The sequence below is a fragment of the Lathyrus oleraceus genome, chromosome 3, assembly GCF_024323335.1.
Source record: "Lathyrus oleraceus cultivar Zhongwan6 chromosome 3, CAAS_Psat_ZW6_1.0, whole genome shotgun sequence".
NCBI classification, from domain to species: domain Eukaryota; kingdom Viridiplantae; phylum Streptophyta; class Magnoliopsida; order Fabales; family Fabaceae; genus Lathyrus; species Lathyrus oleraceus.
In genome coordinates, this window is record NC_066581.1 from 35,439,258 (window position 1) to 35,511,346 (window position 72,089).

Consider the following 72,089-nt stretch of genomic DNA (forward strand, 5'->3'; position numbering starts at 1 on the left):
CTCTTCACTTAGGAGGTCTTTGACTCTATACAAGGACAAATGTAAACAATCACAAACATTGCCTCTTAAGGAGGACTTCAGACAGGTGCCTGGCCAAGTAACAGGCCAGGTCTTCCAGACTACATGAAGATAGAAAGGTATACCTCAATGCAAATTGATTATCAAGCAAAGCAAAGCAAAAGTTCACAAGGAACTGAGCAACTAAAAGCACCTGAAACCAGTCAGACAACATTAGTACACAACTTCAAAATTAAAGCAAAAGGAAACAGATATCAACCAGTCAACACAAACAAGCTAAGTGTGCAATGCACAAGGCTCAAGGCATGTGAGCCAAGCAACCTACAAAACAAATGGGTTAGTCATGATAAACAAGCAAACACAACCAATTTGTATTGGTCTCAATGGATAATTGTTGGTCAACCTGAAAACATGAACTCAAATGTGAGTAACAGGACCACTAGGACAAGCCTAGGGTCAAAAGAGAATGAGAAAGGCAAAACAGCAAGTGGCAAGTATCCAAAATTAAGTTCAAACAATCAAGAGACAAACCCAATTGGTTTCACATTCATATCAATCATCATCATCATTTCATGAACAAATTAGGTCAAGACATGGCATTTAGAAGCTCATGGAAGTCAACAGCAAGACTTGAATCAAAAGCAATCTCAAACATTTCCAAAAATCATCAAATAAATCATGATCAAACACAACCCATATCATGGTAAGCATGTCAAATTTCAACTCATTTGGACAAGTAGAAGGTGGTCAATGAAAATCAGAAAGGCAATGCAATTCCAAACATGCTCAAAGAAGTCAACCAAACATGCATCAACTTGAAAAAATCATAAATCAGTGATAGCATATGAGAAATGAATGGGATCAAAACCATGGCAAAGCTTAAGATGTCTAATAATCACATATAAAATTTCCTGTCCATCTAATAAAGTATGAGAATTTCACAAATGAAATGGGAACATGTGTCACAAAAAGTCAACATAAGACCAAACAGGGGAGAAAAATCTCAATTAATTAGGAAATGCCACAAATAAATCCAAGAAAAATCACATGTAATCTAGACATACTCAAGTACATTCATGCAAAAATTCAATCCAATTTGAGGTCAAGAGGCATGGTATTGAAAATCATCAAGTTTCACATCAATGGTGTGACACAAATTGTCACACCCTACTTCAAAAAATCATAATTCAATGACCCGAGATGATAAATTCATAATCTCTATACCAAAATCACCATGGATGAGTCTAGTTTGAGCACAAAAAATTTCAAGGCCATAGGATAATGCATCATCATTTCACAAATGTTTTGGCAAAAGGTACAAAATATGAGCACATGATCAAAACCCTAATACCAGTTAAAATCCACTCATCAAAAAAAATCAGGAAAAATCATGATTAAATACTAGAGATCCAGATGAACACAATGCAAAAATTCCCATGAAAATTGGATTTAAAATGAAGGACTTATGAATTTTGTAAGTTGATGTATCCAAATTGACATAAACATTGAAAACCAACATGATTTAATCAAATAATTGGTCACGATGGCAAACTGGTAAATACTTGGCCAACTAAACAAAACGCGGCGTTTGATACATGGAAATGAAATAATTTGATTGGTTGATGCAATGCAACAGTGTACAGCCCATGCAACGCACGTGAACAGCATTTTCTGGAAAATGGAAATTAGGGTTTGGCTGTAACAGTAAGAGCTTCATCACTTCAAATTCGTGAAAAAAAAATTTGTGCCCAGAAATAGCAATTGAACATACCAATCAACTCAGCAAACATCACACATTACAAATCCATCATTCATTTGTATTGAATCAAGCTAAATAACATGAATCGAGCAAAAACAACATTCAACATCAAACTTAAAAACTAGATTTCTCTTAAACTACTCAACCATTCAACATGATTCCAAGTTCATTATGACCAGGGCAAGGAGACCTACCTAATGCATAGCACGATTTAGAGAAAAAAGGAGGTCGAATTCTTACTTGTTCTTAAAGAAAATGTTGAAGCAGTGAGGATTTGGTAGTATTGGCTCAAAACAGTTGCATACCAAGCTTCCCAATGATGGATGAGTGAAGAAATTTAGCTCGAGAGTGCTTGGTTTTACTTCAATCCCAGCCTGCCATTGATGAGTGCTTGGAGAAAACAGTCGTGGAATGGCTTTACAGTTGGAGATTAAAGGTTGGAATGGACTCAAAGATGATGGTAGATGATGAAGCAACAACAGCCAGCTCGTGTGCTTTGCAAGTTTTTAGAGCAAAGTTCAAAAATGCAAAAATGTCCAATTTGAGAGAGTGAGATTTTTCTGTCTTGTATGTTGGCTGCTAGGGCTTCAAATGAGCAGAAAATCACCTTATATACTTTTGTTTAAGGTTGCTTAGATGAGTGCTAATCACAATTTGGTTTTAATGAGAAATTTGCTAATTGACCAATTTGCTCAAATGGTGAGGTGTAAGGGGCTGCAGCTCGAAAATGGGCTTGTAAGACAACCAAAATATCATTTCTGAACTTATTTGAATGGCCAAAGTGGTTAAAAATGTTTAATTCAACAGTTCACTTTTCACCCTTACTTGAAATAATTCAAAGCCATTCCAAAAAATGCCATTTTGATCTATGATGTTTTGGTGAATGATGGTTACATATTTGGAAAGAGGAGGTCAAATGTGACTTGTTGCAAAAAACCCCACCCAATTTGGCCAAATGGTTTGAGAGATATGGCCTTTTGAAGTTCAAAAATTTTGAAAATGAATTGATCATAACTTGCCAACCATACATGGGAATTGAGTGTTCTTGGACTTTTTGGAAATGGGAGAACAATATCTTCAACTTTCATGTTGGGCAAAAATTCATTTGAAGCTTGTATCATGATGTAAGTTTGGGATCAAGAAGTTTCCATTTTTGGCAAATTCCAATTACAGGTCAAGTTTCTATTTTTGGAAATTTCTTGTCTGGCTTCAAATTCTTCCATGATGGTGTTTGACATGTTATATGAGGCCTATTTGGACATGAATGAGCCCTCTCAAACCAAATTCCACCTTGAAATCCATAAAATCAAGCCCAGTTGACCAAGGTTGACTTTTTAGGGTTTCTGGTAAACTGTGCATTGACTGATGACTTCTGAACATCCAATCCTTGACCAAAACACTTCAAGAGGACCCCTAGGTCATGTGAACATGTTGGACCAACCCTAGGGCCTTGGCTCAATGAAAATTGCACTTGCTTGCTCGACTGACTGATCTCCTGATCAGTTTGACCTAATTCTTCTGACTGGCTTGCACTTGAGGCAAAGGGACAATGCAATGCTATGCAATGGACCATGTTATGTTATGACCTAATATGAGAATGTATGTACAATGATAGGTGCAAATTTGAGGTGCTACACCCATGTACTCAAGATGATTGGGTATGTGAAAAACCTTGAGAGATTGGGTTTTCCCCTCAAAAAGGAACTTGCATTTGATTTGATCTTGCAATCGTTGCCAGATAGTTTCAGTCAATTTGTCCTAAATTTAAATATGATTGATATGGACAAATCTCTTCCTGAACTGCTCGCCATGTTAAGAACTGCCGAGCAGAATCTGAAGTCAAAAGGGAAGTCCATTCTGATGATCGGAAATGGAAAGAGACAGAACAAAAGGCCCACTAAGCAGAGTGATAAGGGGAAAGGCAAGGAAGTTGCCAATCCCAGACCCACTGCTGCTTTGAAGTCTAGTGGAGGCATAGCAAAAGAAGGCACCTGCTTCCATTGCGGTAAGACCGGACACTGGAAGAGGAACTGCCCAAAGTACCTGGAAGATAAGAAGAATGGAGTAGAGACTTCAACTTCAGGTATTTTTGTTATTAATTTATCTACTTCTGCATCATGGGTATTAGATACTGGATGCAGTTCTCACATTTGTACAAATGTACAGGAACTAAAAAGGAGTAGAGATTTGGCAAAAGGTAAAGTGGACCTACAAATTGGCTATGGAGCAAAGGTTGCTGCTTTAGCCGTAGGAACTTTTGTATTGACTTTACCTAGTGGTTTAATAATTCAGTTAGAGAACTGTTATTATGTACCTGCAATTAGCAGGAATATTATTTCCATTGCTTGTTTGGACAAGTTTGGCTTTTCATTTATAATAAAGAACAATTGTTGCTCAATTTATTTGAATGATATATTCTATGCTACTGCACAAATGAACAATGGACTGTATGTCCTTGATCTTGAAATGCCTATTAATAACATTAATACAAAAGGGTGAAACCTAACGAGTTAAAACCAACTAGGTAATAATATTAAAACTCTTCGATCAGATCGAAGTGGTGAGTATTTAATCCTAGAGTTTGATGACCATCTGAAAGAGTGTGGGATCCTATCCCAACTTACTCCTCCTGGAACATCCCAATGGAAGGGTGTATCTGAGAGAAGAAATCGAACCCTGTTGGACATGGTCCGATTCATGATAAGTCACACCAATCTTCCAAACTCCTTTTGAGGACATACACCATTGACATCAGCTTACACACTTAACCGTGTTCCATCCAAAAGGTAGAAGAGACACCATATGAGATATGGAGTGGTAAGAGACCACATATGTCTTACATGAAGATTTGGGGTTGCGAAGTTTATGTGAAACGACAAATTTCAACTAAGCTTGAGCCCAAATCTGAAAAATGCTTATTTGTGGGGTATCCTAAAGAAACAAGAGGATATTATTTCTACAATCCTTCTGAGGGCAAAGTGTTTGTCGCTCGAACTTGAGTTTTCCTAGAAAGGGATTTTATTTCCAAAGGAATAAGTGGGAGGAAAGTAGAACTTGAAGAAATTCAAGAATCACAAAGCATCGATACACCTATGGAGGAATTAGAGCAGGAAACACAAGTAGTTGTGTAAGAGCAACCTGCTCAAGTAGAACAAGACCAGCGTAGGTCAGGCAGGATACGTCACCTACCTGAGATATATGGATATCTGATTAAGGTGATGCGTTACTCATGGATCAAGATGAGCCTGTGACCTACTCATGGAATCTTCGCCTTGATGAAACAGTAAGACTGTATGGATTCATCAAGAACGAAGATGAGCCTTGTGTCTACAAGAAGGTTAGTGGGAGCATGATCGTATTCCTGGTATTATATGTAGATGACATATTTCTCATTGGAATCGATATCCCTACCCTGCAACAAGTAAAGTCTTGGTTGGGGAAATGCTTTTCTATGAAGGACCTGGGTGAAGCAGCCTATCAGAATCTATAGAGATAGATCATGAAATGCTTGGCCTAAGTCAGAGTACATAGACAAAGTGATGAGACGCTTTAATATGAATGATTCCAATCTGGTTATGTGTTTTGCTTAAATGGTGGCACTGTGAGCTTGAAAAGTTCAACGCAAGATGCAGTTGCTGATTCTACAACTGAGGTCGAGTATATTGCTGCCTTAAGTGCAGCAAAGGAAGCTGTTTGGATCAATAAACTTGGCATAGTCCCTAGCATTGTGGATCCCATTGGTCTCTATTATGATAACGATGGTGTTATCGCACAAGCTAAGGAGCCTAGATCTCACCAACGATCCAAACACATACTTAGGCGTTGTGTGAAAATATGTAAAGTACCTACACTTGACAATATAGCTGACCCATTGACAAAGCCTCTTGCACAGCAGAAGCATGATGGCCATACTAGATCAATGGGCATACGGGGTATGCCTGATTGGCTCTAGTGCTAGTGGGAGATTGTTGGTGTAAGCCCTAGAGGCCAATACTTTTGGTACTTGTATCGAATTATTTAAAGGCATTTTGTTTATTATGGTTGATTAATAAAGTCCCTGGAATAGATAGTCCGTTTAATGTATTAAGTGTGACTTAATCATGAGAACACATTAAACATAAGGACACTATTCTTAAAGTATCCGTAGTCGAGCTTTAGTGTGAAGTGGGATAACATTAAAGCATTAAGACTATTATATTTGTAGACTGATGATCACATCTCATGGATCATGGATAAAGAGTTATCAAGTCTTAAACATAGGTATGAATATTAGGAGTAATATTTATACCGGATTGACCCGCTATGAGAATACTATATAGAAAGTTATGCAAAGTGTCATAAGTTATTCTCATGGTGATAATAGTGTATACCACTCTTCGGCCTGAAACCACTATGGATCCTAGATGTAGAGTTGAGTGCCTTATTACTGATCCAACGTTATCCGTAACTGGATGACCATAAAGACAGTTGATGAGTACTCCACGAAGCATGCTGAGGGACATGAGTGTCCTAGATGGAATTTGCCAATCCTACGTAACAGGATAAATGTCTATGGGCCCAATATTGAACTGGACAAGGGTGACACGGTCTATACCTTGTGTTCAATATAGACATAAGGGCAAAGGGGTAATTATACACATAATTATTATCACAGGAGGTTTTGTCAGATCACATGACATTTTCGTGACTTAGGTAGCAGTGATGTGTTGCTAGATACCGCTCACTGTTTATTATGTTAAATGTGTGATTTAATATAATTGCCAACATCGCAAAAACCTATAGGGTCACACACAAAGGACGGATTGATGAGAGATAGAATAATTAAGGAACATCGTAAGGTACGGTGCACTTAAGTGGAAACGAAATATGGTAAGGTACCAAATACTTAAGTGATTTTGGCATATTATGAGATATGGGCAAAATACACTTAAGTGGGCTTTTTGGCTTGAAGCCCACACAAGTGGTTCTATAAATAGAACCCCTTGGGTAGAAGCATTGACACTCCACTCAGACAGAAATTCAAGTAGAGACTTGGAATTTTGTTTCCCTCTTTCTCTCACTCAAAGCCTTCATTCATAACAGCTAGCACTGCGATTGAAGGAATCCGTTCGTGTGGACTGAGTAGAGACGTTGTCATCGTTCAACGTTCGTGATCACCCCGTGGATTTGTATCCAAGGTTTTGGTCGTTTCAAGAGATCTGCACCAAATGTTTAAATCGCCACAAGAGGTAACGATTCTATCACTGATCATGCCCATTCGTAAGGATCACTAAATGGAGAAATTTTTAAATTCCGCTGCGCCTTGGATGGCAATTCTCCAACACTTAGGACCTTAAAACACTTAATAAAAACAAAACCCCTACAAAACACATTGGTGGACTATTGGATCTCTGTTTGTGACTTGATTTGGACCTATGGACTTAGAGTAGACAACATCCCTGTGCTATGGAAGGAAACTTGGCCAATGCCATTTATTTGAGACCAATCTTGGCTAATGCCATTCATCTGATATAAGCTAGAGAGAATCCCTTGGGTTTATCTGATACACTCTTTCTCTGTGTCTGAGTTGTTATTTTGATCTTATTATTACTATCTAATGCTTTCTCTTTGAGTATGTTTCAAGGGATTTTTCATTTGATACACATAAAGGACATTGAAGATTGCTTGTTTTGGAGTGCTTGCTTGGATGCTTGATTATCTTTATTTGATACCATTGGGTTTCTTATTAATTGCTTGGATGATTATGGCTTTGTTGTTTGCTTGACAATCCAAAGGAAATGGGTTTCTATCTGACATTATTGTCTTGTGGATGCTTCTCATGGGTTAGATATTTTCAACTATAAACTTTTAAATCTTGTCTAGGATAGTCCCTTCATCTCCACCTTCTTCTTTAATTTCAAAATCTCCCTCTCATTTTCAAAACTTCTTTGTCTGTTGTTTTTCAACTTAGACTTGTTTTAATGAATAGAAGCCTTGGCCTTATGCCATTGATTTTCAAACTATTTTCTTAATTAAACTTGTGAATAGACTTAGTCATATTGACTTTACTTTCAAAAAGACAAAAAAAAACTAACAACCTCATCTAATCATTTTGGCCACTTGGTGCTTTTTCCTTTTAAACTTTTCAAAATAAAGCATTTAAATTTGAGTTATCTTTGGTTGAGATATAATTCTCCCATTCCATGATATGTTGAGTGTAAGACTTTCCATTTACTAGGGGTTAGTGGCATACTTGTTGATTTAATCCAAGTTTTTGCCATCCCTCTTAAATGTTGTAAAGCTCTCGTTATCGGTGGATGTTTGGTTGAGTATTCTCCCATTGATAACAAAAGATCTTTAAACTTTTGTTAAAATCAATCCATCCATCTTTGGAATTTTTATCACGAACTACAAGGTTTTGATCCCTCATTTATGTTGGTACGTAGGCATAAGACCAAAAGTCTTACCAAACACAAAAATGTAAATAATGAATTCTTTTCTCATCCCCTCATTCTGATTTAAAACAAACATCTTTTTTCAACCAAAACACTTACACACAAAAAGGGCTCCCTAGGAGTACCTTTGACACTTTGGGTGCTAATACCTTCCCTCCGTGGAATCAACCCCCTTACCTATAATCTCTGATATTTTATTAGTTTTGATTTGAAAACTTCTTATCTTTGGGTTTGTTCGTACTTTTTTCCTTTAGAAACAATAAAAGCGCGGTGGCGACTCTGGTTTTATTGATGTTGAGTTAACCAATAGCTCAATGATCATGAATTTACCACTACAATATGGACAACTGTTGTGTGGATTATATGGAATTGTGTTGTGGAATGGGTGATGTACATGTGGTAATCTGATGCTTACTTATTATCATGTTTTCCTTTTGATCGCGACGAGCATGTCTGTCGGATGATGACTGCAAGTTCACAGCCTATCGTGTAGTTTTAAAAGATTATCAAACCCACAGAGGTTAATGGTCAAGCTAATGTTATCTATTGTTGTAGTGCAAAGCTAAGGCTAAAGATTATAAGGTTATGAACAGAAATGAAAATACTAATTTTTAACAATTTAAAAATTATAATAACAAATGAGTCTGGAATAGGGATTCCGTGTTCCTAAGGGCTTAGGTAGAATTTGACCACTAAATATGATTCTATTGCGTTATGTAGAAAATATTGACTTAAAGGTCCTGTCTCACACTCTCGTGCTATTGACAAAGATCACACCTCCTAACCACAAGATTTTTCTCTCGCTCGCCCGTTCTAATTAGAAGGCGTGTTTTGAAAGTTAATGAGATTCTAAACAATTCCTAAAGCACTCCCGCTATTTTTAGGATCGATGCCTAGTTTCCACTATCCGGTTCCTTCCTCACACTCTTGCGCTATCAGATTGAACATTGGTTTGCCTCACACTCTCGTGCCAAAACAGTAAAATATACATTTGAAAACTAAAGTCATAACATAGTTAAGTCATACATTCACGCCTAATATTTCTACCGATTCCCATCGGTAACGATGGTCCCTTGAAATAATTTAGCAAGGCATGATATTACTTGAATGCAACATAATCAAAGCATTCGAAACTAAGAGTAGCATGACATGCAAATAGTAAAAACAGTAAAATATACAAATATCAAAAGCGGTAAAAATAACCTGAAATTGTGCAAAGTAAAACTTGAATTAACTTGAACTTGAAAATAATGGCAAACTTGTTCTTGATCCAAGAGTACAATGATAAATAAAATAAAACAAGTGTGACAATCCCTCGATGTGAGTTATTGTTACTTTTACAGGTAAATGTATGCTTAATACTAAAAGGCGATTCAGCAGAGCTTTCACACAACTTGGATGCTTCCAAATACCTCTCACAATCCTATTTATAGAGGTTTTGAGTCCTCATAACTTCCTTTGATCATGCAAGGAGAGTGAAGGGAAAATAGGTGAGAAAAAACGGTCAAGAACTGCCCACTAGCACAGTTCTGTTACTGCATGATAATGGCGAACGTCATTCCTTCAATATTTAAATGACGTGGAGGGCACTGGGGATGGAGAACGCCATCTGTAACACCCCGATAATAATAAAATAATCATTTGAATTGAGTTAATAATTTAATTATTAATTTAATTAAATAATTGGAAATTTTATTATTATTATTTTTTGAATTATTATTATTTTGGAATAATAATTATTGTTTGGAAAATATATATATGTTGGAATTAAGGAAAAAGTCCCATTGGGGAGTAAAAACATTTCACGTGAAAACAGAGAAAATCGTGAAAAGGGAAAAGGGCAGAGAAGAGGAGAAAGGAGCTGAAGAGCAAAGGTTGAAGAACGGAAAGGCTTGAAGCTCAAAGATTCGCCGGATTGTTAAGGTAAGGGGGGTTTATCGTCGATTAATGGGTATTTTGGGATAATATGTCATGGGTAGTGATAAGCCGTTAATTTGACCCTAATTGGGATTTGTAAATGTTGAAATGTTGTTGGATGAACTGTGCTGAAAGTTGAAATTAAATCGGTATTTGTGTGAGTAATGTTTTCCCGATCGTATAGCTTTTTACGGAATCGGAATCGGAGGTCCGGAAGTCCTCCAACGGCGGAATTCTGCATTCTGCCGTGTGTTAGCGCAGGAATGGTTGTTGGTCTGCGTTAACCGGTTAACCCAGGGTGTTAACCGGTTAACACTGTATTGAAATATGAAAATATTGAGTTTTGCCTGCGTTAACCGGTTAACCCAGGGCGTTAACCGGTTAACGCTGTTGCGTTTTGCCAGAAAGTGAGTTTTTGCCTGCGTTAACCGGTTAACCCAGGGCGTTAACCGGTTAACACTGTTGCAGAGTGAAAAATTATTGTTTTTATGTGGTGTACCTAATTGAGGGTTGGCCTATGTTGCCTATGGTGTAATAGGGATAAATTCCCGCTGTTTTGAGCAGTATATGAAATATTGAAATGTACTAATATTGTGGTTGTTGTTTGGCATAATCTGACATGCTTATGTGATGAAAGATTGATGATGTATAATGATGTACATGATGCTGTGAATGTATATATTATGCATGTATGTGTGAATGGACTGTTGTATGGCTCAGAGAGTGAGCATATGTTTATTCTTAAATTACTGTTGATGTTGCATTGCTAGATGATTAGCATGCATGGCATAGCCTTCGGGGCTGTAGCTAATTCCCATAGTGAGGAATTAGTGAGTGAACCATTGCGGGTTGTTGTTGATGTTTGCATACTAGATGATTAGTGTGCATAGTCTAGCCTTCGGGGCTGTAGCTGATTCCCATGGTGAGGAATTAGTGAGTGAGTCACTAGGTCTCAAATGAGTGGGACTAGTGAGCTTAGTAGCCGTATCTGGAGGGATCGGTGAGCTTGAACTATATGTTCAAGAATAGTCGGTACCGCATGTGTAGAGTCTCATTGCATAAAAATATGTATGGCGTATAATATGAATGGATGTGTTCCAATATTATACGTGTGTTGTGTTGTTGTAAGTATGATTTGAAATTATACTGGTATTGTATATTGATGTTGAGTATGATGTTTAAGCCAATGAGCTATTACTGAATGTGTATTGCAATTAGGGTGATTGATGTGTTAATTACTTGGCATTACATGTTGTTTTATAATGCTTATTATATTGATTGAGGAACTCACCCTTACAACTATTTTTCAGGTAACGAGAAATGAGTTGAGTAGAAGCAAATGCTTGGAGTCTAGTGTAGTCTCCCTAGTGGGTCATGCTCTGATAGATGTAACATCGGGCGGGAACACTTTGATTTTTATTGTTGTTGTTGTTGAACTAAATTACATGTGATGTTACATGTTTTGCTTGATTGAGTTGATCTATATCCGCTGCGTAATTGTGCAAATACTTTATATTTAAATTAACTAAAAGAGCATGATTGTTATATTGTTTAAATGGTGTGGAATGTTTGTGTGACACCCTTGGTGCACTATTACTCTGATTATATGTTTATTATTTTAATTAATTTTTGGGGTATTTTAGTAGGGTGTTACATTAGTGGTATCAGAGCATAGTCGGTCGAGTCGAGTCGTAATTATTCTGTTTCCCCTGTACGGTATAGGTGTTGTGTAACCTATCAGTACTCATTGTTTTAGTTGTTTGGGTTTCAGAATAGAGATGGCTGGAAGAGGTAGAGATGATGCTGCGATTGCTGAGGCTCTGGGTATGCTGGCTGGAGTACTTGGAGGGAATCCAAATGTTGTAGGAATGGGAGCTGCTCGTCAACTGAGTGAGTTCCAGAAGAACAATCCTCCAATGTTCAAGGGAGCATACGATCCAGATGGTGCTCAGAAGTGGTTGAAGGAGATCGAGAGGATCTTCAGAGTAACTGAGTGTGCTGATAACCAGAAGGTCAGGTTCGGTACACATATGCTGTCAGAGGAAGCTGATGATTGGTGGGTTGCTACCCGCACTGAGTTGGAATCTGCTGGGAATGCTGAGATTACTTGGGCTGTGTTCAGAGAAAGATTCCTGAGAAAGTATTTTCCAGAAGATGTCAGAGGAAAGAAAGAGATAGAGTTCTTGGAATTGAAGCAGGGTAACAGGTCGGTTACTGAGTATGCTGCGAAGTTCACCGAGCTGTCAAAGTACTATACTCCCTATGATGAGGCTGCTGGAGAATTTTCGAAATGTGTGAAGTTTGAGAACGGGTTGCGTCCTGAGATCAAACAAGCTATTGGATATCAGAGGATCAGGGTGTTTTCTGACTTGGTTGACTGTTGCAGAATTTTTGAACAGGATTCCAAGGCTAGAGCAGAGAGCTATCAGCAGAGGTTTGATAGGAAGGGTAAGAATCAGATGGATCGTGGAAAACCGTATGCAGCTGGCAAAGGTTTTCAGAAGCAGAGTGGGATGAAGAGGCCTAGTGGGGGAGACTCTAGTGCTCCTGCTAAGTGTTATAGATGTGGTCGGGCTGGACATCGTGTTCATGAGTGTACCAATGCTGAGATGAAGTGTTTCAAGTGTGGGAAAAGTGGTCACTTGGCTGCAGAGTGCCGATTGAAGACTGTAACTTGTTTCAACTGTGGAGAGTTGGGTCATATCAGTCCCCAGTGTCCTAAGCCGAAGAAGGAGAATCAGTCAGGAGGCAAGGTTTTTGCTCTATCAGGTTCTGAAACTTCTGCAGATGATCGTTTGATCAGAGGTACGTGTTATATTAATGGCTTTCCCCTTATAGCTATTATTGACACAGGTGCTACTCATTCTTTTATATCTGTGGATTGTGCTGTGAAGCTTAAGTTAGAGATATCTGAGATGCGTGGAAGTATGGTGATTGATACTCCTGCAAAGGGTTCAGTGACTACTACTTCGGTTTGTTTGAGTTGTCCTTTGAATATTTTGGTAGAGATTTTGGGATAGACCTTGTGTGTCTTCCATTAGTGCAGATTGACGTTATCTTGGGTATGAACTGGTTGGTGTTTAACCGAGTTTATATCAACTGTTTTGATAAGACGGTGATATTTCCTGAGATTGAGGAAGGGCAGAGTCTGTTTCTATCAACCAGGCAGGTGAATGAGGAAGTGGCAGATGGGGCAGAGTTGTTTATGCTGTTGGCAACTCTAGAGGCTAAAGATAAACTGGTGATCCGTGATCTAGCAGTGGTGTGTGACTTTCCTGATGTGTTTCCGGAAGAAGTGAATGAGTTACCGCCAGAGCGTGAAGTTGAGTTCTCGATTGAATTGGTACCTGGTACTAGACCGATATCGATGGCTCCGTACCGTATGTCTGCTGTTGAGTTAGCTGAATTGAAAAGTCAGTTGGAAGATTTGTTGGATAAGAAGTTTATTCGTCCAAGTGTGTCACCGTGGGGTGCACCAGTATTGTTGGTTAAGAAGAAAGAAGGTACTATGAGGTTGTGTGTGGACTACAGGCAATTGAATAAAGTGACGATCAAGAATCGGTATCCTTTGCCGAGGATTGATGATTTGATGGATCAATTGGTTGGTGCGAGTGTGTTCAGCAAAATAGATTTGAGATCTGGGTATCATCAGATACGTGTGAAAACTGAGGATATTCAGAAGACTGCCTTCAGAACAAGGTATGGACATTATGAGTATTCTGTAATGCCTTTTGGTGTGACTAATGCGCCTGGAGTATTTATGGAGTACATGAATAGGATTTTCCATCCGTACTTGGATCAGTTTGTTGTGGTGTTTATTGATGACATTTTGGTGTATTCGAAATCTGAAGAAGAGCATGCTGAGCATTTGAGAGTGGTTTTAGGAGTGCTGCGAGAAAAGCAGTTATTTGCTAAACTGTCTAAGTGTGAATTTTGGTTAGAAGAAGTTAGTTTTCTTGGTCATGTGATTTCAAGAGGTGGTGTTGCTGTTGATCCTTCTAAGATAGAAGCGGTATCTAAGTGGGAAGCTCTGAAGTCTGTTGCTGAGATTCGAAGTTTCCTTGGTTTGGCTGGTTATTATAGGAAGTTCATTGAGGGATTTTCTAAGTTGGCGTTACCGTTGACGATGTTGACTAGAAAGGGGCAAGCGTTTGTTTGGGACTCAAAATGTGAAGAAGGTTTCCAAGAGTTAAAGAGAAGGTTGACTACTGCTCCTATTTTGACGTTACCGAGTTCGTCGGAACCGTTTGAAGTTTACTGTGATGCTTCATTGTTGGGTTTGGGTGGTGTGTTGATGCAGAATAAGCAGGTTATAGCTTATGCTTCGAGACAGCTAAGGGTTCATGAGAGGAACTATCCGACGCACGATTTAGAGTTGGCAGCTGTAGTGTTTGTTTTGAAGTTGTGGAGGCATTATTTGTATGGGTCAAGATTTGAGGTTTTCAGTGACCATAAGAGTTTAAAGTATTTGTTTGATCAGAAAGAGCTGAATATGAGACAGAGGAGATGGTTAGAATTTCTGAAGGATTATGACTTTGGTTTGAATTACCATCCGGGTAAAGCAAATGTAGTGGCTGATGCATTGAGTAGGAAATCATTGCATATGTCTATGTTAATGGTTAGGGAATTGGATTTGATTGAGCAGTTTAGAGACTTGAGTTTGGTGTGTGAGAGTACTCACAATAGTGTTAAATTGGGAATGTTGAAGTTAACGAGTGGTATTATGGAGGAGATCAGAGAGGGTCAGAAATCCGATGTGCTTTTGGTTGATAAGTTGACTCTAGTGAATCAAGGTCAAGGTGGTGAATTCAGAGTTGATGAGAATGGTGTTTTGAAATTTGGTAATCGGGTGTGTATTCCGGATGTTACCGAAATTAAGAAGAGTATTCTTGAGGAAGGACATCGTAGTGGCCTGAGTATTCATCCTGGAGCTACGAAGATGTATCATGATTTGAAAAAGTTATTTTGGTGGCCGGGAATGAAAAGAGAAATTGCGAGTTTTGTTTATTCCTGTTTGACTTGTCAGAAGTCAAAGATTGAGCATCAGAAGCCGTCTGGGCTAATGCAACCGTTGGCTATTCCAGAGTGGAAGTGGGATAGTATCAGTATGGATTTTGTTTCTGGTTTACCGAGGACAATTAAGAATTTGAAGCTATTTGGGTGATTGTTGACAGATTGACAAAATCGGCTCATTTCATTCCGATCAGAATGGATTATCCGTTAGAGAGATTAGCTGAGTTGTATATTGAGAAAATTGTAAGTTTGCATGGTATTCCGTCGAGTATTGTTTCGGACAGAGATCTTAGATTTACATCGAAGTTCTGGGAAGGTTTGCAGAGGGCTTTGGGAACTAAGCTGAGATTGAGTTCTGCATATCATCCGCAGACTGATGGTCAGACTGAGAGGACGATTCAGTCACTGGAGGATCTTTTGAGAGCTTGTGTTTTGGAAAAAGGAGGTGCTTGGGATTGTTACTTACCTTTGATTGAGTTTACCTACAACAATAGTTTTCATTCGAGCATTGGTATGGCACCGTTTGAAGCTTTGTATGGTAGGAGATGTCGGACACCTTTATGTTGGTATGAGTCCGGTGAGAGTGCTGTGGTTGGACCGGAGATTGTTCAACAAACTACGGAAAAGATTAAGATGATTCAGGAGAAGATGAGAATTGCTCAGAGTCGTCAGAAGAGTTATCATGACAAGAGGAGGAAGTCACTTGAGTTCCAAGAGGGAGATCATGTGTTTCTTCGTGTTACTCCGATAACTGGTGTTGGTCGAGCTTTGAAGTCAAAGAAGTTGACACCTCGATTTATTGGTCCTTATCAGATTTTGGAGAGGATAGGAGAAGTAGCCTATCGTATCGCCTTACCGCCGTCGCTTGCGAATTTGCATGAGGTTTTTCATGTGTCTCAGTTGAGGAGGTACATTCATGATCCGTCGCATGTAGTCCAAATAGATGATGTACAGGTGAGAGATAACCTGACTGTTGAAACATCACCTATGAGGATCGAGGATCGAGAGTTGAAGCAGTTGCGGGGTAAAGAGATTGCCTTGGTGAAGGTAGCTTGGGGAGGACCAGCAGGTGGCAATGTGACTTGGGAACTGGAGAGTAAGATGAAGGAGTCTTACCCAGAGTTGTTCGCTTGAGGTATGTTTTCGAGGACGAAAACTCTTTTAGTGGGGGAGAGTTGTAACACCCCGATAATAATAAAATAATCATTTGAATTGAGTTAATAATTTAATTATTAATTTAATTAAATAATTGGAAATTTTATTATTATTATTTTTTGAATTATTATTATTTTGGAATAATAATTATTGTTTGGAAAATATATATATGTTGGAATTAAGGAAAAAGTCCCATTGGGGAGTAAAAACATTTCACGTGAAAACAGAGAAAATCGTGAAAAGGGAAAAGGGCAGAGAAGAGGAGAAAGGAGCTGAAGAGCAAAGGTTGAAGAACGGAAAGGCTTGAAGCTCAAAGATTCGCCGGATTGTTAAGGTAAGGGGGGTTATCGTCGATTAATGGGTATTTTGGGATAATATGTCATGGGTAGTGATAAGCCGTTAATTTGACCCTAATTGGGATTTGTAAATGTTGAAATGTTGTTGGATGAACTGTGCTGAAAGTTGAAATTAAATCGGTATTTGTGTGAGTAATGTTTTCCCGATCGTATAGCTTTTTACGGAATCGGAATCGGAGGTCCGGAAGTCCTCCAACGGCGGAATTCTGCATTCTGCCGTGTGTTAGCGCAGGAATGGTTGTTGGTCTGCGTTAACCGGTTAACCCAGGGTGTTAACCGGTTAACACTGTATTGAAATATGAAAATATTGAGTTTTGCCTGCGTTAACCGGTTAACCCAGGGCGTTAACCGGTTAACGCTGTTGCGTTTTGCCAGAAAGTGAGTTTTTGCCTGCGTTAACCGGTTAACCCAGGGCGTTAACCGGTTAACACTGTTGCAGAGTGAAAAATTATTGTTTTATGTGGTGTACCTAATTGAGGGTTGGCCTATGTTGCCTATGGTGTAATAGGGATAAATTCCCGCTGTTTTGAGCAGTATATGAAATATTGAAATGTACTAATATTGTGGTTGTTGTTTGGCATAATCTGACATGCTTATGTGATGAAAGATTGATGATGTATAATGATGTACATGATGCTGTGAATGTATATATTATGCATGTATGTGTGAATGGACTGTTGTATGGCTCAGAGAGTGAGCATATGTTATTCTTAAATTACTGTTGATGTTGCATTGCTAGATGATTAGCATGCATGGCATAGCCTTCGGGGCTGTAGCTAATTCCCATAGTGAGGAATTAGTGAGTGAACCATTGCGGGTTGTTGTTGATGTTTGCATACTAGATGATTAGTGTGCATAGTCTAGCCTTCGGGGCTGTAGCTGATTCCCATGGTGAGGAATTAGTGAGTGAGTCACTAGGTCTCAAATGAGTGGGACTAGTGAGCTTAGTAGCCGTATCTGGAGGGATCGGTGAGCTTGAACTATATGTTCAAGAATAGTCGGTACCGCATGTGTAGAGTCTCATTGCATAAAAATATGTATGGCGTATAATATGAATGGATGTGTTCCAATATTATACGTGTGTTGTGTTGTTGTAAGTATGATTTGAAATTATACTGGTATTGTATATTGATGTTGAGTATGATGTTTAAGCCAATGAGCTATTACTGAATGTGTATTGCAATTAGGGTGATTGATGTGTTAATTACTTGGCATTACATGTTGTTTTATAATGCTTATTATATTGATTGAGGAACTCACCCTTACAACTATTTTTCAGGTAACGAGAAATGAGTTGAGTAGAAGCAAATGCTTGGAGTCTAGTGTAGTCTCCCTAGTGGGTCATGCTCTGATAGATGTAACATCGGGCGGGAACACTTTGATTTTTATTGTTGTTGTTGTTGAACTAAATTACATGTGATGTTACATGTTTTGCTTGATTGAGTTGATCTATATCCGCTGCGTAATTGTGCAAATACTTTATATTTAAATTAACTAAAAGAGCATGATTGTTATATTGTTTAAATGGTGTGGAATGTTTGTGTGACACCCTTGGTGCACTATTACTCTGATTATATGTTTATTATTTTAATTAATTTTTGGGGTATTTTAGTAGGGTGTTACACCATCTACAAGGTGGCGAACGTCATTTGCACAGAATGGCAAAAAATGACTCTTTTGCTCCTTTTTAGCTCCTATTTCGCTCCTTTTTCGCAAGGCTTCCAAAACTCCAATGAAATGGGATAACAACGGAAAAACTGATAAAAAGGAAGTAAAATACGATAAAATACATAAATTGATGTACTATCACAATGCTACATCTTAGATATAGATATAATTTACAACCTAAATATTATCAATTTCATGCTTATTGATGTACTATCCAAATCCTAACATTCAACTTATGGTTACTCACCCGTTATCAACTCTTTTATTGGAAAAAAGTTAGAAAGGAATCACGTTATTAAAAGTCCCGTTCATTAAAAACATAAACATAAGTGTACTGAGAAATCCGACAAACTAAATAAAACCATGAATAGTTTTAGATAACATCACACAATATATTAGAGACATAACACAAAATTATCAAATAAGACTATGGTTACTTTTGGATTAGATATTGTAAAATATCTTATAATAGATTACAAAGCTAACACAAAATTATTAAATAAAAATAAAATAAACAAATATAGTGATGAACAATTGGAATTGAGAATTAAATATAAAATTTAGAAAACATCCAACTAATAATCACCGGTAGGATCAATTTCTGGTGGATCCATTTCGTCGAAAAGAGTTAAGTTTATTTGCAAGACGAACGGAGAACTTGTGAGTGCATCAAACTTTGCTATCGAATAATGTGGATTTGTGAGAAATGAAAGAACTTTTGAAAGGAGATGTTCTGTGTGTCTCAATCTAAATCTCACCGGTTTTCTTTATTTTTATTTATTAAAAAAATTTATTAAATACTTTTTTCAAAAAAAGAGAAATTTGTTAAATACATTCTGAAATAAACAAAAATAAAGTTATATTAAATTAAATAATTTAATTAAATAATTTTTTTGTGATCATTAAATATAAGTATTAGAATATGTATTCTAAAAAAAGTTAGTTTTAAATTTAATTATTTATTTAATATCACAATAATATTGTAAAATAATTTGAGGAATATAAAATTGATTGAATTTTGCAGAAGTATTTGTCATAAGGTTTAAATTGGTTTTTACATAAAAATGCATCTAAAAATAAAAATATTTGTCAATACTATTTTAGATGTTAAAGGAAATTTTCATTGGAATAATTATGAATTATCTTTAATTTTTTATTTTAAATATTATTTAAATAATTTAATATATTTTTTATTAGGAAAGTAAGTTAAACTTTGCTAAAAAAAAACAAACAAAAGTGATGATAAGTATTCAATCTGTATATTGAACATACAAACTAAAAAATATTCTCTATCATCAAATAACACTAAATTTCAACCACTTATAATTTTTTAAATATTACATTTTTTTCACTATAATTGAATTCTAATATATTATTTTTAAATAAAATATACTCATATACGAGATATAACCGTTCTAATTTAAGTTTTGGTTTGATATATCATTTAACATTTTAATAAAATATTCTTAAAAAATAAGATTTTTTAAAAACATTTTCAATAAAAAAGCTTTTTTAAATAAGTAATTTTTTTCAATGATCAGAAAATTGTTAGAAAAATAATAATTTGTTAGATTAATTTAAATTAGTCGTTGCTATATATTTATAAAAAAACTACATTATTCTTTTATAAAAATAATTCTTGTTGGGGATAAGTTATTTTCACCAACAATAATGAAATATTTGAGAGAGCAAAAAGTTATTAGTCGTTGCTATATATGTTGTTCAACAAATTATATGTAATATTAGTATATATACATAATATTTGAATAATTATATATTTTGTTATAGTATATGTAAACATTTCGAGAGTTTTTATTTTAGTACTAGTAATGTAAGTGTGAGTTTGGACATGTCTTGTCAGTAAGAAGGTAAAAGAAAGAAAATCATACAATTATAAAAGAGTATATGAAGAGAAATAAGAGAGAGAGAGAGAAAATACTTAATTTTAGGATGTTCCCTTCTAATTTTTAATGTGAGATTTGTTAAAATCTATACTTTGTTTAAAAAATAATAGTACGTTAAATTTTTACTTGGCTTTTTTAAAATCACATGAAATGTGTGAGAGATTAAGTATCATATTTAATACATAAAAAATTAAAGAGAATAAATCTTTAAACATATATATCACTGGTGTTATACATGTAACTGGTTAGTGGTTATTGATATGTATAACTTCAAGATTCATATTTAATATATGAGAATGAAGAAAAATTAATTATGCATGATTTATAAAATATTCAAATTTTATTTATTTTTTAATTTAGACTAATATATTTTAGTTTTAACCGTTTCTAAATTAAATTTTGTAATGCTTAAATTTTTAAACTAAAAATAAATAAATAAATAAATGCTTTTTTATCCTTCTATTTAATCAAAATGAATTATTAGTCTTATTATTTTAAAATTCAATTTTTTAATCACTCAATTTAATACATCTCGGAATTTATCAGTTTTTCTTTGATTTTGTAGATGTGACATTCTTATTTATAATGTGATAGTGATATGACACCGAGATTAATTCAAATGAAAAAAATTTGTCATGTCACTAAAATAATAATAATTAATTATAAGTAAAATTTAAAAATAAATCAATTAATATTATAAAAATAAATTTGAAAATTTGTTTTTTTTTCTTCCCTTTTTTATGTTGATACAGATTTATTTAATATGAAACACATAATAATCAAAATATAATATTTAAAACTAAAGAAATAAAAATAGTCCACATGAAGCAACAAGTTAAAAATAAAGATTGCATATAGTGTTCAAAGTTGGGTTAGGTTGAGTTTTATAAAAAATGCTCTTGTGTAAAACATTATTTATAACCTTCACCGTTTAACCTATTGGCATCGACAACTAATTGGTCCTTAAAAGAGTAATCATTTCTTCGAAACCTGACATTGTTCTCATTATAGAACCCTGGATGGATGTAATCATCTTACGCACACTTTACGCAGGGAATCCTCAACTTAAATTGAGTAAGCAAAGGGTTATGTCACTTAAGTACCAGAACCCCGTACAGAAAAGGATCAGAGTCACTAACCGGTCGCCTTGCTATGAGTGTGTGGAGATAACAGGCTTAATGTGATTGCGCCTGAATGAAAAAGAGCCAAAGAAGGATGAGTAAGTTAGGCTTTAATATAATAACATGATTCGAGTTGATTTGTGTATTCAGGAGGTTTATGTTTGTATAACTGTGGATTAGTGTTCGTACAATGTCCTTAGTGTGCAAGATTAGTACCTATCGAAGCAAACTTAACCGAAGATGACCTGTAGCCTAGAATGAGTAACCGTTGATGTGTCTGTGTTTTGTTTTGTTTTTCATTTTGCTCGGAGTGCAAAAGTTCAAGTGTGGGGGAATTTGATCAGTGCATTTTGATGCATGTTCTTTCATGTTTGTACTCAAACATTTCTTCGGTTTTCTTTGATTATTTTTATGTTTTAATGTGTTTTCATAATTTATGTTATTTTTGCACTTATTTAATTTTCGTATTTAATTTTCAGCATTAGCAGCTTTCGCGAGAAAAATCATATCTTGAGCTAGGAGTATCGAATTGAGACGTGCTACCAGTCGATGGAAATCTAAGAAAAAGATCTACAACCTTTGTTCAAAAGTCGAGAGCTGAATCAGACTGTAGCAGGGCCAGAAAATTCGTTGAAGTTGCAGCATTAGTTTTATTTAAGTTTTGGGTCATTAGTTTTGGGTTTGGGTTATGTTTTCGATCCAGTTGGGGTGTAAACCAAATTCCTTGTTTTCCATATACCTAGCAGCCGCATAACATGAGAGGGGAATGACTATTCACGAAATACTTGAAAGCTTTGGCAAGAATTCTCATGAAGAACTAATCGATCCAAACAATTTGCTGTATTCGGGTTCCAATACCTTGAGATTTTAGTAATTCTTATTCAGGTTTTTTATTCCTTTCAATATTAATATATGTATTTTGTTTGCTTAATCCGATTTACATATGCTATATTGATTTAATCCGATTGATTATGTGATCCTAACTATAGTCACGATTTCGTTTGCTTAATTCGTTATCGAGTCCGTTTAATTCATGTTTGCTTAATTCATGAAACTTAATCTCGTTTGCTTAATTCGGATAATAGGAACATACAACTTATACTATCAATTGCGCTTGTCAGTTGATATTATAATCGAATAGGAATAGTTAATCTGCGGTTGGAATTACGATAGTCGATGATAGGCAAAGATCGAATCAGTAAATTGTTGCTACAGCTTATTTCAATAATCACTTATTTTAATCTATTTTATTTAATTGAATCCTAAACCAACCAAAACCCCATTAATCGTTACTATCATTGGTTAATTCATTCAAGAATCCTTGTGAGAACGACAATCCGAGTCAATTTCTCGCTAACTACGTTTTATCAAAAATACTCAATTTGATCCGCGCGCGACAGCGAATCAATCGTGTATTTAAAGATGGTGGTAGTAGTAACAAGCCTCCTTTGTTTTCCGATCAATATTTCGACGTTTGGAAAATCCGTATGAAGGCACATTTAGAAGCACAAGGAAGTGACATATAGGAGGCGGTTCAAAATGGTCCTTTTATTCCTACAACGGTTGTCAACGGTCCTAGTTCAACAAAGCCACAAGGATCATGGGATGATGATGATAAGAAAAGGGTTCTCTATGATAAAAAGGCGATTAATATTCTACAAAGTGAACTTGGAATGGATGAATTCTTCCGCGTCTCAACATGTACAACGGCAAAGGAAATATGGGATACTCTTGTAGAAACTCACGAAGGAACGGCCGAAGTCAAGAGATCTAGATTGAACACGTTAAGTCAAGAGTACGGGTTATTCCGAATGCAACCGGGAGAATCAATCCTCGACTTGCAAAAAAGATTCGTGCATTTGACAAATCACTTGAAAGCACTTGGTAAGACACTAACTAATGATGAAATTAATCTTAAAGTGCTTAGATCTTTAACAAGAGAATGGCAACCCAAAATGACGGCGATTTCCGAAAAGAAAAGTTTATCAACAATGACATCCGCTACTTTATTCGGAAAGCTTCAAGAATATGAGACGGAACTTGGACTATTGGAGAAACATGAGGTCCAAGAGAAGATATCCAAGAGCATTGCCTTAAAAGTTGATTCCAAAGTTGTGAGGAAAGAAGACAATCCCGAAGAGGACGAAAACTTTATGCTTCTTGTAAAAAGACTAGGAAAATATTTTGGTGCAAAAAATAATATTAGAAACTCTAGTTACACAAGAAGAAATAAGTTCTCAAAGAACAAAGAAAGATAAGCATTAACATCCAATGAAGACATTACATGCTATGAATGTGGAAAACAAGGCCACATCAAACCGGAATGTCCCAAACTCGCAAAGAATCGTGACAACAAAGGAAAGAAGGATTACAATAAGAAGGCCTACATTGCTTGGGATGACAATGAAATAAGTTCTTTATCGGATTCCGATAGTGATCAAAGCACAAATCTAACATTGATGGCATCACATCATTCCGACGATGAAGGCGATGAGGTTAGTAGTAACTTTTCAATTTTTGATAATGATGCTCAAGGAGAAATTGATGAACTTTTAAGTGAATGCAAAATTCTATACAAAACCATTTCATCTCAAAAGAATCAAATATCAACTTTGGAAGAAAATATTGAGAAAATGAAAAATAATCTCAAAGATGAAAAGGAAGAATTAATCAAGAATTTTGCATGCACTAAATGTGAGTCACTTGCTTTTCAAATAGTTCAATTGAAGAGAGTTATTGAAAGATATGAAAAAGGTCAAATCGGATTGGAACATGTTCTTAGTAGTCAAAGATACTCAAATGATAAAAGTGGTTTAGGTTATTCAAATTTTGCTTAACAAACTTCTCAAGCTTTACCGCTCTAAACCGCCCTATGAAGAAGAAGAAGATGTGGAGATGGAAGAGGGTTCCGGAAGTGATTAAGTGTTATGGTCTTGTTTATGTTCTTATCATATCTATGTTGTAGTTTTTATGTGTTATGTTTCTAATTATCTAGTACAATATCATGTTTTTATGTGTTTAAATGTTGCTTATCATTTTTGTGAATGAATGCTTATTATGTTTGTGAACGTATGACTGTTTTTTATCAAGTCTTTTCCCAACTTTTTTGCTAATGACAAAGGGGGAGAAGAATTGCTTGTTTTTTTTGTTTCTCTAACATTTTGTAGGAAAGATACACATTTCCAAAGCTTTGCTCATATTCCAAAAGAAAGGGGGAGCACTTGCATAGGGGGAGATATCCTTGGATTAGAGAAACAAGTTTAGAATCAACTTTCAAGTAGTGAGTTATCATCATCAAAAAGGGGGAGATTGTGAAGTCATGGCTTCTTGATGATTTTGATGATTACAACATCTCTCAATAATTCTCATGTGAAAATATCAAAAAGCTGTCAAAGACTTGAAGTGAATTGAAGTGGAGTAAAGATTCATGTGAAGTATATCATTTCAAAGGATCAAGTATCATCATTGGTATATCTAAAACTTTAACTAATATGATATACAAGTGTTCAAATATTTATTCCATGATATCTTGGTTCATATAGAAAATTAGGATGTATTGCATTTCATTTTTCACATTCTGCCAAATTCTACTTTTCAAAACTGGGCTTCAGTAACCGGTTACCCACAGAGCAGTAACTGGTTACCACTGTTGTTTTTCAAATATTTTTTGGACGTTGGAAGCAAGTAACCAGTTACCCACCAAGCAGTAACCGGTTACCACTGACGAATTTTGGCAGAATGGTGCATTTCTTCATTCAAATGTTTTCTTTACATTCCTTTGAATCATGGCATCCTTTCATTCATCATACTCTTTCAAAAAGGTGTTTGTAGCAATATATAAACATCATTACTCATTTTTTTATACCCACCTCCTTTCTTGCAAACACTTTCAATTAATTATTCTTATAAAAACTCAAATTTTTATCAAGTGTCCAAAAACTTCCTTAAAAAAGTATTCTCTGCATTAAACCTTCATATACCTTGCTAAGAATACATATCATTTGGTTTGAACACTTGTATACTACATTGAGTGATTGATATCCAAAGGGGAAGATTAATCCAAGTGATTATTATATTCAAGATTCATCATCAACTTTTTAATTAAGTTCAGATTTTTGTAGCATACCTTATTGTCCAGGATTGTTGGAAACAAGTGAAGTGTTGAAGAGGATTGTTCTTCATACACTTGATTACCTATAGGTTAGATAGTAAGCATCACCATTGGTGTGAGTAGGCTGTACAATAATTCTAACTATAGTGAAATCTCTTTCGAGTCGAAAGGGGAGTGGAGTACCTTCGGAGTGTGAAGGGAACCACTATAATTTCTGGTGTCCTTCTACTTTCCGCAATTTATTTTTCAGCACTTAAACTAAAAATAACCAAGAACCGGAAACAAGATCGAAGAAATTTTTACCATCTAATTCATCCCCCCTCTTAGGCGCATTTACAACTTACATTTGGCATCAGAGCAAGTTATAGGTAACTTGTTCATAAAGATTCAGATGGCTTCCGCAAACAATGATCGTGTATTTAAAGATGGTGGTAGTAGTAACAAGCCTCCTTTGTTTTCCGGTCACTATTTCGACTTTTGGAAAATCCGTATGAAGGCACATTTAGAAGCACAAGGAAGTGACATATGGGAGGCGGTTCAAAATGGTCCTTTTATTCCTACAACGGTTGTCAACGGTGCTAGTTCAACAAAGCCACAAGGATCATGGGATGATGATGATAAGAAAAGGGTTCTCTATGATAAAAAGGCGATTAATATTCTCCAAAGTGCACTTGGAATGGATGAATTCTTCCGCGTCTCAACATGTACAACGACAAAGGAAATATTGGATACTCTTGTAGAAACTCACAAAGGAACGGCCGAAGTTAAGAGATCTAGATTGAACACGTTAAGTCAAGAGTACAAGTTATTCCGAATGCAACCGGGAGAATCAATCCTCGACTTGCAAAAAAGATTCGTGCATTTGACAAATCACTTGAAAGCACTTGGTAAGACACTAACTAATGATGAACTTAATCTTAAAGTGCTTAGATCTTTAACAAGAGAATGGTAACCCAAAGTGACGGTGATTTCCGAAAAGAAAAGTTTATCAACAATGACATCCGCTACTTTATTCGGAAAGCTTCAAGAATATGAGACGGAACTTGGACTATTGGAGAAACATGAGGTCCAAGAGAAGAAATCCAAGAGCATTGCCTTAAAAGTTGATTCCAAAGTTGTGAAGAAAGAAGACAATCCCGAAGAGGACGAAAACTTTATGCTTCTTGTAAAAAGACTAGGAAAATATTTTGGTGCAAAAAATAATATTAGAAACTCTAGTTACACAAGAAGAAAGAAGTTCTCAAAGAATAAAGAAAGAGAAGCATCAACATCCAATGAAGACATTACATGCTATGAATGTGGCAAGGCCACATCAAACCGGAATGTCCCAAACTCGCAAAGAATCGTGACAACAAAGGAAAGAAGGATTACAATAAGAAGGCCTACATTGCTTGGGATGACAATGAAATAAGTTCTTCATCGGATTCTGATAGTGATCAAAGCGCAAATCTAGCATTGATGGCATCACATCATTCCGACGATGAAGGCGATGAGGTTAGTAGTAACTTTTCAATTTTTGATAATGATGCTCAAGGAGAAATTGATGAACTTTTAAGTGAATGCAAAATTCTATACAAAACCATTTCATCTCAAAAGAATCAAATATCAACTTTGGAAGAAAATATTGAGAAAATGAAAAATAATCTCAAAGATGAAAAGGAAGAATTAATCAAGAATTTTGCATGCACTAAATGTGAGTCACTTGCTTTTCAAATAGTTCAATTGAAGAGAGTTATTGAAAGATATGAAAAAGGTCAAATCGGATTGGAACATGTTCTTAGTAGTCAAAGATACTCAAATGATAAAAGTGGTTTAGGTTATTCAAATTTTGCTTAACAAACTTCTCAAGCTTTACCGCTCTAAACCGTCCTATGAAGAAGAAGAAGATGTGGAGATGGAAGAGGGTTCCGGAAGTGATTAAGTGTTATGGTCTTGTTTATGTTCTTATCATATCTATGTTGTAGTTTTTATGTGTTATGTTTCTAATTATCTAGTACAATATCATGTTTTTATGTGTTTAAATGTTGGTTATCATTTTTGTGAATGAATGCTTATTATGTTTGTGAATGTATGACTGTTTTTTATCAAGTCTTTTCCCAACCTTTTTGCTAATGACAAAGGGGGAGAAGAATTGCTTGTTGTTTTTGTTTCTCTAACATTTTGTAGGAAAGATACACATTTCCAAAGCTTTGCTCATATTCCAAAAGAAAGGGGGAGCACTTGCATATGGGAGATATCCTTGGATTAGAGAAACAAGTTTAGAATCAACTTTCAAGTAGTGAGTTGTCATCATCAAAAAGGGGGAGATTGTGAAGTCATGGCTTCTTGATGATTTTGATGATTACAACATCTCTCAACAATTCTCATGTGAAAAGATGAAAAAGATGTCAAAGACTTGAAGTGAATTGAAGTGGAGTAAAGATTCAAGTGAAGTATATCATTTCAAAGGATCAAGTATCATCATTGGTATATCTAAAACTTTCACTAATATGATATACAAGTGTTCAAATATTTATTCCACGATATCTTGGTTCATATAGAAAATTAGGATGTATTGCATTTCATTTTTCACATTCTGCCAAATTCTATTTTTCAAAACTGGGCTTCAGTAACCGGTTACCCACCGAGCAGTAACCGGTTACCACTGTTGTTTTTCAAATATTTTTTGGACGTTGGAAGCAAGTAACCGGTTACCCACCGAGCAGTAACCGGTTACCACTGACGAATTTTGGCAGATTGGTGCATTTCTTCATTCAAATGTTTTCTTTGCATTCCTTTGAATCATGGCATCCTTTCATTCATCATACTCTTTCAAAAAGGTGTTTGTAGCAATATATAAACATCATTACTCATTTTTTTATACCCACCTCCTTTCTTGCAAACACTTTCAATTAATCATTCTTATAAAAACTCAGATTTTATCTAGTGTCCAAAAACTTTATTAAAAAAGTATTCTCTGCATTAAACCTTCATATACCTTGCTAAGAATACATATCATTTGGTTTGAACACTTGTATACTACATTGATTGATTGATATCCAAAGGGGAAGATTAATCCAAGTGATTAATATATTCAAGATTCATCATCAACTTTTTAATTAAGTTCAGATTTTTGTATCATACCTTGTTGTCCAGGATTGTTGGAAACAAGTGAAGTGTTGAAGAGGATTGTTCTTCATACACTTGATTACCTATAGGTTAAATAGTAAGCATCACCATTGGTGTGAGTAGGCTGTACAATAATTCTAACTATAGTGAAATCTCTTTCGAGTCGAAAGGGGAGTGGAGTACCTTCGGAGTGTGAAGGGAACCACTATAATTTCCGGTGTCCTTTTACTTTTCGCAATTTATTTTTCAGCACTTAAATGAAAAATAACCAAGAACCGGAAATAAGATCGAAGAAATTTTTACCACCTAATTCACCCCCCCCCCCCCCCTTTAGGCGCATTTACAACTTACAGAGTTAAGCCATGTCAATCTTCCGGATTATTGTAGTCATTGTATGACTCTTGGGCATCATATTAACTTTTGTAAGAGACTTATACCTAAAGACCAGAATGGGGTGGAGGTTGAACTGGTGCCTCTTTTGGATGCTATAGACAATAATGAGGTTTAGCCAGACTTCATCATGACAAATTATAAACAAAAAAAGAAAAAAGCTAAGGCCCATCAGGGTAGTTATGGAACCAGGTCTAAGGTTGGTATTTCTAAAAAGGTCAAACGAAGTGCCTCTTTTGGAACATCAGGGGTTTGGCCAATTCCCCCTTCAGGACTGGCCCTTAGAAGAGTAATCATTTCTTCGAAACCTGACATTGTTCTCATTATAGAACCCTGGATGGATGTTTTTTAAATTTCCTGCTAATTCGTTGATGAAATTAGGCCTAACGTTATTTGTTATGGATGATAGAGACTTGGATTTACCTAATTTATGGTGCTTTTGCAAAAAGGAATTGAATCGTGTTACTGTAGATTCTGATTTTCAACATGTTTCTTTTACAATTTCCATTTTGAAAACCACTCTTGGCTTTGCAGCTGTCTATATCTCTAATTGTCACTTGATTAGAAGGCAACTTTGGAACAACTTGTCTGCGACTTCCCTTGTTGATATACCGTAGTGCTTCATTGGAGACTTCAATGTCATTCTTGTAGTTCATGGGCATATGGGGGCACTTCTTCCATCCAAAACCCCTATGAGATATTTCCAACATTGGCTTGACCTCAATGAGCTTATCCGCATCCCTAACCAAGGAGCCTTGCAAACTTCGTCTAATGGGAGGAAAGGAAAGGTACACACTGAGAAAATATTGGATAGAGCCCTTTGCACTCAACCTTTCCTTGGCCTTTGTTTTACTCTCAAAGTCGCATCCCTGGTCAGGAATAGGCTTGATCATCACCCTTTGCTTTTGAAATTCCACTTACTTGGTGTAAAACATCCATCTCAAAATGTGCTCCCTCCACGACACATGTTGATAGCCCATCTCAAAATGTGCTCCCTCTAAAACATCCATCTCAAAATTGCTTTTGGAATAGGTTCAAATTCTTCAAAATATGGTCCCTCTATGACACATGTTGATAGCTCATTTCAGACACTTGGAAGACTCATTTTGTTGGTTGCCCCATGTATGTGCTTTCTGCTAAGATGAAGTTGCTAAAAGGAAGACTCAAGGCTTGGAATCATGATACTTTTGACAATGTCCATGAATTTTTTAAGACTGCTGAACAAAGCTTGCAGCATGTTCAAAATCAAATTCAAAACCTTGGCTATAGTGATAACCTTGGGATCTTGAGAAATAAGCTCAAGTTGGGTTGGATGAAGCTCTCAAGAAGTAATACTGGTTATGGAAGGAGAAGGCTAAAGTGAAGCAGAATGTTGATGGTGATAGGAACACGTGCTATTTCTACATAATGGCCAAAATTAAAAATACATCCAAGGCCATTTCTTCAGTCCAAGTTTTAGAGAACATTTTGACTGACTCTAGCCTTATAGCTAATCACATAACATCTCGTTTTGAAACTTTCTTTACTTCTAACAATGTTTTGGAGCAGGACTCTTTGCTCGTGGGGGAGGTTATCCATACTCACTATAGTGTATGAGAGAATAAATGTTTTGCTCACCTTGCTCCCTTCCCCTTTTGAGATAAAAACTGCCGTTTTTTCTTTAAAAAGATGGTGCCCTTGACCGCGATGGTTATAGAGCCTTCTTTTATCAAATTTACATGGATACAGTGCATGAGGATATGGAAAATGAAACCCTTAAATTATTTCAAGCTGGATGACTCATGCCTAACTTTAATGCTAACACTTTGGCCTTGATCCATAAGGTCCAAGGTGCCAATTTTATCAATCAGTTCATACCTGTTGCAATGGCCAATCTCAAGTTTTTGGTGATCTCCAAGATCCTTGCAAACTGGTTATCCAAGCTAATGCCTATTTTTATTTCTTCTGATCAAAGAGGTTTCATTTAGGTCAGGAATCTTAAAGATTATGTGTGCATTGCTTTCAAAGTTATTAACATAATGCATCATAAAAGTTTTGCAGGAAATATTGATTTAAAAATTGATGTCTCAAAGGCTTTTGATACTTTAGAATGAGCTTTCATCCTGCAGGTTTTCAGGTCCTTTGGTTTCAACATAATATTTTTTACTTGGATTGAATCCATCCTTGCCTCTGCAACTCAATTTATCTCCATCAATGGTGGTATGCATGTCTACTTCTCCTGCACTTGAAGGGTGAGACATAGTGACCCCCTCTCACCTCTTCTATTTTGCTTGGCAGAAGATATGTTGAGCAGAAACATCACCAAGTTGGTGGAGAAGGGGAAGATATATCAAATTAGGACTTCAACGGGTGTCTTAGTTTCGTCTCATTGCTTCTACACAGATGACATCTTAGTCTTTTGTTATGGGAAAAAATTCAACCCGCAGATTTGTAAAAACCTCTTTACCAAATATGCTTTAGCCTCTGGTCAATTTTTCAGTCCTGCCAAATCTCTTTTGTTTCATGGAGTCATCTCCAACACTAGAGTTTCCTCTCTTGCTAGCCTTATTGCATTTCAGGTGGTAGAATTTCCTTTTCACTATCTTGGAGTGTCTGTCTCCAAAGGAAATCCAAAGCTATAATTCTTTCAGCCTATTGCAGATAAGATCAAGTGCTAACTGGCTTCTTGGAATGCCTCTCTCTTGTCTATTATAGGGGGGATTCAACTTGTAAAATATGTTATTCATAGCATGATGATCTACTCTATCACCACTTATTCATGGCCTACTTCTCTCATCAAGGATATGGGAAGATGGATTAAGAATTTTGTGTGGTCTGAAAACATGGAGCATAGGAAGCTATAAATTATGGCCTGGGATAAGCATTGTAGACACATCACTGAAGGGGAATTTGGCATTAGGGATCTTTCAACCCTAAATTCAACTACTAATCTTATGATCTGCCGGGATTTGCTTAACTCAAAGGAGGATTGGGCCTTCATTTTGAGGCACATAGTCTTGATAAGCCTTGCTTGTATCAATCATCATATCTCTTCCTCTCTTTATAGTGGGATCAAAAATGAGTTTCAGGTCATCAAGGATAATGCTATGTACCTCATTAGTAATGGTCATAAATTCTAATTCTTGTTGGACCCTTGATATGATGGTAAAACTCTTGTTGAGATTTTGAGCATCCATCCAAGATGGAATAATGTTCTAACTAAGAAGGCTAGTTTCTACATCCATAAATCTCAATGGTCCATCCCTCAAAGTATCATCAATTATTTTCCTTCCATTTAAAACTATGTTGCTTAGGCCACCCTTCCTTTGGAGGATAAGGGGGATTATCTTATCTGGTCTGGAACTGCCTCTGGTTTCTTATCCCTTAAGGAAGTTTTTCTTTTCAAATCTAAAGTGTATCCTCAGCTTCCCATGGGATTCTTCAATCTAGAGCAAATGCATACCTCCATATAGATCTTTAGTTGCACAACAAAACTCTACTAATGAAAAACTCAAAATAAGAGGTTGTTGCTTGCCCTCTATGTGTAATCTTTGTCAGTCCCAATAAGAATCAACCTTGCACCTTTTCTTAAATTGAACTTATGCCACAAATATTTTATTATGGTTTTCTCACACCATCAATATCATGCCTCAATTGTCTTCTTATAAGGAATGTCTTGAAAACTTGTGAAAGAAGTTGGACTCCTCAATGCAAAGTAATTATTCAAGCTTGCATTTTCAATATCTTTAGTGTCATTTAGAGCTGCAGGAACTCAGTCCGGTTCAAGAATCGTGACATATATTGGAAAAGTTCCATCAATGACATCAAGGCTAATGTTTTTTTTCAAAAAAAGGAACCAACAAACACTACCTCTCCTCCATGCTTGACTTCCAAATCATTAAGAATTTTGGGATAAAGGTTCATCCTCCTAGATCTCCCATCATAAGAGAGGTCACTTGGATGCCTCCTATGGTTAATTGGATCAAATCCAATATTGATGGAGAAACTATGTCATCTTTCTCATCTTGTGGTGGCTTGTTTAGGATTTCTCAAGTTGACTTACCTTGAAGGGTTTATAGATAATCATCGTCTTCATTCTTCCTTCTTTTCATAGTTATTCGGTGTTATTCGTGCCATTTAGCTTGCACATTCTAAGAAATGGCACAACCTTTGGTTGGAGACTAATTCAACCCTTGTGCCCCTTGTTTTTAAGTCGAAGGCTCTTGTATCTTTGCAGCTTAAAACTCAATGGTGGAATTGTTAAATTCTCTCCAAGAAAATGAACATCTTCTTGTCTCATGTTTTTAGGAAAGCTAATGGTTTTGCTGACTTGTTGGCCAAGGAAGGAATTGCTTTGTTGGATTACCATTATTATATCATCATGCCTTATAACCTTGGTTGCTAAAAAATTAGGCATGCTTAATTTTAAGTTTACCTTATTTTGTTAAAATTAGCTCTTGATTCCAACATGAAATTTGTTTGGAATGTCATAAAAAGTAACTTTGATCTTGTAATCATTTTCATATGATAAAAATTGTAGGAGATAGGGTCTAGGGAACCCTAGATTTGACTAGTTGACTTTTTCTGTCAGCCTCCTTGAACTAACTTGCAAACTTGAAGTTCTCTTTCTCTTTGGGGCTTATGGAGGATCATATATGCATAAGATGAAGTACAATGGAGTATCCCTTTATATCTTTGACCAATTGTTGAAGAAACTTGACGAGGAAGGCACACAAGATACCCAGATGAATTAGGGCTTCCTTAACAAACAAGCTTCAAACTCTTGATGGATTCTTGATCAAAATGACAAATAAAGAACAATGGGGTCCATATATGATTATTTGAACCAATGTAGACCTATGCTAACTTGATCCTTTGCACTGAGGGTCTTAAACCCTAGTTGTGAGTTTGATGGGGCACGGGTGGATGCACACACTACCTACAAAAGAAATAAAACTAAACTAGACATATTTTTAGTATTTTGGTTAGTAGACAAAAGAAAATAAAGTATGCTATAAACACAAATGCTTGGGGATCTCTCCCAATGCAAACCCAATGAATGATAGGTGAGGAGGATACCAAGGTGTGATCCCAATGCTAATGCCAAGTCATGAGATGGCATGAGAAATCTTAGGGTCAAAATTGAGGTCTTACAAGATTGTTTTCCACTATGGAGTTCCAAGCAAGACCATCACCGATAATGGTTCAAACTTGAACAACAAGACAATGATATAATTATGTGAGAGTTTCAAAATTGACCACCATAATTCTTCTCCAAAGCGTTTGACAGGAAGGTCCGTCCTTGAGAGTTCAAAGAAGGGGATCTCGTACTCAAGAAGATATTTCCAGTACATAAAGATTCACGTGGGAAATGGACTCTCAATTATGAAGGCCCATATGTTGTAAAGAGATCACACTCTAGAGGTGCTTTGTTTCTCACAACTTTGGATGGCGAAGAGCTCACTCACCCCGTGAACTCTGACGCAGTCAAAAGATAGTATGCCTAACAAAAAACCTGCTAGGTCAAAAACCTGAAAAAAGCGACTTAGGAAAACATAGGTATTTTGATGGACTGAAAACTCGAAAGGGCGGTCCAGGAAAAAGTTAGGGATAAATAAAAAAATGATGATAGCTCGCTAAGTTGAAAACCTGAAAGGGAGACTTAGGCAAAAACGAGTGTCTCGGTGGATTGAAAACCCCAAAGGGAGATCCAAGCAAAAATTAGGGACAAAAAGGCATATATTGCATCAGTTGTTACTGATCAACACAGAAGAGCCTTTTGTGGAGTCATTGTTATTAGGGATAGTAGTGGTCATTTTTATTCAATGTAAACCTTTTCCCTGTTGTCATTTTCAAATTTATAACATTCCATGAAGCTACATCATTTGTGTGTTACCATTCTTGAATAAATACAAGTTTGCCAATCAATTGCTTCATTTGTTGTTTTTCTCTGATTTTTCTTTGTTATGCAAAATTTCATTTATTTGTTAATAATGAGTTTTGAACTTAAAAAGAATTTTCAACATATTGAGAAACATAATTTTTGCTTTGACATGTGAAAATATTGAAACGAAATCTTTTATTTTCCCCGCAAGTCTCAAGTTGCAAGACTTCTCTTGGTTAATCAACTGAAATATCCTTAGAGCATAATTCATCAATCCCCTGAAAGGATTATTGGGCCAGTTGTAACTATCAAGCTTAATACATACTCCTTTGATGTATCATCATCCTCTTTGGTTGAGTTGTCGAAGTTGAGGATTCAGTACCTCTATAAAGCCTCTATAAACTTCCAGTCTACATAATGTCAGCATTTGCATACCATGATCATTCATACATCATACATAGAAGCAAAATCAAATCATATGTAGCCCAAAGTGTACTTCATGCTCATTCGCATTATATTCGATCTCGTTGTTGATTGTTATCCCTTGACCTCCAATTCTAGTTGTCCCTGACATTGATTTCAAAATCCAATTGTCATTGGTACATCCTTGAGTTCCAGTTGTCATTGGTATTGTTTAAGTCCAATTTTCTTGGAATTTTCAAAGTCCAGTCTTTGTCTGGCACATCCTGAGTTTGTGTTTTGTTTTCCCTGATGTTTCCTAAAAAGTTACCGGTTTAACCTTTTCATTGATAGGAATTTCCAGAATTTTTGATCGGATGATTTTCTTGTGAGAGATCTCCAAATTTGTTAAGAACATTCTAAAGTAGTTCCAGGTCATGTATGAACCTGTTGATATACTCCCTTTGAATCTTCTAATGTTGTCAGGTCATGTTTGAACCCGTTGTCAGAATTTTTTTATATTCTCTGGCATTATCAGGTCATGTATGAACCTGTTGATGAAACTTTCTTTATTTGTATTCCAGTATTGACAAGTCATGTTTGAAATTATTGATGAGACTTTTTATTCCAACGTCGTCGGGTCATGTATGAACCTGTTGACTAAACTTATTTGATTGTCCAAACGTTGTTAGGTCATGTACAAACCTGTTTGATCAAACTCTCTATGTTTTCCATTATTAACAAGTCATGTTTGACCATGTTGATGGAAGCCTTTGAATATTCCAAAGTTGTCAGGTCATGTATGAACCTGTCTCTGAACTTTTTATTCAAGTGTTATCAGGTCATGTATGAACCTGTGGATAAAATTTTCTTTGAATATTCCTCGAAGTTGTTAGGTCATGTATGAACCTGTTGTTACTAAACGTCTTTGAATTTCCCAAGTGTTACAAGGTCATGTATGAACCTGTGGGTGGAAATTGTCTTTGAATGTTCCATTGTTGAGGTCATGTATGAACCTATTGTTGAACATTTCTCTTTATGTTTTCCCAAATTGTCAAGTTATGTATGAACTTGTTAATGGGATTCTTTAGGTTTTCTGGTTATCGTCAGGTCATGTTTGAACTTGATTTTGAACCTCCTTATGCTTACCAACATTATCAGGTCATGTATGGACCCGTTGGTTAAGCTGTCAAATCCAGTTCTAAGGTGTAGTCAAGAAATGTTTGAATGTATTTTATTAAAAAAATTCTTTGAATATTTCACTTAATCGGGTCATGTATAAACCTGTTGCTGAATGTTTCTTAGAAACCTCAAGAATTGTCAGGTCATGAATGAACCTGTTGATTAAACTTTCTTTGATATTCTAGTATTATCAAGTCATGTAAGAACCTGTTGTTGGAACTTTCTTGAAATATACAAGTTGTCGTTAGGTCATGTATGAACCTATTGATGAAATATCTTTGAATACTTCCTAGTGTGTTTGTTTCTCCAGCAGGATTGTTATCCCTAGTGAGTTTCTACCCTCATTTTTTTGTTTCATGTGGGCCACCAGTGTCTTGGTGTCCATTATCCCCCACAGATCTGTCTATTTTTCATAACATCTCATGTTAGGGTTCATCATATCCCTAGCAGATAAAATCACAAAAAACGAATCATGCATCCTTGCATATCATATCATATCATTTTCATTTCAGGATCAAAATTCGGGTCTTCTTAGTATTTAATAATCTCCTACTATGATCATATGAAGAATGTTTTGCTTCATATTTTATGGTTGGAGATACTTAAATATGGGAAACTGTCACGCCTCAATTTGACCCTGAATCACCGATTTAATACATTCATCATAGCTTTTTCATCTCTATATAACATAACATGCATTCCATACTACATAATCCCTAGAATATCAGTCGAAATGAATTTTTGGATCTACAAGATAATCGGTTGAATCAATTGTCAAATGTGCGTCAAAACAGCGGGCAGACATTAGTTTTATTAATCTATGTTTTGCGTAGCTTAATATGGTGTGATCGATGTATTTTTCGGCTAATTTTTCGATCACTTTTTGATCCGTTTGAGTGTTTTAACCGAGCGTTTTTCATTTCAAAATTTGACAAAAAACTGCATGTGTTCTGAGTCGTTTATTCTGCACTTATCATTGTGGTGTAGTCGTTTTAATTTTTCAGGCATTTTTGCGCCCGATTTTTGTTCATTTTTAATTTGTTTATGTCTGTTTTTTAGTCGAAATAATTGAGATGATTATTTAGAATTATTCATGCTTTTAATTTGAATTTTGATTGTGTTATTCATTTTCAATTCATTTTTGGAGTTTGCTTATTAACTTAAATTTGTTAAAGAAAAAAAGCAAAATATCTCTCCTCACCCACTCAACAATGGGCACGTGCCTTTTGGAAGAAAGAAATTTGGTTGGATGACCCTCTCTCTCACATATGTTTGACAGCTAGCATTGGATCCAATTATGGGTGGGTGGGTGTGAAAAATGAAAAAGAATTCTCTCCATTCACTTGACCAAAAACCCACACCAATTGGTCATGAAAACTCCCTCTCTCTCTCTCTCTCTCTCTCTGGCGTCCTACAGTCCACTCTCATGTCCATATGACCAAGAGCAAAAAAGTGGAAATAAGAAAAATAAACTCACTTTTCAATTGGTCTCTCACCAAAAAACCAACCCTTCATAGTAGTAAAAAAGAAAAAACTCAAAAACACCCCTCTCACCTCTCTCAATAGGAATTCGCACCACCAACATCTCCATAACTTCATCATCATCTTCTTCTTTCCGGTGATAGAACCACAACCGCTCTTCCCTTTCCATTTTGACCACCACCCTGCCTCACATCTTTCCTCCCCATACCGTCAACCTCAAAATCTGGTTGTGAAACACTTTATTCCCGCCAACCATCCAACGATACCTCTGATAAGCACTTCGAGCAGCACTGATCAACGTGAACTTGGCACTTTCGAACTTTGGTACTAGTTTATTTCGGTTGGTTTTCGAATCCTTTCTTTGTTTGTTTTTGAATCACCACACAATGGGTGGTTTTTGTGTGATTGTTCTATTTGCTCTTATGCATTTGCGGTTCAGATTTTTTCCAATTTGATGTTGCATTCTCATAAGCAACATTTGTTTTTTTTAGTTTGAAAAAGTTGTCATGTTGTTTCTGTTTTGTATATATATAGTTGAGTTTCTTTTCCTTATTGTATTTTCAAAATTGTAGACATGTTTACGGTTGATGTTGTTTGATTTTTTTTTAAATGTTGTAAGTAATATTAACATATATGTATGTGTATGCTTTTGTTTGTGTGTCTTGAACTTTTTTTTTAAAATCATGGCATAGAAAAGAAGATGGAATAAAAAAAAAATCTACTACAATATTGTTATTGTTATTTTTAATTAAATAATTAAATGTCATTTGATCATATATATATATATATATATATATATTATATATATATATATATATATATATATATATATATATATATATATATTATATATATATATATATATATATATATATATATATATATATATAATATATATATATTATATATATATATATCTATATATATATATATATTATATATATATATATATATATATATATATATATTAATATATTATATATATATATATATATAATATATATATATATATATATATATATATATATATATATATATAAAAGTGAGCGCGTTAGTATTATGACTAACCATCCATGGTCAAGTTGTTGAGGTGTTTGCTACTTCCCATAAGGCCATGTGTTCAACTCCCTTGTGTCCTATTTCCACTTTCTGCTTGTTTTTTTCTTAATTTTCCAGTTTTTAAGGCACCATATATTATATATTTATCAAAGTAATTATATATTGGTATTAGGACATGGGAGAATGGTTAAAGCTTTATGCCTCCCTCCCCCATGTTTTTGGTTCAACACCATTGCTGCCACTTTCCATTTCCATTTTTGCTATTTTTCGCCTTGTTTTTCTTATGTTTTTTTCCCATTTTTTTCATCATCAAACTGATATTTTATTTCTGATTGTTTTTTACAAGTTTCTTATTTGTGACCTTGTCTTCACTATTTTATTTTTTATATATTTTTTCCAATTATTTTCACCCGATTACACCCATTGCAAAAGTGTCCCATGAGTGTTTTGGAAAAGTGTGATACTTGTTGAATTTTTTACTATTGCTCTGATTTCTTTTCATGATTAAACATCGAGATTTTATCTATGGATTAAAGACTTCCCATGTTGTTATTCTATGATTATTTTATCGATATATTGATAGTATTTCTCCGCGTTTAGATTCATCGCATACGATATTTCGATTATTGTCGATATGCGCAAATCGACTTTGAGCACATTACCTAGGGTTTTATTTGCTTCTCAATTTCCATTTTCCTTGCACGTCCTTGCGTTATGTGACTTTGATTCGCATCCTCGCATCCCGATTTTAATCTGTGTATGTCCCGATTTTACTTCTTTCGATTTAATTTTTGAAATGTGTTGTAAATATAACTTGATTGTTTGTTATTTTCTTCACAGGGCTTACTCGTAGGCCTTCTTACAAGGAGACCATCATCTTGCACCTACACTCATTCATTGCTTGTTTGTTTGATTGGTCCTGATTTAATCGTTTCAATATCATGAATCTCCATTCAACAAAATGTACCCGCATTCCCATGACATGTAATAATTTTACCGTTTTTATTTCTTTATTTGCTTGATTGTTTAACTAGTTACTAACACAAGAATAAAATCAACCCCTTTTCAAAAATATCAAAAATAAAGACTCGATCCAACATCGAGTAATAATCAAATCAATTCATTCCTTTCTATCCATTTCATTTCTTTCAAACCACTTCATTCAATTCTTTCACAATCATTCATCAAATGCTTGATCTAACGTCAATCCATTTTCACAATAAAACTCATAAATACTTAATGCATATCCAACACTTTTTTCAATAAAGATGGAAACGGAACGGGGTGGATACCACGACCTCCTAAGACTAGGATTTGAGATGGATATCTCGCCCATCTTAGCTCTCGTCATCATTCAAAACTGTCAATACGGTTTCTTCAAACTCTTTCTTAATCAAATATCAAAAACACCTAAAAATATCAAACATTTTTGCAAATAAGATGGAAAAGGAACATGGTGGTGACCATGCACTTCTGAGGCTAGGATTTGAGATGGATATCTTGTCCATCCAACTTCACGCCATTTCTCAAAACACATTTGAACCAATTAAACTTTTTTCTCACCGTCGCGCGATTGATCCTCAAACCCTTTTCTCAAATGAAAGGTATTTTGTTTCAAGACGATGCAAAGACAACGTTTCGTCCACTTGAACATGTGAGTAAGCTTGCAACGTTGCTCACGAATGTTGATTTGTAAATCCATTCGGCTGTGATGCAAACGTCCCTTTCTCCACTTATTTTGATAGTCCAACGATGTTTTCATCGATTGACACAAAGTAGTTTTCACTAAAATCGACCAACAAATAAACATTTTTCTACCCAGAACTACATAGGCTTTGAGTTCTCTATTGCACCCGTAGATACGTAGGAGCGGGATTTTTAAATCTTGTCAGGCTCATTAATAAAAAAACTTAGGTTTAGTCCCTTTGTTGCAAAAAGCCCAAAATATTTTCTCTTTTATCTTCTTATTTCCCTTATAATAACTCGAAATCCTATCATTTCTAAGCTAACACTAACGCGTACAACTAACCTAATGGTTCCTGTTGAATGCAATGGACGTGAGGGGTGCTAATACTTTCCCCTTGCGTAATCGACTCCCGGACCCTTATTCGGTTGCGATGACCAATATCATTGTCGTTCTTTCTTGGGTTTTATCAATATTTACCCTTTCCTTTTTAGCAATAAATAAAGTTTGGTGGCGACTATGTTCAGTCCATTATACGAGTGTGCGGTTACGTTTCGCTAGGTTGTATTCTCATTTTTTGAGGTGCTATAAATAGGTGAAACAAGAAAAGAAAGAAAAAGCAAAGGAGAAGAAAAGAGAGAGGAAAGCTTCATCCCCTGGTATAATCACATAGCGTATCATGCGTATGATAGGGCTCCATCGCATGCACGATATAGGAATCATGTGCGGGATAGAGATGTTGGGGAGATTTTGAGTTCTATTGGCATCGCGCGTACGATAAAGTTATGACGCGCGTGATATGACCGTTGGAGAGAGAGTTGGAGTTAATCGTTGATATCGCTTGCATGATGCATGTATAATGTACGTGATGAGTAACATATAGTTGGCATATAAATATTGGTTTTCAAATCACTTTTTCCTCACAATCCTCTTCTACTCCTATGCTTTTTACTCTTTACCCTGAGCTCAAGTCTGCGCAAATTTTCTTCTTCTTTTTCTCTGTGTGTATTGTTTTTTTTGTTGTTGTAGATATCATGGCTTCCAAAAGAGGACATGTTACAAGAGACTCATCATCAATGGCTTCCCTAACTCCTATCGCTCCACCCTTCCCAAACCTCAAATGTCCATCTAAGGCGCATGCTGAAAAATTTCTCAAGCTAGTGGATTACCACATTGTGAGGGAAAGAGCATTTGATTTGAATGATTTGAGAGGTTTTAAAGAAATATGAGAGATTTTGCAACAAAGGCAATGGGTAAGTTTTAATAACTTGATTCATGAAACAAATAAGAGTATCAATTTATAATTTTACGCAAATTCGGCATTAGGAGATGCGAACTTTTATACCTCCTATGTGCGAGGTAAGTCCATTGGCTATTTTCCTGCTACTATAAACTCTCTTTTTAATTTGCAACATCCTACGGTGTGTGCTATCATGAACTATAGGCAAGAGAACAAGGTTATAAACAAGGAAATAGTCGAGGTAATGTTAGATCTTTTTTGTAGGCCAGAGGCAGCATAGTCATAGAGTGTGGGTTAGCACTACGTCTCAAAAACGCCGAATTCCGCCAAATTCCTAGGGAACGGACCTCATTTTTTTTCAAACTTTAGAGTTAACATCTCATTAATCACAATTCATTGTGAAGCGGTGTTTAGGTCTATTAGCTATTTTGAGGAGGAAACTTATTAACTTGGGGCGGTTAATTACTAAAAATATCAAATATATGGCTAACGTTGCACAAACGGCCTGTGGATATTTTTGTGTTATAAATAAATTATGCAGGAGAGCAGGTGTGCCAGTTTGCCCAGATGATGAGATGATCATTTTGAAAGCATCACTCAATGCTTTGGCCATCAGGAGGCCATGCATCAAGGTGAAGCTGCTCAAAATGATCAACAAGACAATCAACAAGGGAATGATGAAGAATTCAACCAATCGCAAGTACAACATCAACCATGTCAAATGCAAGGTCAGTAAGCAACCTAATTTTAGAGAAGAATGTAAGCTCACGCATTGGGGGTTACAAGATGGATAACAGAAGTTTCACCAACTTTGTATGTTGAACCTCTAAGATTTGCACAAGTGTTCAGAGACTTCTATGAACAGCAAGAAGACCATATGTCGGCTCAGAGCTTAAGAACCTGGTTTGAATTAGCTAAAGAAATAGAGAATTACTTCACAAACCAAGATCAAAAGAAAGCAAGGAGGAAAGACCACATGCCCGCATAATGGACAAGGCAGAACAATGACTTCAACAACACAATGCATGATATGCATGATCTTTTCCGCAAAAATAACATGTGAAAAGACATGTAGTTTGTTTTAATTTTTAAAATATTCTATTTTTATTTTCAAATGTAACCTAGAGAAGAGAAATAGCTATCATAAGTGCTCTTCCTCTCCTATTGTATTATTCAGTTCAATGTCTTTAATAAACAAGTTTGTAGCTATATATTTTTTTAGATTTATAAGTTTAGCACTTTAGCATTGAACAGACGATCCAAAAGAAAATTGATCATCACAATAGCAACTAGAAACTTGAAGGAGAAGGATGAGAAAAGAATCAACGGACTTTTACTCAACCTTCATATACCTCATATAGTAAGGTTTTAGCCAAATATCTTCCAGTATTCACTTTTCTTTCGTTATGAGTGTATACATGCATTATTATTTTATTTGGTTTGATCTATTTCTAATTAAGTTTATATGGTTTGACCAGCACACACTGAGGCAGTTTTTGTTAATAACTTTGAGCTTTTTTAAACCACCATGTAGTAATGGGTATATCCATTGCTAACCACTTTCAACTTTAGCTCTTCTTTCGGTGATGTAGCCTAAAATTCTTAGCCATATGACTTAAAAGATCTTTTCTTCCCACCCTCTCTTTGGAGTTAGATAGAAGTATAGTTCCTAAAGTATATGAAAAAGATTAAGTTTAGGGTTGGGGTGCTAGAGAATATTGGCCAAAATTTTCAAAATTTATGAGAAAAAAAGAAGTGGAAAAGACACATCTTCAAAAAAAACAGAGAAAAGAAAAGAAGGATAGTATAAGAAGGACCAAAAATCTCTAATACTGTCAAAAAGCAACAAAGATGTATGATGATAGAAGGATAACTAGGCACCTAACTCCAAAGGTCTAAACCTACTTTCCTAAAAATATTCTAACCAAACATAAGCCAAGTTACAACCTAAAAAGACCTCTAGTGTGTGTGTTATGATTTTTATGATGAACTCTATTAGAACATGATCAAGCTAAGCATAATTTATTTTGCAAGTTGATTGAGTGATCGCTTTATCCATTGAGTGAGTCAAAGTGAGGTGAGAGACAAGTTGAGTACTCGTCAATATTGAGGGTGTTTACCAAATTCACTGGACAAAAGTTGGAAGCTAGAACAATGATCGGGTAAAAGAAATATTTAATTTTGTGATGTTTGATTGTTATTGAGCCACTTGTTTTCTGTTGAAATGCGCATTTGCATACGAGTTACTTGAGGACAAACAACGATTCAAGTTTGGGGTTGTGATGACAGTTAGTCATTGCATGAATTTAGTCAAAGAATCAGATTAAAACAAGTGAAAGATGAATCAAAATGAAGAAGAAAGACCAAAAAATGAGGAAAAAATAGCTAAGTGTGAAGATTGTGTACTTAGTGAAAATTTGAGTGAAAAAGAAGCAAAAAAAGTGCAAACTCAAAAATAATAACATGCATCATTGTGGAGTATCACGCGCGTGATAAGGAAGAGTTGCATCGTGCGTGCGATGCAAGTCATCACATGCACGATGGTTCCTTTTTCGGGGATTTTCTGATGCACTGTGGTGTTGGTGTAAGCCCTAGAGGCCAATACTTTTGGTACTTGTATCGAATAATAAAAGGCTTTTCTTTATTACGTTTGTTTAATAAAGTCCCTAGAATAGCTAGTCCGTTTAATGTATTAAGTGTGACTTAATCATGAGAACACATTAAACATAAGGACACTATTCTTAAAGTATCCGTAGTCGAGCTTTATTGTGAAGTGGGATAACATTAAAGCATTAAGACTATTATGTTTGTAGACTGATGATCACATCTCATGGATCATGGATAAAGAGTTATAAAGTCTTAAACATAGGTATGAATATTAGGAGTAATATTTATACCGGATTGACCCGCTATGAGAATACTATATAGAAAGTTATGCAAAGTGTCATAAGTTATTCTCATGGCGAAAACCTATAGGGTCACACACAAAGGACGGATTGATGAGAGATAGAGTAACTAAGGAATATCGTAAGGTACGGTGCCCTTAAGTGAATTATAGAACATCGTAAAGTACGGTGTACTTGAGTAGAATACGAAATATGGTAAGGTACCATGGGCTTAAGTGATTTTGGGCATATTATAAGATATGGGCCAAAATACACTTAAGTGGGCTTTTTAGCTTGAAGCCCACACAAGTGGTTCTATAAATAGAACCCTTGTGCAGAAGCATTCATTGCGGTTGCATTATTTTTGTTTTCTCTCTCTCTCTCTCTCTCTCTCTCTCTCTCTCTCTCACTCACTCAAAGCCTTCATTCGTACCAGCTAGCACTGAGATTGAAGGAATCCGTTCGTGTGGACTGAGTAGAGACGTTGTCATCGTTCAACGTTCGTGATCGCTCTGTGGATCTGCACCAAAGGTTTCAATCGTCACAAGAGGTAAATATTCTATCACTGATCATGACCATTCGTAAGGATCTCTAAAGGAGAAAATTTTAATTTCCGCTGCGTTTTGGACCGTAATTCTCCTTCATGTGGTCCATTCTGAAGCCAATAAAAGGGGATTTTCTGGACTTTCACACGGGATTACGATTTTGAGAGAGCAAATCATGATTTGGAGAGTACCAAGGGTGATTATTAGGGCATTTTAAGCCATTGGAGGTCATTACTTTAAGGGAATTCATATGTTATTTTCATCTATCAATTATGGTATTGTTATCTGAATTATGAGTAGCTAAGCTCCTCTAGGTTAGGTTGTGTAATGATGAACCTATTTCAATATTGTTGGATTCTATGTTGATTTGACTTTGTATGAATCTTTTAATCTATAATGCCATTCAATTGCTTATTGTTCTAAATACTTATTATGTAAGATACTCTTTTAATCTGATCTTGGGCACGTAGGGAATATTGACCATTAGTCTATGTGTTAGATCTAGGGCAATTGTTATACTTACGCTAGTTGAATATGAATAGGAGACCCCCGAGTAGTGGCATAGGGATAGAAAGCTATGACTAGTGGTTAGTGAGTTATTTCATGAGGGGTCGACGATTTTGTTAATTCACCGTGGGGTTATAGTGAGAAGACCATTCATACAAGGCATCACACATCAACAATAGAGGAATAGGGGATTCTAAAACATAACTTGACCGCTTTTGTAATTCTGTTTAATCGCTTATTTACTTTTCGCACTAAAACTCACCCCCACCCCCTTTACTAGTTTTAATACATTGCACACACTTTGTCTTTCTTAAAGGTAGTCCTTGTGGGTTCGACATTTTTATTACTGCGACATTACCGGTACACTTGTCGAGAAGTTATCATTACTTGCCTTTGGTTTAGTTCACTTATAATAACAATATCTATTATAGAATTAGAATGGAGTCGTTTGAGGCTTTGTATGGAAGTAGATGTATGACTCATTTGTGTTGGTACAAATCGGGCGAGAGTGTTGTGCTCGGACCAAACATTATTCAATAAATGACTGAAAATATTAAGTTGATTCAAGAGAATATGAGAGCTTCTCAGAGTCGACAGAAGAGCTACCATGATAAAAGAGGAAAACACTTGATTTCCAAGAGGGAGACCATGTGTTTTTAAGAGTTACACTCGTAACTGGTGTTGGTCGAGCCTTGAAGTCTCGAAAGCTCACACTATGTTTTGTTGGTCCATACCAGATCTCACAGAGGATATGAGAGGTGGCCTATCAGATTGCCTTGCCACCGCTGCTTGTTAATCTTCATGGTGTGTTTCATGTATCTCAATTGAAGAGGTACATTCTAGATCCTTCTCATGTGATCCAAGTGGATGATATACAGGTGAGAGAGAACTTGACTGTTGAGGCATCACCCATGTGAATAGATGGTCGAGAAGTGAAGTAGTTACGTGGTAAGGAGATTTCATTGGTAAAGGTAGTTTGGGGAGGACCAGGTGGTGGAAGCCTGACTTGGGAGCATGAATAGCAGATGAGAGAGTCGTATTCGGATCTGTTCTCCTCAAGTATTTTTCGAGGGCAAAAATTCTTTAAGTGGGAAGAGTTGTAACACCCTGATTTAGAATTAGCAATTATTTATTTATTTATTTATTTATTTTTAATTGGTGTGAAATTAACTAAATAATGATCTTGTATGAATTATTTGAATTATTTAGTTAGTTTGGTATAATTAATTAAATTAAAATAATAGAAATAGAGAATTAGTAAAAATGGGGTGGAAAGTGTGAATTAATAGAAATAAAAAGGAGCAAGGAGTAAGAGATTTAGTTAGTTAGGTCAAAGATGTAATTAGAGAGAGATAATTAATTATGTTATAAAAACAAAAAATTAGAGAGAAATAGCTCTCATTCTATCACTACTTGAAATAGAAAAAGGTTTTGGAAGAGAAAAGCTTGAAGAGGAGTGTTAGGGCTTGAGGGAAGAACACCAATTCACCTTGCTTTTACTATAAATTTTGAAATCTAAGGTAAGGGGGGACTATTCACCTATGGGTGCTAAATCATGAAAGGGTAGAGAGGTTTCCTAAACCTCCACTAGGGTTTGCTCTTAAATTGATGCTTTGATGAATTTTGATGAACTTTGATGGATATTGTTGAATATTGATTGTATATTGATGAATTGCACACCGACAATTCTATTTTCACATGATTGAATTGAATTGTGAGGCTATGATTTTGTTATATGATGATTATATGATGAATTTGACGTGCCTTATATGTGTGTATTTTTTTGTTCTGATGATTGAACATATATCCACCTTTGTTGCAATTTCGAAGGTTTTAGGAAAAAATTTAAAATAATGATATGATTATTTAATTGTGTTAAAATTGTAAATTAACTTGAGATAATTAGAGTATTGCATGGGTTATAATTTTCTAAGCGTTTGGGTTTTTATGGAATCAAAATCTAAGGTCAAAAAGGCCTCCAACAGTGAAAAACGCAGAAAATCTACTTTCTAAAGGTCCATAGCAAACACCATGAAACCCCTGGTGGTGGGCGTCATGCCTGTGTCACTTCACGTGTCGCGACCAGACAGATTTGGGTCCAAATACGGTTTTAGTCATAACTTTTATTATGTGAGTCCGATTTAGATGTTGTTCGAATTGTTGGAAAGCTGACACATTGAATTACACAATGGTAGTGAGAGCTAGGAATGATTGAACTATGTTTATGTGTATACTGTTGTGGTTTTCATGATGATGTTATCAATCGTTTAGCGAAACATTGAGTTTCATTTGTTGATAAATTGATGTGGTATATTGCTAACATAATTGTAGGATGTTTGATTATTGTGTTCTGAAGACAATGTGGGTTATGATACATGGTTTAATGTGAAACTATCAAGTTGATGTTGTGCAGGAAATTATGTGGTTGATGTGATATCATTTGTGCTGTTGAGATGTTGTGATGATGCATAAATTTATTCATGCATCATGAGTTGTTGTTGTTGTTGCGAAAGAGGTGATTACAGGTTTCGATGTTGGTGACCAGTAATTATCCCAAGCTTGATCTTGAGGCTTGGAGCTCTATATGGGGCTCATGGGTTCGTAGTTGAATGGAACCTGGTTCATAATTGGAACCATAGTTGAGATCGGTACTGCATGAATTTGAGGCTATAATGTTATTGAGAGCCACATTGCATATTTATTGTATATTATTGTGAAGTGGGTGAACTTGAATACATGTGTTGGGTTGTATAGGGGAGTATGTTTGAACTGTATTGTATTTAATTAACTTTAATTGTTTATGCATCATTTATCATCTAAATGTATTTCTCACCCCCTTTGCTTGAATTTCGTCAACCATTGACATCTTGCAGATACTCAAGAGTAAGTGCTTCAGTAAGTGAAGTTAGCTTAGGGAGTTGCTTCTTTAGTTTCGCTGTTTTAGAAGTCTTACTCTGATCTTGTAACATTTGGGTCGGGAATGTTTTATTTGATTATTTTGTTAAAGTTTAATAGTTCATTGGCTTATGTTGAAGTGTTTAAGAGTTAAGTTTAATAACTCTTGTTTTTGAAGAAGTTTTATATAAGTGAGTTTTAAAGACTAAATGTTGAGTTTATGTTTATTTATACAACTAGGAATGATATTGCCGCAATGATACACTAAGTGAAGATGAACGTGCAATGACAGGTGTTGTATGACGTCAGTATATTTCGTTGTATGTTTATTATTCATTGAATGATTTTATAGGTTTATCATTGGTGAAATCTTAAATTAACGTATAATTATTAATATATAAGTTTTTGGGTTTAGGGTGTTACAATACCGATTTTAATGGTTTTCCACGAGCCTTTAAACTCATCCAGTCTCCCTAACAATCATGTATACTTTTTCAACAAGTTATCAAAATCATGAGCTTTTTCAAAAAAAATATATAGTTCAATTTTTGGGTGTTTTAACAACAGTATATGCAATTTATTCAATTGAAACTATCCTACCAGCACAAAAATCACACACACAAAAACAAAATAAAAATGATATAAATTAAAGGAAATACCCCCCACCTCAAAAACAATCTTTCAAAATGAAACAAAAATAAATACATTAGCAATTAAAATTGTGGGTTGCCTCACACAAAGCCCTTTGTTTAACATCATTTTAGCTCGACGGTCCATTAGTGTCACTATGCCCATTTATCCAACCATCTCTTGTACCCATTCTTCTTCTTTTTCTTCTTCCTATGAGGTGGTTCTGGTTCTATCCTAAGTATCACATATTCGTGTTTGGCTTCAATATTTCCATCCCCACCTCAAAGGTAAACCTTTTCCTCTTAATAATTTCTCTAGTTTCATGGTCCTCTACCCTTCTCTTTTAAGAGTTCAGGTTTTTAGTTAATGGTACATTGGTGCGAATCTTTTCCAATATTTCTACAGGCATTTTGGATTGGTCCCCTACCTTAGACTCCACAAATATTTGTGAGAAAGGAATTTGTAGCTTGTATGGAGGAGAAGCAACATAAGGTGTTTCATTCTCTACCTCTTCGACAACCTCCTTTTCAGGTGGTATCGGTGAACTTTTCTTAATCTCTACCTTTTCCTCACTAGAACTTTCCTTCAGCCTCTTTATCACTCTCCCTAGCATTTTCTACTTGCTTTTCACTTGTGGTTGTTATAACATTCACATGTCCCTTAGGATACGTGCAAGCTTGGAGATTTGGGTCTCCAATGCCTTGTTGTGAGTTGCGAGGGACTCGACCAAAGTGTTTAGCTTCCTGAGGGCTTCACTGGTATGGAGATTTTTGTTTCTAAGTTCTTCATTATGGAGAGTTTGCGTCACTATAAAACTCTACATCATTGGTTCCAAATTAGAGTGAGCTTGTGTCGCACTAAAACTCTCCATTAACATTTCAAGGTTGGGTTCCCCAAAGGTAACGATTGTGCCATATTGGGGACCATGTGGTCCCACAACATGATGTGAGTAGTTAGTGTAAAGAAATTTTGGGTGGTTGCCCCATTCCAAATTATAGGTTTCGGAGTATGGCCTTACTAAGCTATTGGTCATGTTATTGTCCATCTCTTGAAAGGATCCCCTTGCAAGAATCATTTTAAGAGAAGGGACTTTATGCAACAAAAAAAAAACATAAAACATAAAAGTACCTTAGTCTAAACGGTGTTGAAATAAAACTTTTGATATCATAAAATCTCTTTGGTAACAGCGCCAAAAAATTGATCGTGTGTGAACCGCAAGTGCATGGTTGTGTCAAGTAGTAAAAAGTATCAATCTCACATAGAGATATGTGATTACCAATTCTTACTTCAATTGTGTTTATCTAAAATGGTCGAAAAATGGTTTTTTTGATTGCAGATTTGATTTGTAAATTAAGAAATGATTAAAAACAGAACTGGGATTATGATTATCCATCAAGACTCACTGCTAAGACTATTCATGTTTGAATTGTGAGAAGTTCTAAGCCTTTTTTATAGAAAAATAGAGAAAGATATGCGACAATCACTTTCGTGGCATGCGCATCTAAACGTATTCCAGGCACAACTATGTATAGCAATCAATAGCGTACGCCTTGTCATGCGACACTGCAGTCTTGATTATTTCTCAACTGATATCAATTTGCCTTATCAGTAGCGCCTCGAACTCAATTATTTAGTATTCACGATCGGATGTCGAATAATTATCTTTAGACACATATGATCGACATTTTTTTACTTTGTTTTCGCAAACGATGTAAACATATATTAACACTCGAATTCTAAAATAAATTAACTTACACTTATCACAACCTCGAAATAAATATCTTAGTAGGGGTTTGTCATAATAAGTATTCTCATAAACCCATGTCCCTAGGATATACTCACTCGCAGTGAGATGAACAACAACTATGAACAAGTTTAAGACCATTGCATGAAAGATAAGTAAACAAAAAATAAATAAATAAATAGAAAATTAAATATGAATATGAAGGCAAGATTACAATATTAAAAGTGCATAATTTACAATAAAATATTCATAACTTAAGCTAAAACAAAGAGAAACAACAATTGTTTGGAGTAGTGATAGTGAAAGATGGTTGATCCTTCCTAAGTGTCACCCTTAGGTGTCTTCCCCCTTTTGCTTGATGCCTAAGCCTATTTCTATACTAATCCAAGACATAAGTGACTCATAATTGGCACTAATTTAGAGCATAATTTCCACTTAACACTAATCAATAAAGAAATGGAAGTTATAGATGTTAAAGGGTCACAAAAAACTATCAAATTTTTTAAGTTTCGTAACTTCCTGAGTGCTGACACGGGCCGTGTCAGGGAACACGTGATGGTCGTGTCATCCTTTAAAATTTTGTATCAAAATTAATTTGATTCTTACAATCTTGGGCCTTTTTGCACTGATTCGCTTCATCAACCTCTTATTGCATGAAACAAAGAAAGGAAGCAAAAACACATGAAAAGAGAACTAAAAATGATTAAAACACACATGAAATAGAATGGAAAACATACAAGAAATATGATACATTTACCATTTATCAAGATTGAAGTCCATCAATGGTTGAAAATCAAGATCTTGGTAAAGATCCAAGTTTTTGTGGTGGTAGCTAGTTGCAAACAAGTTCTATCAAGAAACAGGTAGGAATATATATTGTATTGTTATAATTTATCTTTTGCTTATCTGAATTATTGTAACACGAACAAAACTCAAAAATCATATTAATGGAAGAAACAAATTTTCGATGGTTCGCCACCGGAGACTAGACGTAGGTGCCTGCCAAGACGATAACACTGAACTAGCATATATCCTAGTGCTCTCTCTCTCTCTCTCTCTCTCTCTCTCTCTCTATATATATATATATATATATATATATATATATATATATTATATATATATATATATATATATATATATATATATATATATATATATATATATATATATATATATATATATATCTTGAGTTTTGATGATAACAATGTTGTATTTGTGTGAGAATAATTTTGGTACCCTAATGTTTTGTTATTGTGTAGCTTTAACAACCAGTTCTTATTCTGAACATATGATGTGAAACGTCATCAATTTCTGAATAATGCGTTCCAAATTAGATTATGCGCTAGTTATTAGAAGTTATGAAAGATGTTCAATATTGTTAATGCAATGATCTTTCTACTTCTGTGTTGATTCCCTCCTGAGAAGATTCTGAGAAGACATTATATTGTTGCTACAATGTTCTCTCAATTCTTGCTTCTGGACGTGACTCTGATCACCAAACTACTGAAGAATGACAAACTTCTGAAGTTGTGTTATATAGCTGAAGATTCTGAAGATATCAAGCCAGACGATTGAAGTTATCAAGGTTCTAACTAAAGGTTCTGAAGATACTGAAGATCTCAAGTCAGACTACTGACGATGTCCAGGTTCTAACAAAAGATTCTGAAGTTTCTGAATCCAGCTTTATGTTTCTTCATTTCATGATTCATCAACTTTCATCACAAGCCAGTGAACTTGAATATAATATCAAATGGGAACATGATCAAATAATATATAGTACAAAATTAAACATCTTTACGACTACCTAATTTAGTGGGCAAGGACAGTATTATACATCACACTTGTCACTGCTTTTATGGGCGAAGGATAGTACGCAGTTGTCACACCTCAAAAATGATAATGCGATCCCTCGCGATGGAACGCGGAAAAAAATGTTGTTCGAAACAGAGTCACCACCGAACTTTATTCATTCCCATGAAGGAATAGGAAAATATCGAGAAAACCTCTAAAAAAAGAATAATGGTCGTCGCAACCATATTCGGGTTCGGGAGTCGATTACGCAACGGGAACCTTTTACTCTAATTTTCTATTTGACTGTTAGTTGAATGTTATTCTCTTGTTTTGAGTAATCGAAATTGATGATAGATATGGATGAAGACCTCAGGAGGGGAAATGGGAGGTTTTTTTATTAGTGTGCTCGGGAAGATACATCAATCTCCTGCCTACGTATCCTTATGGTGCAATAAGGAAATCAGAGCATTCGTAGTTCGGGCTACTACGAATATTTGGTGTGTTTTGTTTTGATGAATGACTGTGTAAGTCGGTGTTCTAACGGCTAAACGCTGGCTTGTCTACTCTCGGTGGAGGCTCTAGCACTGGTTTGTTGTGCGCATTAGAAAGGATTGACAGTGTTCTTTTTGAAAGAGTTTTGGTCACGCGGGGGTGACGAGTTGAATTGATGTGTTTGGTTGTTTTTGGTTTCAATCGCTCGGGGGCGAGAAATTTGGTTTGATGTTTTTAGGTGTTTTTAAGAACGACGAAAGATTGAGCAATGTGGTGCACACCAATCGTCCAATTCTTTCGAGGAATAATAAGGCAAACTCCTTCTACTCTTTTTTTTTTCGTTTGAATTATTTTTTGAAAGTTGGTTTGCGGATGTCGAATATGCACGGTAGTGAGGCGTACGCCTCCTACTTGCTTATTCAAAGAATAATGATGCGAGCGACACCTATTCCTTATCCAAGTTTATTTAGTGTGTTTTAGTCGGAAGTCGATAATTTGAGCAATGTGGCGAACGCCAATTATTCAAATAATCGAGAGATGGCAAGGCAAACGCCTCCCATTTTTTATCACCCGAGGTTTAAATTGTAAAAGATATGTCCCTAGATATTGTATTTGATTTGCGAAAATAGTTTGAATTTTGAATTGGTAGGTTTTGAAACGTCGATGATTTGAGCAATGTGGCGTACGTCAATTGTTCAAACAATCAAAGGATGGTGAGGCGAACGCCTCCCATTCCCTATTGAAGTTTAAGTTAAAGTTTATTTTGTGAAATTGGATTTGATCTAAAATATGATTTGAATTTATTTGGTTGTGGTTTTGATTTGATGACGAAGATTCGAGCAATGTGGCGTACGTCAATTATTCGAATAATCGAAAGATAATTTGGCGAATGCCTCCCATCCTTATATTATCTGAAATTTGGAATTAAAAGGATTTAGAATTTATAGTTAATTTGGAGAAAGTGATTTGAAATTGGTATTTGTTAAAGTTTTAATTGGGTGACAAATATTTGAGCAATATGGCGTACGCCAATTGTTCGAGTAATTGAGAAATAGTGAAGCGTACGCTTCCTATATTCTTTTTCATCCAAGTTTTAAATTATGAAAAGATTGTGCAAAAATAATTCGAACCTGAATCAATGTGAATTTAGTTGAGTTTTTGAAACAGATTATTCAACATTGGATCAAATTTAGGTTTATTGAAAAAATTGATTTTAAGTTGTTTTGTTATTTAGTTGATAATTAGGAAATCTAATTAATTAAAAAACTGAATTAGCTCATTCAAGCAATCAATTATCAAAATTAATCTAAATATATACATTCTATCAATCATAATCAAATTACTCAAACTTGCTTAACCAAAACTAATTAATGGATAAAAATTAAGCTTACTAAACAAAAAAATGATTTTAATTGGGAATAGATTTTTTTGAACATTGAATTTCACTTGAGGCTTTAAGCCCCAAACCTGCATTTCTATATTATGGGCCTTGGTCTCATGTCATGCTCTTGTGGAAGTAGTTCTAACGGAAGGAAAAATGAAACGAAAACCAACAGCCCCAAAAATTAATTGCAGAGTGCTAAAATCGACATACAGACTTAAAAACTTCACACCTGCGACATGATTACCAGCATCGAATATCCATCATCATAAATCCGATTTCGACGCCGACATGTAAACAACAACAACATATAACCCATTCGCAACAATATAAGATGTAATGGCTATACTTAACGTTATACATATGTGTACATTAAACACCAAATTGAAACAAAATCAGCATGCTAAAACATAACATAACAACATTCTGTTAGCTTCAACCATATCAAATTTTAAAACATTATAAACAGATTGAATAATGAATGCGTATTCGACACAATTCATAACCGAAAAGCAAAAAAAGACCAACCGAAAATAAAGCGTGATTATAGCTTGTACTGAGTTTTTCCAGCTTTATCTTGGTTTCTTCTAGCTTCACGTAGTCTTGTTGCCTACGTAGTGAGTTAGCTTTAACTCATCTGCGCGTCATGCCTTTCCAACAGTGATCGAAAGATCAATAACGGATCTTTATTTTGAGAGCATAGATTTTCCTGAAAATAATATGTTAGAATGGAAATAACAAACAGACGGTAAATGCAGACGCGGGTGATTAACAACTATCATGCTGGGGCTGGTGACGGGTTGAGTCGCGGAAGTAAAAATAGTGTTGACGGTGAGTAATTTGCGACGGGGATGGAAATGGAGAGAGAGGCGAAGGTTATTTGCCGACGGGGTTTGAGAGGTGGATGGAGTTGTTGTGTGAAGGTTAAAGGTGAACGGGGTGTGAGTGCGGTTGCCGACGCGAATCACGAACGGAGGAGGAGGTGAAGGATGTTCGTTGTTTGTTTAACGGCGGGTGTGTGTAGGTACGGTGGTGGAGGAGGGTAGCGCAGAGGCGGTCGAAAGTGGTTGATGAAGGGTGGTTACTGTCGCAACCTGAAAAATACAGTGTGTGAAAAAAACAACCGGCGAAAGAAAATGACAGAAGAGTCGCCACCGTGCATTATTTATCCCAAAGGAGGGAAAGGAAACGCTCGAAGTAAACCTGAAAAGAGGAAAGGAAAAGATAAGGTCTCGCAACCAAATCTTGGATTCGGGAGTCGGTTATGCGAAGAGAAGGTATTGGCACCCCTACGCATCCGTAGTACTCTACGGGATCCACTTTTGTAGTTCTTGTCTAAAGGGTGTGAGTTTATCTTGTGTTGTTTACTAAAAAGGGGTTAAATGAAAATGACTCGCGCGGATGTCGCATTCACTGCATACGTATCTCATCTGAATATGAGAATCAGAGTCTTCGTAGCTCGGCTGACCTATGGGTTGGGGGATGTGTGCTCACTAAGACATCGCGTCTTATGCCTACGTATCCATCTGGAATGAGAATCAGAGCAAGCCGTAGTTCGGCTAACTACGGGGTTATGGATTGGGTTTTGGACGAACGACGTTACTACGCAATCTACCGGATGCTCGTGTTGGTGTAAGCCCTAGAGGCCAATACTTTTGGTACTTGTATCGAATTATTTATTAATAATAAAAGGCTTTTTCTTTATTACGTTTGTTTAATAAAGTCCCTAGAATAGCTAGTCTGTTTAATGTATCAAGTATGACTTAATCATGAGATCACATTAAACATAAGGACACTATTCTTAAAGTATCCGTAGTCGAGCTTTAGTGTGAAGTGGGATAACATTAAAGCATTAAGACTATTATGCTTGTAGACTGATGATCACATCTCATGGATCATGGATAAAGAGTTATCAAGTCTTAAACATAGGTATGAATATTAAGAGTAATATTTGTACCGGATTGATCCACTATGAGAATACTATATAGAAAGTTATGCAAAGTGTCATAAGTTATTCTCATGGTGATAATAGTGTATTCCACTCTTCGACCTGAAACCACTATGGATCCTAGATGTAGAGTCGAGTGCTTTATTGCTGATCCAACGTTGTCCGTAACTGGATAACCATAAAGACAGTTAATGGGTACTCCACAAAGCATGTTGAGGGACATGAGTGTCCTAGATGGAATTTGCCCATCCTGCGTAACAGGATAAATGTCTATGGGCCCAATATTGAACTGAACAAGGATGACACGGTCTATGCCTTGTGTTCAATATAGACATAAGGGCAAAAGGGTAATTATACACATAAGTATTATCACAGAAGGTTTTGTCAGATCACTTGACATTTTCGTGTCTTGGGTAGCAGTGATGTGTTGCTAGATACCGCTCACTGTTTATTATGTTAAATGCGTGATTTAATATAATTGCCAACGTCACAAAAACCTACAGGGTCACACACAAAGGACGGATTGATGAGAGATAGAGTAACTAAGGAATACCGTAAGGTACGGTGCCCTTAAGTGGATTATAGAACATCGTAAGGTACGGTGTACTTGAGTAGAATACGAAATATGGTAAGGTACCATGAGCTTAAGTGATTTTGGGCATATTATAAGATATGGGCCAAAATATACTTAAGTGGGCTTTTAGCTTGAAGCCCACACAAGTGGTTCTATAAATAGAACCCTTGTGCAGAAGCAAAAATTTGCGGTTGCATTATTTTCGTTTTCTATCACTCTCTCTCTCTCTCACTCAAAGCCTTCATTCGTACCAGCTAGCACTGAGATTGAAGGAACCCGTTCGTGTGGACCGAGTAGAGACGTTGTCATCGTTCAACGTTCGTGATCGTTTCGTGGATCTGCATCAAAGGGTTTTGATCGTTACAAGAGATCTGCACCAAAGGTTTCAACCGTCACAAGAGGTAAATATTCTATCACTGATCATGACCATTCGTAAGGATCTCTAAAGGAGAAATTTTTAATTTCCGCTGCGCTTTGGGTCGCAATTCTCCTTCAGCTCGACCTTTGGAGACTTACTCACTTGTAGTAGAAGGAGTAAACGTGTGTTTAGGAGAAGAAAAATAAATGAGTTGGTAGGGTTAGGGATGCTCAGGCAAAAGGGAAATCCTAGACGAAGGAACCTGCATAAAGTAAACACACAAAACATTGCCTCCTATCGAGGTCTTCCAGCTAAGAAAGCGGTGAAAATACGGGAAAATGTAAAAGTACCACATGGATAAAGATCCTAAGTAATAGTAATTAACGGAACAAGGAAACCCTGATATCCTTCCAAGCTAACACCATCAAAGAAAGTGAGTCAGTACAGGTAATCGGAATGAAACCTCCAGGTGGTATCCCACAAATAAAGTGGAACACCAGGCAAACCATCTTTGCAAGAGTCATATGAGCCCTCACAAAACAAAACTCAAAAAACAGGTTAGAGAAACAAAATAGGGTAACCAAGAGTTGCCCCCAAATCAAAATGTAACCACATGAATCATGCCATTAAAATTCACAAAAAGCTCACAAAAAGCAACCAAGGGTAGGAGGCCTAAACCTCTTGTCAAACACATGCATCAAAAGGGTATCAAATTCACCCATAATACCTCATACATTTAGAGCATTTGAATTAAAGGCATAAAGATGATGGATATAGGGTAAACCTGATTGGAGAGATCGGTCGAAATCAAATGGCACGGCTGGATTTGCAAACCAATGTTAGGGTTTGCTTCAGCTGAAAGTGTGTGAGTCAGAATGAACCTTTCAGAGTTGCCTGGAGGTTGCTCTGAACTCTGTTAGCTCTTCTCTCACTATCTTTTTCCCCAGGGTTCTTCTCTCACTATCTTTTTCCCAGACAGGGTAATAGGAATAGAATGCTTTTGTTTCACTGAAACTCTGAATTTATAACCTGATTTTTGTGGACCTGTGGGCTCAAATGAGAGAGGTCCAAGTCCAAGATTTTTTATTTTATTTATCTATTTATTTATTATTTATTTTTATATTTTTTTTTTTCGTTTTCCGTTTTTTTTTTCGTTTTTTTTTTTCAAAACACGTGGGCTTCGCCTAGCGAGCATGACAGCTCATGAACAAACCTTTGCTCCTTCAAGATTAACGTTTTGACTGACGAATAGACCCCTGTTGGAAGTAACTCAAGTATTTCCCTTGTGTTGACTGATCATCTAAATAGAGCCCACAAAGTGTCCTGGAAGATGTTCAAGTTTCTTGGATCCGATTCCGATTGCCATGATGAAATGCAAATGCTAAATGACCTAAAAATGAATGCATGCATGAGGTGTAAAGCGTATGCTTTCAGGAAAAATGAAGGGTAAATTTGGGGGTATTACAGCTGCCCCTATTCAATCAACTGGAGACCTGGAAAGAAGATAGCAACGGCTTTCGTGCTTTCGAGGTATCAAGGGATTGAATACAATAAAAGCCCGAAAATTTGCACTGAAGTGAAGTGAAGTAACAATGCCTGTCAGAATCGGCAAAGAGGTGGTCTTGAAAGAAGAGTCTGTCTGGTACGGTGAGAGTCAGTCTGAATACCGAAAAAGAATGTTAACCTGGATACCAAAATAAATGGTAACACAGAAATATCAATGGTCTGAATGCCGCTCACCAGTCTGAATACTGGAAATGACTTTGATCTGAACATCAGGAGATATGAGATTATTAATATCGGTCTGAACACCGAGAGGCTGGCCTGAATGCCACAAGTTGCGTCGACCTGAACGTCGAAAACTTCTTCGATCTGAACATCGGAAAATTGGCCTGAATACCACAAGTTGCATCGACTTGAATGTCGAAAACTTCTTTGATCTGAACGTCGGAAAATTGGCCTGAATGCCACAAGTTGCATCGACCTGAACGTCGAAAACTTCTTCGATCTGAACATCGGAAAATTGGCCTGAACGCCACAAGTTGCATCGACCTGAACATCGGAAACTTCTTCGATCTGAACATCGGAAGACTAGCCTGAACGCCACAAGTTGCATCGACCTGAACGTCGGAAACTTCTTCGATCTAAACATCGAAAAACTGGCCTGAACGCCACTTCGGTCTGAATACCGGAAACTTCATGCCTGTTAGCATCGGCAAAAATAGGGAACGATAATAGAGGCGGCGCATGGGCCAATGACACTTGCTGGGGATAACAAGGGTAAGTCATGAACAATCTTCAGTCTGAGTACTGGAAACAACTTCTGGCTTATCACTTGGGATACCGAGAATGTTTTATGCTTACATGCGTATGTTTGAATTTTTCAATGGCGTAATGCTCCATGAAATTGGAAATGCTACGCGATTTGGGAGGATGCAATGCAATATGATTCTACATGCAGGGATGCGAAATGCTAGGTAGAATGCCAAGCTGAGGCAAGGGGATCTGCTGGGGAAATGATCACCATCTTCTGGACCCTGGCAAGGCTGTTGGAGATGCACAGCGCAAAGAATTCTGTGGGGAAATGACCCGCCACACGGTGTTCTAGCAATGACGAAATACCGAGATTCTGACTGGGGAGAGAACGACATTGAAAACCTGCTGTTGGGGAAAGCGATAGTGGTTCTGGCAACCACGATCTACGAGAGATGACTCAGCAGGGGAAGAAAACACCGATACGGTACCGAGGTTCTGCTTCAAGGAAAGAAACCATGGATCTTGCATTAGAATTATCGATCTGGCCTCGAACTCTGAGGAGCAACCGCTTCTGCTGGGAAGATACAGTCTGGCACTGTCAACTCCGCTGGGGGTATATAATCTGACACTGTCAACTCTACTGGGGAGTGTATAATCTGAAACAACCACTTGGGGGGAGGTACAGTGGTGAGAACCTACTGGGGATTGAAGAATCCAAGCTCTGATCAGCTCTGCAGGGATAAGATACTAAATTCGTCTGTTGGCGAAAAAACATTCACGATCAACTGCAGGGGATTTTAAGGAAATGCCCCGAGGGTACCTGTTCTGAATAGACGATCCAAAGCACTTAAAATTTACAGCAATTTTAAATGTTTATTAAGCATGTACCTGTAAAGCTCTTATGTGTCATGATGCAATGTTTATCAAAAAATTCGGACGTCATTTTTGCAAACAAAACAGAAAAATGAAAATGAAAACAGAGATATACTGAATAACATGATTTTATTGATTGAACGACCTCTGAATAGGCATTTACATCAGGAAGCAATCCCTGGAAAGAGGTAATCGCACAACAGATAAAAACAGACATTAATCTAATGGCAATGTGAAATGGATTTCTATTGGGTTCCAATTCTGCTATGACTTGCTCGTCTTCAAGATCCTCCAGATGATCAGCTTTCTGAAAGAGTGATTGGACTGTTTCCTATCCTTCAAAAATTTCCAGTCATTGACACGAGATGAGATTCAGAACTACTCAGAACGCAGTCATTCGCTTAATCCCTAACTTTTGCCTGGATCGCCCTTTTCGGGTTTTCAATCCACCGGGATACCCATTTTTGCCTAAGTTGCCTTTTCAGGTTTTCAACTTACCGGGTGTACGATCTTTTCATTTTTAATCCCTAATTTTTGCCCGAACCTTTTCATTTTCTTGGTTCGTCGGGATGCCCATTTTTTGCCTGGACTATTCTTTTTACTGTCCAGCGGGTCTATTTTATGCGAAGTATTTTTTAACTGCGTCTGAGTTCACTGGGGAAGTGAAGTTTTCACCATCCATAGTTGCAAGCATTAAGGCCCCACCATCAAAAACCTTGGTGACAATATACGGTCCATCATAGTTAGGAGTCCACTTGCCCCTGTGATCTGTCTGAGGAGGAAGGATCCTTTTCAACACCAAATCTCCGACCTGGAAGCATCGAGGACGCACTTTCTGATCAAAGGCTCTCTTCATCCGACTTTGATACAACTGCCCATGACAAATGGCTACCATTCGCTTCTCTTTGATAAGACTCAACTCATTGAACCTTATCCGAATCCATTCAGCTTCGTCTAACTTGACATCCAACAGGACTCTTAGAGAAGGAATCTCCATTTCAACAGGTAGGACTGCTTCCATACCATACACAAGGGAGTGAGGGGTTGCCCCGGTCGATGTACGTACTGAAGTACGGTACCCATGCAAGGCGAAGGGTAACATCTGATGCCAATCTCTGTACGTAACGACCATCTTCTGCACAATCTTCTTTATGTTCTTATTTACCGCTTCAACAGCACCGTTCATCTTAGGGCGGTAAGGGGAAGAATTGTGATGCTGAATGTTGAAGTTCTAGCACAACTCCTTCATCATTTTATTGTTGAGATTAGAACCATTATCAGTAATGATTCTTTCGGGAATCCCATAGCGACAAATGATTTCTTTCTTGATGAATCGGACAACCACATGTCTGGTGACCTTCGCAAATGACGCTGCTTCGACCCACTTGGTGAAATAGTTGATGGCAACAAGGATGAAGCGATGCCCATTGTAAGCGGTCGGCTCAATCTTTCCAATCATATCGATGCCCCACATAGCGAAAGGCCACGGCGAAGACATCACATTCAAAGGATTCGGCGGCACATGCACCTTATCAGCATAAATCTGGCATTTATGGCACTTCCGAGCGTATTTGAAACAATCAGATTCCATGGTCATCCAGTAATAACCCGCTCTCAACAATTTATTAGCCATTGCATATCCGCCGGCATGAGTACTGAAGGAGCCTTCATGAACTTCCTGCATTAACATGTCCGCTTCGTGTCTATCCACGCATCTGAGCAAAACCATGTCGAAGTTCCTCTTATACAGCAGATCGTCTTTGTTCAAGAAGAAACTGCCTGGAAATCTTCTCAAAGTCTTTCTATCATTGTTGGATGCCCCTGCAGGGTACTCTTGATTCTTCAGAAAGCGCTTGATGCCGTGATACCAGGGCTTGTCGTCAACTACCAGTTCAGCAGCAAACACATATGCGGCCCTGTCGAGGCACATCACATCGATCCTGGGAGCGTGGCTCCACCGAATCACGTTGATCATGGAGGATAGAGTGGCAAGAGCATCTGCCATCTGGTTCTCATCACGAGGTATGTGATACAGCTTTACTGTTGTGAAGAAAGTCAATAGTCTTCTCGTGTAATCTCTGTAAGGGACCAGAGTAGGCTGGAGAGTGTTCCAATCACCATTCACTTGATTAATCACTAGAGCGGAATCTCCGAAGATGTCCAGAGTCTTGATTCTCAAATCAATGGCTTGCTCAATACCCAAGATACAGGCTTCATACTCAGCTTCATTATTGGTGCACTCAAAAGTCAGACGAGCGGTGAAAGGCATGTGGGCACCTTTCAGAGTCGTAATGACAACACCAATTCCACTTCCTCTGGCGTTGACGGCCCCATCAAACCTTAAAGTCCACTTTTCGTCTGGATCAGGTCCCTCTTCAACAACTGGCTCTTCACAGTCTTTCATCTTGAGGAACACGATGTCTTCATCTGGAAAATCAAACTTCATCGGCTCATAATCTTCAACCGGCTGTGGAGCAAGATAGTTTGACAGAATACTCCCCTTGATGGCTTTCTGGGAAGTATACTGGATGTCGTACTCTGTCAGTACCATTTGCCAACGAGCAACTCTTCCGGTGAGAGCTGGCTTCTCAAATATATACTTGACTGGATCCATTTTGGAGATCAGCAAGGTTGTGTGAGACAGCATGTATTGTCTCAATCGCTTAGCAGCCCATGCAAGTGCACAACATGTTTTTTCAAGCATTGAGTATCTCGACTCGCAATCTGTGAATTTCTTACTCAGGTAGTAGATGGCATGCTCTTTCCTACCGGTCTCGTCGTGTTGACCGAGAACACAACCCATGGAATTGTCTAGTACTGTCAAATACATAATCAACGGTCTCCCTGGGACCGGAGGCACAAGGATAGGAGGATTCTGCAAATACTCTTTTATCTTCTCGAACGCCCTTTGACAATCATCATTCCACCTGATAGCCTGATCTTTTCTCAACAATTTGAATATTGGCTCACACGTGGCTGTTAGGTGAGAGATGAACCTTGCAATGTAGTTCAACCTCCCTAAGAAACCACGGACTTGTTTCTCTGTTCTTGGCTCAGGCATTTCTTGTATCGCTTTCACTTTGGCAGGATCCACCTCAATCCCTTTTTGACTAACAATAAAACCCAGCAGTTTTCCAGATCTCACCCCGAAAGTACACTTGTTCGGATTAAGCCTCAGCTTGAATTTTCTCGAACGCTCAAACAATTTCTGCAAATTCACCAAATGTTCTTCTTCCGTCTGAGATTTGGCAATCATATCGTCAACATAAACCTCAATTTCATGATGAATCATATCATGGAAAAGAGTTACCATCGCTCGTTGATATGTTGCCCCAGCGTTTTTCAGACCAAACGGCATCACCTTGTAGCAGAAGGTGCCCCATGGGGTTATGAATGTTGTCTTCTCCATGTCTTCTGGTGCCATCTTAATTTGATTATAGCCAGAAAAACCATTCATGAAGGAGAATACCGAGAACTGAGCTGTGTTATCCACCAAAACGTCAATGTGAGGTAATGGGAAATCATCTTTAGGACTAGCCCTGTTCAGATCCCGGTAGTCAACACACATCCGTACCTTTCGATATTTGCAACCCATGGCGGATAATTTGTGACTGCTAGAAACCCTGCATCCAACTGTTTTTGCACTTCTTCCATTATCTTGATAGTCATCTCTGGTCTTGTTCTTCTGAGCTTTTGCTTGACCGGAGGACAATCCTCTTTGAGAGGCAAACGGTGTACCACGATATCTGTGTCAAGCCCGGGCATGTCCTGATAAGACCAGGCGAAGATGTCAACATACTCTTGCAGCAATTCAATCAGGCCCTTCTTCACATTGTCTTCCAAAGCAGCCCCTATCTTGATTTCTCTCTTGGTGTCCTCGGTGCCGAGATTAATCACTTCAACAGACTCTTGATGCGATTGAATGACCCTTTCCTCTTGTTTTAATAACCTGGTAAGTTCTTCAGGGAGTTCACAGTCTTCATCACCCTCTTCTTCGGCTTGAAAGATTGGATTTTCAAAGTCGAAGCGAGCCATAGCAGAACCGTTATCAATAGGATCCGGTGATGTGCATCTGCATGAGTGATGGTATGTGCTTATGAGTGTGAAAGAAAACAAAAAGAGTGGAAACTAAACAAAACATTGCCATTTTTTTTTTTAAAAACTGCAAAAATAGAAAGACAGGGAACGAAATATTTGAATGCAAAAAGACGTCCTTTATTTATGATAAAAATGCAAGTGTCACATAGATGAGCCCTACAATGAGTCATTACGCCCTGGCGGAACGTAAGACTTGGATATGCATGAATAAACAAAGAAAATTACTCCTCCAGACAAGTGGCTTGGACAATCTACTCAGAAGACCAATTGTTGAGAACTTCACCCGGGATCCTCGGACGCACCCAGTTATCGACGTCGCAATCACTATCCCCATCTTCATTGTTGACCGCAGAGACTAATTTGACTTCTCCTTCAACCATGTTAACGTTGGCCCCACCATGCTGGGGCATGGGATTGTTGACGACATTAGGAGCTGGTGCAAAGTTAACGGCCTTTGAATCAATGAGGTCCTGAACTACGTGCTTAAAAGCTTTGCAGTTCTCAATATTGTGGCCAGGTGCCCCAGAGTGGAAGCTACACCTAGCGTTGGCGTCATAACCCATCGGAAGCCTACCAACGGGAGGAGCCAAAATGCGCAACTGCACAAGTTGTAGTTGTTGAAGACTAGAAAGCAACTGAGCGTACGACATTGGAAGGGTGTCGAAACGCCGGTCCATCGTCCTTGGCCTCGGTTGATAGGCGGGTCTGTTACCCGGTTGTTGTGGTTGGTACTGAGCTGGTTGACGCTGTGGTTGTTGTTATTGTAGTGGTGTTGCAGCTGGAATGGTCACAGCCGCAACATACGATTGCTGATGATAGTTCTGAAAGTTATTCCTCCAGTTATCCCTGTTCTGATAAGAAGATATGGCATTTGCATCCCCTTCTCTCCTCTTCTGTCCCTGAATGAACGGCTTCTTCACCCCTGATGAGGATCCACCTTCACTCTGGGTCTTGTATGTCCTCAGGTAATTCTCCACCCTCTCTCCGGTAGAGACTACATCATCAAAATTGGAGGCATTGCAACCCACCAGGCGCTACAAATAAGGTCCTGGCAGAGTGTTCATGAACATGTTAGCCATTTCCTTCTCCAACATAGGAGGTTGAACACGGGAAGCTGTTTCTCTCCAGCGTTGAGCATATTCTCTGAAGCACTTATTGCTTTTAAGAGACAGATTTTGAAGTTGAGTTCTGTCCGGAGCCATGTCTGCGTTATACTGATACTACTTCACGAAAGCCTCAGCCAAATCCTTCCAGCAACGGATGTGGGCTCTGTCCAGCCTCATATACCATTCCAGGGATGCCCCAGCTAAATTGTCCTGGAAAAAGTACATAAGCAACTTTTCGTCATCGGAGTATGCAACCATTTTACGGAAATAGGCTTGCACATGGGTCTTCGGGCAAGAGTTGCCATTGTATTTGTCAAATATCGGGACCTTGAATTTCGGTGGCACTCTCACACCTGGGACCAGCCCCAAGTCAGCAACATCTACTCCCAGAGGATTCTGTCCTTCCACTGCCTTCAACCTCTCTTCCAATCTTCTAAACATGGGATCCACACCATGACCCATACCAAAGTCTTCCTGCAGCAGGGGGAACTGGTCGTCCTGATCATCATGAACGGGTTGTTGACCGGAGGTGACATGTAGGATTGGGATAGGCCCCGGTCCATTGTGTCCATTAGCCTCTCCAGCTGGAGGATCAGTCACCGTCTTTGGTTGAGCAGGGGGATTCCTCTGTATCATCTACCTGAGCTCTTGCTGTCCCTGAGCCACCCCTTGAACCACATCCATGAATTGATTCATGCGGATTTTCATCTCGGCGAACTCTGCCTGTAGGCTTTCCATTACTCTTTGTTGGTTTCTGCGGGTACCGTACCGGTGAATGCCTGGGTCAGCTATCCTACTGATTGAACATCAAACAAACTGAGAACACTGTGGCGGTACCTGTTATGCAAGACATGCTAATGAATATGTAAATGCAATGACATGTTTATCAATTCCAAAGCTATTCTACCCCCTTGATTCCAGTCTCTCAATAGATAAACGATGTAAAAAAAAAGACTAAGCCGTTGATGAGAACCAAGAAAATTCCGACTAGAATCAAGTAGAAGATATAAACCCCACAGAAATGGATAAACATGTGTGAATGATTATGAATGCAAAATGATGTGATGCAAAATGATGTGAATGCAGTGCAGTGGCATGGGAATCAGGATCGCTGTATCTGCTTGAACATCTGTCAGGTTGCACTATCTGGAGAGAAATTAAGAGCACACCAAACAAAGGTCATGGGATGGATCATGTTATCCTTAATATCAACCACCCATTTTGGTGGATTATGGTTTACACCTTATCAACACCCAAGTTTCATTGATATTAAGATACCTGATCGGATCAACCATGAATCAAGGGTTTGTTGCAAGTTACGAGCATGGAGTTTAGGTTAAGAACCACCCAAAAGGAGTGTACTAAGGTTTAAACCTGCTAAACATGTTCTACAAAAGGTTCCCATAGTCATAATCCCATCTTTCGGATATTATCGGAGGAACGACTACTCGTATTCCAAAAATATTCTCAAGAGAGACTCTTATGAGTGTAGTATCGCGTAACAATCGTATCAAATCTTACACTTGAATGACTTTCGCACTACGTCCTACGAATAGGCCAAGATGGGTTTGGTAAACTAAGGTCCTCGGCTTCTAAGGTCTATATTGGAAAAAGTAATGTCTAACCACAACTTACTTGTGTGACATTATTGATCTCAACATGACCTCCACCAAGTGAATGGGCTTGCAAGTCAACTTGCTAAGGAATAACTCCACACAAGTCGACAAGACTATGCCATTCTCCTATCCTAAGTGCACTCGAGTTCGGGTATAGAACTCATCTCACAAAGATCACCAAGAAGCCATAGCCAGCCAACAGATACAACAATGATATGTACATAATGCAATAAGGTAAAGCAGGTAAATAAATAACTGTACAAAAGCATGAACACCCAATAACCAAACAAACTACAAAAGCTAGGAGGGACTCGCTTAGGGAAACCGTTTCCCCAGCAGAGTCGCCAGCTGTCGCAACCTGAAAAATACAGTGTGCGAAAAAAACAACCGACGAAAGAAAATGACAGAAGAGTCGCCACCGTGCGTTATTTATCCCAAAGGAGGGAAAGGAAACGCTCGAAGTAAACCTGAAAAGAGGAAAGGAAAAGACAAGGTCTCGCAACCAAATCTTGGGTTCGGGAGTCGGTTATGAGAAGGGAAGGTATTAGCACCCCTACGCATCCGTAGTACTCTACGGGGTCCACTTTTGTAGTTCTTGTCTAAAGGGTGTGAGTTTATCTTGTGTTGTTTACTAAAAAGGGGTTAAATGAAAATGACTCACGCGGATGTCGCATCCACTGCATACGTATCTCATCTGAATATGAGAATCAGAGTCTTCGTAGCTCGGCTGACCTATGGATTGGGGGATGTGTGCTCGCTAAGACATCGCGTCTTATGCCTACGTATCTCATCTGGAATGAGAATCAGAGCAAGCCGTAGTTCGGCTAACTACGGGGTTATGGATTGGGTTTTGGCCGAACGACGTTACTACGCAATCTACCGGATGCTCGACCTTTGGAGACTTACTCACCTATAGTAGAAGGAGTAAACGTGTGTTTAGGAGAAGAAAAATCAATGAGTTGGTAGGGTTAGGGATGCTCATGCAAAAGGGAAATCCTAGACGAAGGAACCTGCATAAAGTAAACACACAAAACATTGCCTCCTATCGAGGTCTTCCAGCTAAGAAAGCGGTGAAAATACGGGAAAATGTAAAAGTACCACACGGATAAAGATCCTAAGTAACAGTAATTAACGGAACAAGGAAACCCTGAGATCCTTCCAAGCTAAAACCATCAAAGAAAGTGAGTCAGTACAGGTAATCGGAATGAAACCTCCAGGTGGTATCCCATAAATAAAGTGGAACACCAGGCAAACCATCTTTGCAAGAGTCATATGAGCCCTCACAAAACAAAACTCAACAAACAGGTTAGAGAAACAAAATAGGGTAACCAAGAGTTGCCCCCAAATCAAAATGTAACCACATGAATCATGCCATTAAAATTCACAAAAAGCTCACAAAAAGCAACCAAGGGTAGGAGGCATAAACCTCTTGTCAAACACATGCATCAAAAGGGTGTCAAATTCACCCATAATACCTCATACATTTAGAGAATTCGAATTAAAGGCATAAAGATGATGGATATAGGGCAAACCTGATTGGAGAGATCGATTGAAATCAAATGGCACGGCTGGATTTGCAAACCAATGTTAGGGTTTGCTTCAGCTGAAAGTGTGTGAGTCAGAATGAACCTTTCAGAGTTGCCTGGAGGTTGCTCTGAACTCTGTTATCTCTTCTCTCACTATCTTTTTCCCCAGGGTTCTTCTCTCACTATCTTTTTCCCAGACAGGGTAATAGGAATAGAATGCTTTTGTTTCACTGAAACTCTGAATTTATAACCTGATTTTTGTGGACCTGTGGGCTCAAATGAGAGAGGTCCAAGTCCAAGATTTTTTCTTTTATTTATTTATTTATTTATTTTTATTTTTTTTTATATATTTCTTTTTTTTCGTTTTTCGTTTTTTTTTTCATTTTTTTTTTTTTCAAAACACGTGGGCTTCGCCTAGCGAGCATGACAGCTCATGAACAAACATTTGCTCCTTCAAGATTAACGTTTTAACTGACGAATAGACCCCTATTGGAAGTAACTCAAGTCTTTCCCTTGTGTTGACTGATCATCTAAATAGAGCCCACAAAGTGTCCTGGATGATGTTTAAGCTTCTTGGATCCGATTCCGATTGCCATGATGAAATGCAAATGCTAAATGGCCTAAAAATGAATGCATGCATGAGGTGTAAAGCGTATGCTTCCAGGAAAAATGAAGGGTAAATTTTGGGGTATTACAGTTACCGGCGACGGTTTTTCATGGTGTCGCGATTTCGGCAGAGGAGATATTGAGGGGTGCGACGGGTTGTTGTTGCGAGTCGAGGTTTTAACAGAGAGGCGGTGAAATCGAAGGGAGAAAAGGGTTGGGTTTGGGCGTACGGCGATGAAGACGGAAGTTGGAAACAATGGATGGTGGTTTGTGAAGATGAAGGGGTTTCGTCGGTGTGAGTTCTGTTACGGCTGTGAATGGTGGCGAAGAAGGTGGTTGGGTGGATGAAGAGGCGGAAATGGAGATTGAAGAAGATGAAGGTATTTTTTTGGGGAGAGAGAAAATAGAAGTCAGTGCTTCACCTCCCTCTTTCTTTTCACCTTTTTTTTAATTTTCTCTTTTCGCTTCTTTTTTCATTTCTGAGAGAGAGACTGTGTGAAGCGTCAGAGAGAGAAGAGTTTTTTTTCTTTGGGTGAGGAGAGTCAGTGGGTATTAAATGAGGTGTGAGGACGCGTGTGAGATGACCGTTGGGGAGTGTGAGGGAGAGATAGACGTGAGGAAATAGGTGGATTTTGCCAACTGTAAAAATTTGTTCAATGCTGGCTATTTTTATTATTTATTTATTTTTTTAAAAAGAGGATCCAATGTCAAAAATATGTTATTTTTACTATTAAAAAATGCTTATTAAAATCTTAATCAATATTAAGTAAAACTTTAGTTATTTAATTTGAAAATTTGTGCATAGGAACAAAAAATAAAACAATTAAATACGCATAAAAGTCAGGCGTTAATTTTCTCAAAAAATTAAATCGGACGCTTTAAAAGAATCAACACAAAATACACTTATTGAAAAAATACAGTGTTTCTTCAAATTCTGAAATAAATTTGCACCGGTTAAAAGGCTCAGGCGAGTAAAAATGCCATCGAAACAGTCGCTGAAAAATACAACGAACATACCAGGTTAAACTACATGAACCGTAGATTAATAATACTGGTGTCTGTGATTTTAATTTTGAAACTTTTTATCCGCTGATTTTTGCATGTTCTTGAGAAATTATTCAACCGATTTGTCTGTATTCTCAATAAATTCATTCTGACTGATATTTTAGGTATTATTCATGATGCAATGTATGTCATGCTACGCATATGATGCAAAATAAAAATGAAATCAATTGTATGAAAATTTAAATATGCCCAGACAAAATTGGGGTATGACAGTTGCCCCTATTTAATTAACTTGAACTTAGAAGGTAAGAATGAGAACAGTCTTCATACATTCATGGTGGAAGGTAATTAAATACGAAAAGATCCAAATTTTGTCCTTTGAAATGCAATGGAGAAATGCAGAAAGAAAATGCAATGGATTCTAAAAACACCAAGGTGATAGAGGTAGAATGTTAAATCAATGCCAACCCTCGAGTCGACACTTAAATCTTGCAAAGGTTGTTTTTTGATGAAAGACAAATGTGGGACTAAAACTGAACAGGCTTTCTGGCACCAAAAGGATGACAATGGAAATTGCCACCACCAAAAGGATAATAGTAATTCAACACGATTTCCAGGATCGTCATCACCAAAAGGATGATGGATAAGTCGAGCTTCAAAAGTAGTCATCACCAAAAGGATGATGGTTACAGTGGATACAACAAAGATCGCCATCACCAAAAGGATGATGGTAAGATCAACAACAAATCTCGCTATCATCAAAAGGATGAAAGTTAAACACAATCCAAAGATTTCCATCACCAAAAGGATGATGTTCGTCACCAAAAGGATGATGGTTATTCTGATAAAGTTTCCCATTACCGAGAGCATAATATCAAAGCTACCATCAAAAGGATGACAGTTAACTCATCAACTTCAAAGATCACCGTCACCAAAAGGATGAGGGTAAGATTCAAAAACAAAACTTGTTATCACCAAAAGGATGATAATAAGTCAAATAACTTCAATGATCACCGTCACCAAAAAGATGAAGGTAAGATCAAAACTGAACTCAAACGATTAACATCACCAAAAGGATGAAGGTAAGTTACAAGACAAAACTTGTTACCACCAAAAGGATGATAATAAGTCAAAATAATCACCATCACCAAAAGGATGAAGGTAAAATTACAACAGAACTTGTTACCACCAAAAGGATGATAATAACTCACGACGCTTTAAATGATAACCATCACCAAAAGGATGAAGGTAAGAACAAAACTTTAAAACTTGTTATCACCAAAAGGATGACAATAAGCATACAACTCAAACGATCATCATCACCAAAAGGATGAAGGTAAGATCAAGACAAAAACTTGTTACCACCAAAAGGATGATAATAAGTCAACAA